The sequence below is a fragment of the Amblyomma maculatum genome, chromosome 6 (assembly GCF_055883805.1).
Source record: "Amblyomma maculatum isolate TAMU_Amacu chromosome 6, ASM5588380v1, whole genome shotgun sequence".
In the NCBI taxonomy this organism is placed as follows: domain Eukaryota; kingdom Metazoa; phylum Arthropoda; class Arachnida; order Ixodida; family Ixodidae; genus Amblyomma; species Amblyomma maculatum.
Window position 1 is genome coordinate 153,584,169 of NC_139349.1, and position 63,808 is coordinate 153,647,976.

The 63,808-nt window shown below is 47.5% G+C and overlaps 1 protein-coding gene across 1 annotated transcript; it reads left to right on the plus strand.

The window, feature by feature from the left end:
* The first annotated feature begins 8,599 nt into the window (after positions 1-8,599).
* On the plus strand, positions 8,600-46,154 carry LOC146187094 (uncharacterized). The gene is made up of 4 exons (XM_084608176.1): positions 8,600-8,659; positions 11,584-11,688; positions 16,233-16,259; positions 46,023-46,154. Exons 1-4 carry the CDS (start codon positions 8,600-8,602, stop codon positions 46,152-46,154), a joined length of 324 nt encoding a protein of 107 aa, XP_084464302.1.
* The last annotated feature ends 17,654 nt before the right edge of the window (positions 46,155-63,808 follow it).

The window sequence follows — 63,808 nt, forward strand, 5'->3', positions numbered from 1 at the left end:
ACCAACCCGCCCGTCCTGACACACTTTAATCTTTCGGCACCAACGGAGGTACGCAACGACGCCAGTGGTCACGGTATTGGTGCCATACTCGCCTAACAGCAGATGGGTCGCACTCGCGTCATGGCTTATGCCAGTCGCCTCCTTTCTGCGGCGGAACGGAATTACTCGATCAGAGAACGCGAGTGCTTAGCCCTCGTGTGGGCCATTACAAAGTTTCGCCCTTACTTGTTTGGCCGCCCGTTCTCCGTCATCACTGGCCACCATGCTTTATGCTGGATTTCTACGCTGAAGGACCCTACTGGTCGCCTGGGCCGTTGGGCCCTCCGCCTTCAGGAATACACTTTTTCTGTCGTCCAGAAGTCTGGCCGGCTGCACACCGACGCCGACTGCCTGTCCCGCAACCTGGTAGATCCGTCACCTGCGAGCGAGTGACCATCTCTGACCTTTCAAACATTCGCCATGAGCAGCGCTTTGATCCCAAACTTTGCAGCATTATCAATCGCCTCAGCACTAATCACCTTGATGCTACCCTTGCTATGTGCTCCACAACGGCACCTTATACCGACGGAATATGCGACCAGATGGCGCCGAGTCTCTCGTAATCCCCGAACACCTGCGTACCACTGTTCTTCAACAGCGGCACGATGCACCCACAGCTGATCATCTTGGCATATCCCGTACGTACAATAGCATCCGCCGTCGCTTTTTTTTGGCCAGGCCTCTATCGCTCTGTTCGTTGTTACGTGGCTTCTTGTGACCGGTGTCAGTGACGGAAGAAGCCCTCGGTTATGCCTGCTGGATCCTTTCAACCAATCGACATCCCAGTAGACCCGTTTTCCCGAGTTGTCATGGACCTCCTCGGGCCTTTCCCACTTTCTGCTTGGGGAATAAATGGATTGCGGTGGCCACGGAGTATACTACGCGCTATGCTGTCACCCGAGCGATACTCACCAGCTGTGCAACTGGCGTGGCTGCGTTTCTTCTCCCCGACGTCATCCTGCACCATGGTGCTGCACGCCAGCTGCTCACTGACCGTGGCCGTTGCTTTCTTGCTCGAGTTGTCGACGAAATTCTTCGGTACTGCTTCATTAAGCACTATTTTACCACCGCTTACCATCTACAAACGAACGGCCTCACCGAACACCTCAACCGCACGCCCACGGACATGCTGTCAATGTTTGTCTCGAATGATCACCGTGACTGGGATATTACTTTGCCGTTTGTAACGTTCGCGTACAATTCCTCTCCTCACGACACAATGGGCTACTCACCGTTTTATCTTCTATACGGCCGCGACCATCCACTTCCTTTTGACAGCGTACTGCCTCCCACCGCTACAGCCAGTTGCACGGTCGCTCGATAGAAGCGCACTGGGTGCGGCCTGCTGCGTCGCACCGCCGTCAATGGGCAAGCGCGTCCTTGGGGAGTTTACAGTTGCGCCCGCTATTTCTGCTGAGGGCGCCACTGTTCGGGGGACACGTCGCTGCCGGGGTAGCCGGCTCTGAGCGCACAGTTTGCTTCCTTTCGCGACGCGTTCGCCTCGTGTCTGCGTGGTAAACACAAACTTTTGTGTGTGCGTGTGCAAGCACGTTAACGTTAAGACGGGATGCGTTTGCTTTTTAAGGCGAAAGCCATTCTAGGCTTATGGAGCGAAAATCTGTGGGCTGAAGCTGTGGCTGTAATCTGTGCGACGCATCTGTGCACTGGTGTGTCAGTCGCAAAAGCGGACGTGCAAGGAGGGACATTAAGAATGAAAATGATTGATGTGATAGGTAATCAATAAAAGTTATAGACATTGATAGAGGTAATGACTATTGCAAATGACTAATAATGGTTAATAATGACTAAAATGATTTGTAATAACCAGTACATCAAACTATGACATCTAATGACCGCAATTGATTAGAAATGAGTACAAGTGTTTAGAGATGTGTGGTAATGACTATAATAGCTAGGCATGACTCATCATTACTGCTAATGACAACAAAATGACCAATATTTGAAAGGATGAAATGTAATGACCACTGCTGATTCTAAATGAGTAACCTGCTAAGTTATGAGTGGTAAGGGCTACAATGACTACGCAGGCAGACTCATCATGACTGGGAAACGACCAATATATCAAACGACGACTTGAAATGACGAACTGTGGCAAACGATGAGAGGCAAATGATAGGACAAGGGCAGGCTTTCGCCGTCCTCCACTTAAGAGACATCTAAGAGACCCTCAAATTTTATCTGGTGAGCTCGCTTCAGACAAAGGCAGTAGAGAGGAGTAGAAATGCACTCGCTTCCTCTGAAATGAAAGCGGCGCTGAGGTTAAAAAGTCCAGATGCTGAAGCATAATGCGCTATCAGCTGCCATTGAATTTGCTACAAGGGACATATAATATGGTAAGGCTTCCCCAAAAAAAAAAACAAAATATTTTGCCTCTGCCCGTGTGCTACAAGGGACAGCAGATTGGACTTGTTGGTGATTAATTATAGGTTAACAATGCAAACAACGTGAGGGGAACACAGGAGAAGAGGACGGCACAACCGCGCTAGTTGTGTCGTCCTCTTTTGCTGAGTTCCCGTCACGTTGTTTAACCTATTTAGTTACCAGGGAGCTGGCCAGCGAACTAGGATTTTTAACGATGTGTTGTGAAGCAGATGAACACGATGAGGTAGCACCAGAAGCTTTTCTCGCAGGTTATGGTGCGAGGACATATCAGAAAACGGTACGAAGCGTTTTTTTTATATAAGCATACCATTTGTTCTAAATTTTGCCGCGCTAGCCTGAGTGGCCTTGCAAGCAAAGGAGCCTGTGCATACAACATTTGTTTATACTCTTGAAACTGTTTAAGTCGATGCGATAAACTGAAAAGTCACGTTCCACAGAAAATCCGGCGCCCGCTTTGTAGGCAGAAAGTCGGAAAAATACCCCTCTGGTAAGAGGCACGTTCGTTGGTGATATGGCCAGACACCTTTGGCGCAATGAGAACACATGCCATGTTCATTGTGGCAGGAGCTGCCAAATCAGAGAGTCAATAAGATGTAAGGGTGAAATGGGAATTATTGAAAGTGGGACCCTTAGATCCCAAGTCAGGTACACTATACTCCTATAGAGCACGTTCGTACGGCTTCAGTGAAGAGAGGCTTTATATAGCTATGTGTAGGGTGCTATTTCATATAATTCGGTGGCTTAAGGCTGCATTCTAATGATATATTCTAATAATGATTCTAATGAATAAGCAGGTATAGCAAAGAGCGGGTACTCTAACGAGGCTCTGCAAGGAGATTTAAGAACCCCAACTTCTGTTTATCACCACCAGGGTGTTGCTTAATTTATGCGATATTTGTTAATGGTTTTGAGGGGACATGTAAGTCGTGCAAAAGCCTGTTGCAGGAAATATGAGTCAACTGGACCAGTTACAGGTTGATGAAAACCAAGGACAATGGAGGCTTGACGAACCCCGCAAAGGAAGTAATCAAGCTTTGTCAGCTTACGAGCACCTTCATTAACAGGATGATGAAGTCTGAAGAGGTCCGGTGAAGTAGCAAGCTGTGTAAACTTTTGATTTCATCATTGTTTTTTCACTGTGCACAGTACCTGCAGCTAATCTATGAAAACAATGATCGTGCCTATGCTGAGGCGCTATGCTTGATATTGCTAAGTTGCTGCACTCACTGATAGCGAGCTGGGCTGGAAATGTCAACTCAACAGTGGAGCGACATTTATGGCTATGGCATAAACCTCTCTCACAAAAGGTTTTCCATCTGTAATTGGTAATTTTCTTCCTTCTTTTGTGTGTGGCCATTTAATAAGCGCACTCGGCTGCTCGCTGAATCTCGGCTGCAGTTTCGCTCTGAAGCATGAACATTGTGATCGCAGCTAAGAGTTTCACAACAGGAACACTCGATGCGCGTTTTTCCATTCAAAATTACAAACCAGCAAAAATTGTACGGGTTTGCGAGCAGCCAATAAAAATAGTAATCAATCTTTTCGGCGCATATAGGTAGCACCTTGAGGCAGACGTACCGGCTCTATGAAGCGCGCTTAGTTCGGTCATGCAAAATGCGGGAAGCCATGGCGGATAGCCTTCTGGCGTAAAAAGTTTGTCTCCAACTCAGTCGAAGATTCCAGGTTATCATGTACATTTAACCTAATAAACATCTTCATATTTCCAATGTAACATTTGTCAGAATGAAATAGAAAGGTTGGTTACATGTCGCATTTTCACAGAGGTTGCTCACAGTAGGACAATATATTTTTATTGGATAGCGCTGTCAGCTTAGTACAGGTTGACATCAATTTGTGTATAAAAGCTGTATGCAGGAATGAGTAAATGGTATGAAAATTACTCACGGAATACGCGACATAGTTAAGTGGTTATGCATTAGGCTACCATGGCAGCTGAACAGTTTCGAATTGTTCACAGCCGGGTGACATTTTCGTGTGACAAACAACTTGATCCGAATGCAACATCACGGTAATGCGAGCTCTCCAATCAAGTGACCTTGACCCACCATCACATTAAGTTTTTCGGAATACACTCCAGTATACATTGTTGCCGAGCAAGCGCTAAGTGCTGACATGGTTACACTAGACATGACAGTATATACTAATTCGTGTTGCCAAATTGTGTGAAGCTGAGCTCTTATATCCTTAAAATAAAAGGCTTCTACCATGCCGACGCCTCCCTGAAAGCATAGCCAGGCGCAGCTCTCCGCGCGCGGCTGTCCCCGAACGGTGGCGCCGCGGCGGTGGCGACGGGAGGTAGGCGCCTCCCGCCGGTTTCGGGCGACGTAGCAGGTCGCACCTAGTGCGCTTCCATCGAGCGGCCGTGCCAGTTGCTACGTTCGTGACGCCAACTCCCGAGCTGACGCCGCCCGTGTTATTGCTCGCCACCGGCTGGCCTCCTCCCAAAATTCTCAAAACCGGCGCAGATTCTCGCCACCGGTATGTCCACTACTCTCCGGGCTCTCTCGTCTTGTTCTGGATTCCCACTCGTAAAGTTGGGCTGTGTGAGAAGCTCTTGCCACGCTACGCAGGACCCTACCGTGTTTTACGACCAGTCACTCCTGTGACATACGAGATCGCCCCTGTACATCCGCCGCGACAGTCCTCTCTGCCACGCACCGAGATTGTTCATGTCGCCAGAATGAAGCCGTACTACCTCTGCAGTAGTTCATCCTAGTGCGCACCGGGACTGTGCTTTTCGTAGGGGGGGGGAGGGGGGGGGGGTAAAGTGACATATATGCCCTGCATCGCTGGACGCTAAAGAAGACAACGATTAGCAACAGTGACACAGAAGAAGACAAAGTGGTAGCAACGTTCAGTGCTAGAAGAAGGTTGACGCTTCCGTGCTTCTGTGCTCTGTGTGCTGTGTCATCCTGGACTAACCTTCGTGCACTAACCTCGCCACGTATCAATATACTTAAATATACATTATTACTATCAAATGCTTCCAATATTATTAATGTTTAAAAACTTTGTCTGTCAGGAGTCCTATAAATAAGCATTTTGAGCTCCTCTTATTTATTATTTAAAATATTTATTGGAAGCGGTGGAGTAGACGTCGAGCATCAGCGTCGCATGCAAGAGGACCGCGGTTTGAATCCCGGTGCCGGGCAATTCTTTACCGGATTTAAAAAACCGCGTGTCGATGGAATTTCCTAAAAAACAGATTTCGGGCGCGACCTGATGCCGGCAACGCACTCCCTCACCAGAACAGGAGTTGGCCACCCTGGTGCAGTAATTGGCCGCAACCTCCTATGATAAGCTCCATAAAACCCCGGCCCTCAGTCACCAGCGGCTGCGAAACAACTAACCACGGCGGCGGTCAGACCTGTGACGCAGCAGGGGGTGCTAAGAAAGCCTGGCTCCGAGGACAGGTCGCCATAGGAAAACTGACCCTAGCATCATTTAATACTAGAGCTCTAGCTAGTGAGGCTAGTTTAGCAGTGGCTGTTAGAGGAACTAGAGTGTATGCAATGGGATATAATAGGGCTTAGTGAAGTGAGGAGGCCAAATGAGGCATATTGTATTGAAGGGCGGGCATGCATTGCGTTATCGACATTTACCGGAGAGACGAAAACTAGGAGTAGGTTCCCTAATCAATAAGGATATAGCTGGTAATATATATGAATTCTATAGCATTAATGAGAGGGTGCCAGGAATCGTAATTAAACATAATAAGCGGTATAAACTGAAGGTTGTAGAAGCCTACGCGCCTACATGTCATGATGAACAGGCAGTTGAAATCTTCGACGAAAACATAATTGGCAATGATGAAAGTAAATAAGCACTATACTGTACTAATGGGTGTCTTCAATGCCAAAGTAGGTGGAAAGAAAGCTGGATATCACGCATTGGGCAACTACGGCATTGGATTAAGAAATATCAGGGGAAGTTACTAGTTGAGTTTGTTTAACGCAATAACTTAGGAATCATGAATGCCTTCTCGAGCAAACGGAAGAGCCGAAAGTGGAGATGAAAAAAGCCCTAACGGGAGTCTAAAAATAAAATTGATTTCATAATGTGTTTTAACCCCAGCATTATTCATGATGTAGAGGTAATCGGAAAGGTACGATGCACTGACCACAGGATGGTAAGGTCTAGAAAAAATTTGTATTTGAAGAGGAAGCGGAAAAGATTAGTGAGAAAGAAGGCCATCAACGATTTAACTGTGAGAGGAAAATTTGAAGACTTCAGGCCCTCGCTGCAGAATAGTCTTAGTGTTAACCGAGGAAGCCGACTTTAGCCTATGAAACAATGAACAATAATTTCAGATATCATTACTGAGTGCGCGGTGCAAGTATGCGGTAGAATTGTTAGAGACGATACCGGCAAACTGTCTAAGGAGACAACAGATTTAATAAGAAATGCCAAAGTATGAAAGCCTTCAACTATACAGGCCGGATAGAACTGGCAGATATATCAAAGCTGAACAATAGATGCAAGGTGGCCGACATATGGAAGTATAACGTGGGGAAAGTTGAGCCTGGTCTATATAATGATCGTATCCCGAAAGCTGTGAAGAGGAACTTTGGCATAGCAAAAATGAGGTGTATTCAGTGAGGGACAAGGTGGGAAATGTCATTACTAACATAGGCAAGATAATAAAGGTAGCTAAGAAGTTGTATAAGGACCTCTATAGCAGCCATGGTAGTCAGGACAATGATGAAATCGGCTGTAATGAAGAGCAATCAGACGTTCCACCAGTAGCGAAGGACGAGGTTAAGAACGCCTTATAAGCCATGAAAATGGTTCCCCATTTTCATTTGCATCCTATCGGTACTGACATGGAGGTTAACGAAAAGGGTTCCACTTAAGTTGAGGACAACTCAGGGGGTCGTGAAATCGAAAATGGTAGGTGTAACTTTAAGAGATAGGAAGCGTGCAGAGTGGGTCAGAGAAATAACTCAAGTTACTGGTGTTCTAGGGGAAATTAGGAAGAAATGGGCATGGACACGTTATGTAGTTCAAAGAGAGGATAACCGATGGTGTTTAAGAGTAACCGATTGGATTCCAAGGGAAGGAAAGCTTAGCAGTGGGCGGCAGAAATTAGGTTAGTGATGAGATTAAGAGAATCGCAAGGGTTGAGTGGATGCAGCTAGCACAGAATCGGGTTAAATTGGAGAAAAATGGGAGAGGCCTACTCCGTGCAATTGATGTAGCTGGCGAAGCTTTCACCAACCTGCTGGGCGCGAGAGCGAATACGCTACTCAGCGCAATGTTTGCGAACGTCCGGAAGCCCGAAGATGTCAAAGACGGCGGTCTTGAGAGCGGAATAAACTAATCACTACCTCAAACTCAAGGAAAGGTGAACAATTGTCCTATGTTCCAAATGAAGTCAAAATTGATAAGGAGTCCCCTCTAGCTGGGGTACTTCAGGAAGTATAAGGAATTCAATTAAATAAATTTGTCGTCATTAGGGCTAAAACATGGGTGCTGAGTGTGCCAGGCGGACACGCCATGCAGAGACCACGAAGGTTCGTTAGTGTTGAGCGTGTAGAATGGGCACCTAGTGAACGCGTTGGGATGCATATGACTTTCTTACTTACTTACTAACACTTACTAACACGTGTTTCGGATGTGCACAGATGCTACAGTAGTAATAGAGAGATTTAGCTTGCTGGAGACGTACTGACGCAGACGTATACCGGTTTGGCGGACCGCTCCTGCGCACGAGCATTGATAGGGGTGAGTGCAATTGCGGCCACTGCGCCTGCGTGGGACGGGTACGGTAAACCGGTATACGTCTACGTCAGTACGTCTACGGCAAGCTAAATCTCTCTGTATGATTTCAAAACGAAATATTTTAAAGGACAGAATTTAACGAAATTTAGAAGAAAAAATATGGTGTCGAAGGCGCTATTACGCCTACTCAAGCTTGCTTTTGAAAATTTCCGGAGTTTCAATGGCGCCTCACTGTAACTCTGTCGGCAATTTACGCATGTCTCTGTTATCCGATCACGTGCATGAGTGTTTAAATGCGGCCGCACGTTTGCTCTAAGGTGCGCAACGCTCAGAGTGGGGGACAATAAGTGTAGGTGAATTTTGCGATAGAGCGAAGAGCGCCGAAAATGTAACTTTTCCTTCTTCCTTGGCAGCAATGACCATGGAGCAGCTGACGAAGTTCTACCGTTGCACCAGACCAATAGTGCCACAAATGGTAAGGCTAAGTAGATTCGAATTGGTCGGACGAAGGACATCTTCTGCCATTGTGCCCTAATACCTGTTTCCGTTGGGCGAACAGGAGAAGGAGACCCTTTTAGCTGCACTAAAAGTGCTCTCGCCAGTTGCGGCGCCTACCAGTGGTCGAACATGGAGCAGCAGCGTTGTGTTCTATCGGCAGAGGAGGCGCGCTTTTGGGGTCCCGAGAGCAGTCCTCGGTGCTCCATCGCCAGCGGCGGAGTACAGGGAGAACGGAGGAAGTCACGTGATCTTTTCGACGTCGGGTCAGGATACGGGTAAAGCGAGCGCGGAAAAAGTTTGATCACATGACGCCTGACGTAACGCGCTCTCCATCGCTACGCAGCACTTCGAGCAGTGAATGTTCCGTTGGGGAGAGGAGATACACTAGGTGGGATGCCTAGCCAGGCACTCCATTGGCGTTTGCCGCGGCCCGGGCGCGCTGCGGTAAGACCTTTTGGGCCTCTAGGGTGCAGCAGCCGGACAGGGTCGCTTCCCAGTTCTCTCGGGTGGGGTTGAGGATAGGGGCCAAAGATGGGTTTTTCTGGCAGGCCCACATCACGTGGTAGGTGTCGGACACCTCCCCACAGTGCGAGTACAGCCCGTCGAATTGTGGATCAAAATGTTTTAGAGTAGCCGGGCACAACATTGTATTGGTAAGCAGGCGCAGGAGCACCCGCTCGTTAGCCTTCCCCAGCCCTTTGCACGGGGTGGGAAGAGTTTGTTGCGTGGATCTGTAATATTCACATATTTCTTAAAACTTGTAAACTGGGCTGAAATCAAAATCCCGGTCCGCGTCGGGTCCGGTGGGAAATGCCCGGAGAGAGCGCGCGGGCGGCGGCGTCGGCCGCGCGTCCCCAGTGCTCTCGTGCGCTGCTCTGGCTGCTCGTTGCTCTTGCTCCTGTTCGCCCAATGGAAACCGGTATAAGAAGAACACACTAAGCGCGACGTATTCAAAGCTTTTACTTTTCTAAATAAGTTTTATCCGTGGCGAAAATTGATCCCGGAGTCATAGGTATGGCGTGGGAACGTATGCAGGGCTTAAAATTCCAAAATTGCCCCATGAATAAAGGAGACAAAAGTGGATATTTCATTTTGGGATACTTAAAGACGCAAAAAGGCAGAAAGAACGTGAGGGTGGACGACAGGACGAAGGTTCTTTTTTCACTTATTCACTGCACACACGAAACGTCTTCACATCTTGTGTATCGGTCATAAGAAAACTTGATTTGTCCACCTGAAAGCGCACTGACCTGTACTGCCGGCTTGCACTTACCACGGCCGCCGGTTTCAAATAGAGAACACGTGAAAAATGCTAGAAGTAAATAGCATGCCCCGACCTGTATACATAGTTGGCTTTTTATCGTCATGTGCACAGCCAAGTCATCTGATTATCAAGACCAACGTGCCAACGCACGCTCCAGGAATTCCTTTTCTGCCGTATACAGCCAAATTAAAGTCTCGTTTATGCACAAGCTGCATTTTGTTTCGATATAAAACGCTTCTATCAGTTCTTTCGCTATCGTATTATGTTTTCTTGACCTGCCAAGATTGCGCACATTAGAAAAACAAGGTTCGCAGTTACGGGAATGAGCTGCGATGCTATGTGCACCTTCCTTCATCTTTTACACGCTTAGCTCATGTTCACTCGTTCGCTCACTGACGGGTCGGGCAGTAGGAGTGGTCGCATCGAAGGCGCATGTCGCAAACTGCCCCTTCAGCAGAGCTCAATTTCATCTTGTCCTTTCGCGCCTTTAATTATCCAGAAATAAAGCGAAAGCATTTACCACAACAGCAACTTCTCAAAAACCATAATAGAGAGGTTAACCCATAACTTGCACGGGTACATGCTGTGCTGTATGAGAACTGTTAGAACAGAAGAGCGGCTTTCTACTGGAGTAATGGTGGTTTGTTGGCCTTCGGTTGATGTTTACATAAACTAATACAGAAATTTCAAGCTCTTCTCACTCACGACTGAGCAACGTCCTTGACGTTGAGGGTGCGCCGACCCTGTTCTCGCAAAACGATTGACGACTCTTGTGAGTGTGGGTCGAGCTGGAGCAGATTGCTTTATTTTGTGTTTAAGAGTGTGCGCCGCTTCTTATCACGAATCTTCACGAACTCCGTCAGATACCTGCTCGACACGCGGCGACCAATGCTCGGAAGAACATCAACCATTTCAGTGGTCGACTGGCCTCCAACAGCCATGGCCATGTTAGTGCTCAACTGTCGCGAAGACAGTGCCTACAAGACGCCGACTGCAAGCCATCTCCTAATAGTCTCCGCTGAATTTATTCTTGTTTTAGTTGCAAATACCTTTCGCAGATTTACGCTGCATAGGTGGGCTACTTGGTAACAGTGTCTTGGGCGCTTATTGGGAGATTCTACGTTTCCAATACACAATATCGCGGTAGAAAGCTTCAAGCTCGTGTGCCGGCTGTATTGCAATGGTCATATGGCAGTGTGAGTAAACTTGAGAAGACACCAAGGACTAAATAAATGGGCCTCAATCAATACACTACCATTGAAAGGATTGCTTTAATAAAACATAGGAGCTAAAGAAAGTTACGGCAGCCGCCAGCAAATAGTGTTGCATCAAGGCAGTTGTCTTCAGGAAATTCCATGCTATTCACTTCATAATGGTTATCAGCAAGGCCTGTCAGTCCTCAAGTCGCCGGTTCGAATCAAGCGGTGGAAAAATTTAATTCATTTTTATCAGAAAGAAGCACGTATAAATACTTAAGGATTAAAAAAAAAGCCTGACCTGGTCATGTTACGCGAGAAAAGAGTTATGCGTGATGTCAGAAAACAAGAGCTCCACCCAATGAAGGGCTGTTCTTTTTTTTTTCAATGACGCAAGGCCCAGCGAGCAGCTTGAAGGAGGGGTACGCTTGTCTCTTGCAGGTGGTCGATGCATTCGATACCCAGATCAAGGTGTTTCCGGGCAAGACTCAAGCGGAAGTGACGCGCATTATTTGCAACACGGTGGACGACGACGGTGACCTGGTGGTGAGTCAGAACCTTCAGTCTGTAGAAAGGCTTCTACTGCAGCGTACACATTTCATATTCAGCTCCATTTTCGAACAAAAGGTGCCGATGCCAAAGTGCATAATTAGCAGTCGTCCGTAATTTTATTTTCATCTGAACGTGCACAGCTTTCAATAGTAATATTGGTGTAGTTTGCAAATTTTGCAGCCACGAGAAACGTTCTGCGGTCAGGAGAAGTGCGTGGTGCACGAATACTCAGAGCCTCCATCACACTGCGTTGAGCCCCACATTTGGGTCACTGCCACATACGGCCCGACAAAGAAAATGCCTCTGCACAGGTTCTGACACCTTCTCAATCCTCGGCTAGTCTGCAAAAGCCACGAGCGCCGCCTGCCTTCAAGGGGCTACATGACGGGAACACCGGACAGTGGCTCGGCATTCTTGAGCCACGAGGTCGTGTTTAACTTGTAGGAAAGAAGTAGCCCCTGAAAAGCGAAGCCGCGGCACTCGACATCCGGAAAAGGGCAAGAACGACATATTGTTTAAGGATCTTTCATTCCCCGTCACTTTTTAACACATTGAAGAGCTTTTTTATCGGGTATTATACATAATGGGAGAAACATATACAACTGAACACAGAGGAAGTATGCATAATAACTGTACAGGAAAAAAGAAAGGTATACAATTTTTTTTTCTAGTCAAGTACGCGTGTAATGCGTTAAAGGGAAGTGGATGGGCAGGTGATGGTTGCAAGTTTTCGGGGAAGGCTGTTCCAGTCACTGGCAGTCCGGGGCAACAATGACGAAGCGAACGAGGTCGTGCGGGCGCGAGGTCGTGATCCTTGCTGCTGATGGCTGATGCGAGAAGAGATGCGTGGTGGGTCTGTGCAAATGGGGGGTTCCTGTCTTAGTACACAATAAAAAATAATTGCGAAATAAACATAAACTGGCAATGCGACGACGATGAGCAAGACAAGGTAGGTTCGACTATGATTTTAACGAAGATATACTGATTTCAAACGCGTGCAAGCAATGAACGATTCTATTTGCTCTGTTCTGAAATGATTCAAGTGAATTGGATAGGTATGCTTCTTTAGAAGGCCGAATGGGAGATGCGTATTAGAAGTTTGGTCCAATTAGTAATTTGTACACTAGCAACTTCTGGTGCTAAGGGGCAAATTGCAGGGGTGGCTGTTCCTGGCCCTACGGGGCTGGGGCTGGTCAACGCCGCTTGCGGCGGGGCTAGCCTGCCATCAAAGTTTTATCTGTTTTAAGCCGTAATTTCACTCGCCACTGGTGGTGGACGACGACTGTTCCGGCGCGCGGCTTTCTCTCCCTGTTCATTTTTTTTCTTCTCTACTTTCTCTCTTCTGTCCGCACGAGGCAGCGGAGATGGCTCAGCTATAGAGCCAGTAGCAGGCCAGTGCATGTTTTTTTTTTCTTCTTCCTACATCCACAACAGCAACAACAACAGCAAATTATAGGTGCCATTTTAAAAAGCCGAGTGTCCACTACTACGGCGTCTCCAATAACCTGAGTCGCATTGTGACGTCAAATCTGAAACGTTTGATAAAACAATTCGAGTTGAATCAGTCGGATTCTTACGATAAGTACCTGTGAAAAAAAAATTAATTGATACATGATGCGACGCGATGCAGTCTTGCGCATTTTTACTACCAGATCTTATCGAGGAAAAAGTTTCGCCCAAAACGAAGTTTCCTCCTTACATAAACAACACGTACTCAATCTAATAAAAAATAACTACCCTAACTACAAACCAGATGACAGAGCTTACACATCCCGCCAAACATATGTCCTTTAAACCAGTGCCTTGTGTAGATCCAGACGCTGTGTGATGTCAGTGCACGTCAAAGAACCCCAGGTGGTCGAAATTTCCGGAGTCCTCCACTACGGCGTCTCTAATAGCCTGAGTCGCTTTGGGACGTTAAACCCCACAAACCAAACCAAACATAACTTTTTGTTTGTTTGTTTGTGGGGTTTAACGTCTCAAAGCGACTCATGATACGAGAGACGACGTAGAGGAGGGCTCCAGAAATTTCGACCACCTAGGGTTCTTTAACGTGCACTGACATCGCATAGCACATCGGCTAACTCGTCCCTCAGTTGACTAATATCAGAATAATGCATTTACAGAATTTAGGAAATTATTTATACATGCTAATAGTTTGGAACAGTTCCAAGTAGATAAATATTAATTATGAATTAAATTATCAATTATACTATTTATTATTAATTTCGAGTGTTTATTTATTTAAATTTAAGGATAAGAAAGAAAATAAAGCAAACGCAGCAACAAATGAGCTGTAGCACTAAAACACAATGAAATGCTCTCGTAATTCACTTTACGTTACAGAAGCCATGGCAAATTAACTGCTAAACGCTGGCGAGATGCAAACGTGATAAACGAGTAGGCGACCGGCGCGCTATCGCGCTTGCTAGAGATAATAATAATAATATTAATTGCTTCACAGGGAAAAAAAGAAACAGTACCTGCCACTCTTGTTCTGTGTACACCTGAGCCACGCGGTAAGGGAAGGAAGGAAGGTGGGAGTGAAAGCGGACAGAGAGAAAGGTGTGCCGTAGTGGAGGGCTGCGGAGTAATTTCAATGACTTGGGGATATTTAACATGGGTTACAGATCGCTTCTGCGGTTGAATGACGTGACATCGAATACTTGACATGCGCGGCGTTTCACTCATGTCCCACCTGATGGGTGTGCAAAGTGTACCACGTTCGAATAAGTCGCATATTGCTGAGCAGCAGCGGCTGCTCGCGTGTCTAGTACTCCAACTCTGCACCTCGCTCAAGCATGGCCTCTTCCCTTCAAGAAGCTACCACGTGGTCTGATCACGTGTTTGGCACTTATCCGCGGTGGGCGAGCGCTGGAGCTTCCTTGATACTCTGCCTCTAGCTACGTCAGCTATGGTTCAATAACCAATATATGTTCGCCAGTCCTTAGTCGCGGAGGTTCCAGCCCCCGTTCCTCAGATCGGCGTGTCAGGAGCGGGGAGTTGGGGGCCTCCTAAATCGGTGTAAATATAAGTTTTAATCAATCAATCAATCCTATTCTCTACCGTGCGAGATGAATGTGGGCGCTCTACTTAAGAGAACACTAATTTTTCTCTAAAGTAGATCGTTTTGCTTAGTGAAAGTAAATCCATGTGGTTAACATTATAATCCTTCAATAAACCTCTTTCACGCCCTTTTTTCCCTCCCACCTTGCTAACTTCTCTTATGGCATGGGCAAGTGTCCACCGAGAATTTTGATTGGTACTGCTTCTTTACTTTCTACTAAACCAATCCCAATTGCAGAACTATTACAGTATAAAATAGCGTAAAAACGGTAGTCCGTTCTACTTCTCATGCTCCGTTTTGTGTACGTGTTTCTAACTTTCCGGTGCACGAGCGCAGAATGAAAATGCAGGAAATTATGATAACTGATCATTCTTAACCTACTTTTACACATTGACATAAAAAAGTAATCCGGGCCAGAAAAATAGATCTAATATATGCTTCGCAAAGGCTCTGCGACTCAGGTATCCCCTTCTTGTACAGAATCACAGGACACGGGTGGGACACCTACAGATTGGTTGTTCGCGAGAATCATGCCTATGCACAAGGGTGGGAATAAACAACTTGTTGAGACGTGCAGGCCAAATGATGGAAGATATTATAGAAAAGTTATGAAGTATCTTGGTTAAAATATTTCAATCTGCGCAAGGCAGCACAGATTCACAGGAGGACTCTGAAGTGTGAGGCAACTAGTAGAAATAACGTGTAATTTTGCTGAAGTGATTGATCCTGGTCTTGAAGCAGGTGCAATATCTTGACTTCTCCATGGTTTCCGAACGCATTCCTCCCTTAAAGAAGTCTTTCAGTATGGACTCTAAAGCCCTTTATTTGATCTCATTGCACCGAGTTTGTGAATGTATGTGCATACTGCATAATCACATATCTTTACTGTATTCTCTGGAATATCGCGAAGGTCTGCGCTCGCCCCAACGATGTTTCAGATACAACATAGGAAAATGAAGAAATCAATATGGGAGGCTCCGCTTCAAAGCACGTCGCCGTGTTGTCAACATCAGTGTTTTGGCGGATCTGGTCCAGCCCAGTGAGGGTACTCCACTAAATCACTGTGCAAGATATGTCCCGCAAGGTTGGATAATATTAATGGATCACCCTTTCCACAACGATGTGTCAGATAGCGCTCGGTTTAGCTTTGCAGGTGGGATGCAGGCGTATGAGCGAAACAAGAGCAGACGCCACCCGCCTGGCATTGCAGCTGCTCTACGAAATGCAAATCACCATTCATTATAATCCCAACGCGATGAGCGTGCGAGACTATGTCTCATGGTGACGGCGTGTTGGGAGGCGGACGACACTGGGAAGGTTGTGCACCACCGCAAGCCACTCAGAACAACTCAGTGGGCTGGAGAAGCGTGGGTTGCAGGCTCCTGATTTCGATTTACTGTGTGTGTAATAGAAATTGCATGTAGGAGTATACTACAATGAAAAACAATGACCTTCCTTATTTTTGTTTCAGTACGAAGACTTCATGGAAAACTTCACGGTAAGCCCCTAGTAGCAGACCATAAAGGAGATAGGGCTGGGTGGAAAACACGAAGGAAGACGACAGAACGTCTCCTTCGCGTTCCAACCTCTGCTTGGCGTCTTTAAAACTAAGAACGAAAAAAAAAAACAAGCATCTCAACGAGTGCCTGTTGAATAACTAATTCATATATTTTTTGCCTCCGCTCTATCTCGCGTACACGTGAACGTGCAGTCGTAAGCTACCACAGTGTGGGAACGCGCTACTCAGAAGCTCGACAAGGTAAGTTGTTGAGGGAGTTAGTGACGATGTTTCCTATCTGTAGATAAAGAAGCGGGATCTAATCCCGGCCTATAGGCGGCCGATTTTCGATGGAGGCGAAAAGCTAGGTGCTCGTGTCAGTGCGCGTCAAAGTACCCCAGGGGGTCGCAATTTCCGAAGCCCTGCAGTACGGCGTCTCTCGTAGCCCGAGTCGCTTCGGAACGTTCAGTCCCATAAACCAAATCAAACCAGAAGATTTAAAACCTCGCTTCAAGGGACCCCATGAAAAGCCATTTCTAGAACTAGCAAATAAACGAAACTGCTGTGTTCCGTTCGTCACCTCCAGAATGCAAATATATGGTATAAGTAGAGTGCGGTACGGAACACGTGCTATTCATAGCACGTCTACTTCCCTCCCCAAAAGCATGAGCTGCACATTCTTGCACCGTGGCTGCACGTGTTCTTCCAAACAATTATTCTTACACCGTGTTCCAAACATGTTTTCTTCACTTTGTGCTTTGGTTTGTCATTGGACCCTTCAGGACGTGACAGGCGTGGTTCACTTAACCTGTTATTAATCGGTTTCTTTGTGCATACCCTACCTTGCGAAAAGCTTTTCAGAGTTGTTCCCGTGCAGATATATTATTTATCAGGACCCTTTGGAATGCCCTTTCAAGAAAGGTGTATCAGCATCGAACCTGCTTTAGGTGCTGACTCATCATCCACCCCGCATTGTAGTTTTTCCTCCTGCTGCCGATTTTCTTTTTTCAGGCCACAGGATCACGAATTCCAGGCTGAGAAATACAAACCACAGAAACATTTTTTCACTCCTTGACCTACTTTCTTCTCCCTCACCTCTCGCCTGCTTACCTTCTTCGGAAGCAAAGGCGTATTTAACCCCTGCCAGTGAAGATCGCGTTGCCCAGACGAGGACAAGTCCACTTGTCGAAACGTTGGCTCGACTTGCGAACCGAGGCTCCACCCCTCTGCCCTTGTTCAGTGCCCTTTGATATAGGACTGCGCCTAAAGGGAAGCTGAAACGATTTTCAAATTGCAAAAAAACTCAATGGTTGGATGGAGGGGGTTTGTTAATCACGTGTGTCAATTTTTTCTGAATTCTGCCGGTAAGAAAAGCCGGAACCGCTCTTTAAAAACGCAGCACAGTCACGCCCTCGTCGCTGCCGGGGGCGACGGGGACGGGACGCCGAAACCAGGGAACAGGCGGATGTGACGTCAACCTCGGAATACCGGCTGGTCGGCTAGGCCGGCCGCGCGTTTTGCACGCTTGCATTGCACCATCCGGCGCTTTGGTGATCGACGGTTCAAAGCAATCTGCTACTGGTGCCGTTTGTTTTCTCCCATTTCGGTGGTTCTGTGCTGAAGGTTCCACGTGTTCAAAGGTCAACTAGCAGATACGCAGCTGTTGGAGTGGCGCGCCGTGCACTTCTCGACGCCCTCCGACTAGCGAACCCCTTTTGCTCAGTTATAAAATGAACGTCGTTCGATTTTCTAAAATTGCTTTTCTCATGTCATTAAGAACAAACATTCTTGCGAGCTCATGAAACTGGTGGCTACCAGCACAGCTTTCTGTAGAATATCGGTGGTCCAGTTGACAAGGTGCTTTATAGGCTCCCAGAGGATAAGAAACTTGCGGCGCTGTAGGCCTCTGTCATGAAAAGCAACATAAAAAAAATCTTGCGTTTGGAATCAGCTGTTTTCCACTGATGATTTTTGTGCCGATGACAATCATCGAATCTTGGCAGCGATTTCGGCCAATTGGGATTCGAATTAAATCAGCTCAACTGAAGTCTGGTGCTATTCTTGTTCCCGAACCTAATTAGGTTATACCACTGCTGCACGGATGGCTTCACCGTCGTTACGCTTAACCGAGGACACCGAGTTTAAAACGCTACTCGCAGCTGCGTCAACAATTTTCAGTTATGTGCAGCAGACTAAATGCATGATCGGTAGAAGGAAGCTGCACTTGCAATAGTAATTTATAATGTAGTGTCTGGAATTCCGTGCTGCTCGCTTGGCAACAGCGCTCTCATACATCGTCCGAAGGCAGCACTACTTCCACATGCCTCGCCGGCCGCGCCCCTCGCAAGCTGTCCGTGGATCTTTTGCGCTAGTGTGAGGCAAGCGTGCTAAAATTTATTGTTATCTCAAGTAATAAGCCCGGAATAACGAAATGTCCAAAATTAGCCCTTATTGAGAATCGCTGAACCATGATGCTGTTAACGTTCTGTATACATTATGTCGGCAAATTTGGACAACCTTGCAATGGCTACAGGATTGGAGGAGATCAGTTTACATCCCCATTTCAAAGAAAGGCAGCGCCAAAGATTGTTTCAACTACCGCACGATCGCGCTTATTTCGCATGCTAGCAAGGTGATTTTGAAAATCCTCCAAAGTAGGTTGCAGCAGTATGTGGATCGGGAACTTCCGGACGTGCAAGCTGGGTTTTGCAAGGGGAGAAGAACTAGAGACCAGATTGCCAACCTTCGCTGGATCATGGAAAGAGCAAGAAAGTTCCAGAAACCCATCTACATCTGCTTTATTGATTATTCGAAAGCGTTTGACTGCGTAGATTACAGCAGATTGTGGCAGGCTCTCCAAGAGATGGGAGTTAAAAGTCACCAAATCTGTATCCTCAGGAACCTGTATGAAGGGCAAGAGGCCACTGTCCGAACTGGGCATGGTCTTACTGATTGGTTTCCGATTGAGAAAGCAGGGAGACAAGGCTGCATAATGTCGCCCTGCCTATTTAACCTATATGCTGAGTGCATCATGAGGAAGGCCGGTCTGAATGAGTCTTCAGCTGGAGTGAAGATTGCTGGAAAATGTATCAATAACCTTAAATATACGGTTGATACCACTTTAACGGCAGAAAGTGAAGAGGAACTCAAGAGACTTCTGATGCGCGTACAAGAAGAGAGTGAGAAGTTTGGAGTTAAACTGAACATTAAAACGACAAAGATCATGGCGTCTTGCCCTATCAAGTCCTGGAGCATCAAGGGACAAGAAGTGGAAGCTGTGACAGATTTTCTCTTCTTGGGCTCCAAGATTACCCCGGAAGGAGATGCAGCCATGAAATTAGGAGACGCCTGCTTCTGGGAAAGAGAGCCATGGCTAGCTTTGACCGCCTAGTAAAGAGCAGAGACATTAGGCTGCCAACCAAGATCCGTATAACTCGTGCTATGGTCTTTCCAGTTGTGATGTATGGATGCGAGAGTTGGACTGTGAAAAAGGCTGACCGCCGAAGAATTGACGCGTTTGAATTGTGGTGCTGGCGGAGACCATTGAGAGTTCCTTGGACTGCCAGAAGATCAAATCAGTCGATATTGTCGACCATAAACCCTGACTGCTCATTGGAGGGTCAAATTCTAAAGTTAAAGCTCAGCTACTTTGGTCATCTTATGAGAAGAGCGGAGTCTCTGGAGAAAGAATTGATGTTTGGAAATGTTGCGGGTCACCGGAGAAGGGGTAGGCAGCGAACGCGATGGTTAGATGGCATCCTCGAAGCGCTGCAGATGAAGTTATGTGATGTTAGTAAGATAGTGAGAGACCGGAAAGCGTGGCGTGATATGGTCCATAGGGTCACGAAGAGTCGGACACGACTGAACGGCTGAACTGAACTGAACCGTACTGAGATGTTGGTAGGAGTGATAACTGCGATACAAGCAAATTTCTCTTCTCAGCTCTGTAGCGGCAGTCGCCGGTGCGTCACGGCTCATCCGTTTTTGTTGTACTCATTAGCTCCTCTGCTAAGGCGGCGCCGTAATTAATGGTATCTTCATTTCATTGTGAGACAAATTGATTATCAGTAGGTAGTTCTATGATTATCCCGTTTGCTACAGGGTTACTCAATCCCCAAGCACCGTAAGCTGTGTCACCGAGGCTAATTAATAGGCCTAGCCACGATCGGGGAGTGCGCTCGGCCAGAGCGCCCATCCGCCGCGTTCGCTGCCGGCAACGCTTCGGTAAGCTTGTTTCATCTGGCGCTGGAGATGCTGCGAACCTGTCTGATTTCATGATGCCGATGAAGCCGGACCATTTGCGGCCGAGCATTGAATAGCGCACCGCGAAAACTAAGCTGCAAAGACGAGACGGGCTGCACTTGCAGTATACGCGTGCATTTGTCTTCGCTTGTCTTCGCGCCATTGCGCGATACTCGAGGGTGCTATAAAGGTGCTGTGGAGTAGGATTGCACCCTATGCAATGCCTATTGCATTTGCTGCTACTGAAACGCGCTTCAGTGTGTAAAGAGCAGTCGTTAAAGCGGGCCAGCTCATGCGCTTTTGGCACTCGTGTGCTGATTTCTGACTCATGCAAATGTGCTGACTTCGCTTCCGCTCTCGACGTACGTACCTCGACAGCGTCTCTTGTAGCGCCGTTTTCTGGAACTGCTGGTTGCTCGAACGCGCACGGTAAGCATTCAAGGTGTTTTACATTTTTCGAATAATCAATAACCTTTTAAATTGAGCTGTAAAGTCACCTAAAGCAACGCGCACGCAGCAACAGCGCCGGCGTCGGCCTGCCATACCGAGAATGACGTTATGGCGAGTCCAGCCAATTACGGACAAGAGCGGCGTTCGCTTGAAGAGCGGACTCGCTGGTGCTCGTTTTCTTGTAAAAAATGCCGTTTGCGTTCATTTCTGCCGTTAAGTATGGAAGTTCTATTAAGTGTACAAAACACTATAAAATGCAGCACAGAACTAATTTTTTTTTGTAAAGAACGTTTCAGCTTCCTTTTCAGTCGGCTTAAGAGCGGAAATAAAGAAAGCCACCTTAGAGGGCTGTTTTCACTAACTGCATTGTGAATGTATTTCCTGTCGTCATCATCATAGTCGCTATAGCTGATATCATCTTTATCAACTAGATTAATCGTCCTTAATTGTCATCGCTACTATCATCCTCACGCTATACAAGGAAAATAGCGATTTGCTTCTCACGAGCCCGGCGTGGAGTAGTTTGCGTGCTGGGCTAGGGTTGAGAGGGATACTGGTTCGATTCCCTGTGGAGGCCGATGTAACCGAACCAGTGTTTTCTTGCGAACACTTCTTCAGAGCTCGTGCGAACACTTCTTCAGAACCTTTCTGCAGCACATGAGCCATAAAATGCTTTCGTCTTGTCAAAAAAACAAAACAAAAAAAACAATCGCTATGGCGTCATACCGCACCCTGTCCCGCCCGCATCACTTAGGTACGCCCACTAAAAAAAAAAAAAATAAGTTCTCAGTATGCGCTCCTCCCACGTCTGCCATGCTGTGTACTGTACCGTCCGCCGTACCGTCCGTGTACTGATTATCTCGCTGTGTGGTTCGTCGTCTGCTTGCCCCTGTCGACTCATTCTCAAGAGACTGTTCAGACGACAAAATAAAAACTACGCTGGTGGAGCTTTATCTTAAAGATTTAGCTTAAAAAAAATACAGGTTGGCGTATGTGTAATCATGACAACGGTTCCTTTTTCTTTTTTTTTTTTTACGCAAGCTTGCCTTAAGGAATATTATAGAAACTCATGTAAATTATTTTGCGTAAGGAACCGGAGCAGGTTCCCGCTTTTATCGTTGTGAGTGAGCCATTTAGAGAAGTCCTCTTCCCTTATTGTGGTTAGTCCCACTTCGCGCAGAATCTGTGTCCTTGATGCCCTTGTCCCTGCACAAGTCCACAGCAGGTGGCGAACATCCACTTCTGAAGCTGGTGTGGAACACCTCAGGCATGTGGCTGGTCCGATGTCTGCTTGAGATTCCCATCGGCATGTTAACGACGGGGTAGGTGCTGCCCCAGCTCTTATCCTTCTAAGGGAAACGTCCTCCAATCTCGTCAAGTTATGAGGGAGGGGGAAAGTACACGGGGAAATGAGGGCACGTGTACTTTTCCTTAAAGAAGATGTTAAGATGGGAACAGCGGAGCGGGCATAAAAAGGGAGCCTTGTGGGTGGCGTATTAGTGTTTGAAACGTCGTGTGTGAGGTGGTCAACTTTTCTTTGCTCACCGTTCTCAGCATCGCCTTGTGTCCAATGTATCTGGATGCGTATCTTGGTTCTTTTATTGAGTGCGTGGATTTCCTGGGTTTCACATTTCTTGGGTGACAAAGACAACGGTTCCACTTGTGTGTTTTCCGGTTAGCAAACAACGTGCAAAGCTACCACTCCATCTGCTCTCCGCCCGTTGTACGCGACGCTCGCGCAGTCGCCTGGATAGCCAAGACGACGCTACGGATCTTAGGCGGAAGTAACATCACCGATCACTCCATCGTATGGTTCCCGGCACACATGGGCAGTTTGGGAGCGGCCTGCGGAATTTCAATGAGATTTCACACGAGGCGGCGCGAGGACTCATCGACCGCGTCCCTCCGGTTTCCCCTCCTACTCCACATATCGAGTACAGAGATCAATTATTCACGGACAACGAGCTCACTCAGCACTTTTATCTAGGCAGACGAGCATTTCCCCTCCCGGATAAGAAATTAACCCGCAGCCAATCAGTCACGTTACGCTTGCTCCAAACGAACTCATACCTCAACCCCTGGCGCATGAAGCACATCGACCCAGACTACGACGGACAACATGTGTGTGAACGGTGCAGTGACCGTGTAGACTTAAACCATATGCTGTGTGGTTGTGCATCGAACAACGCCTACACCAAGAACAAGGAACGTTAGGACAAAGTGTTAAAAAGTGCTTCACTACATGATCAGCTTCGGGATGTCCAGGAGGCCCGCGCGGAGGCGGAGAGCTTCGGGCTCTCTGTGCCGACGTGGGAGCTGCCCTCTACACCTGGCGCCTAGCCGAGTGGCCTCCAGGACCCCTACTGTGGGAAATAAAGTTTTACCAAACCAAACCAAAGCTCAGGGGCATTTTGTTTCGCTACACTGTCGAGAGGCGGCGCACAAATTTGTCTCTTTCTGCAAGGAGAATAGGGAGAGGAGAACAGCATGACCAAAGCCGCGTCGTCGAGGAAAGCGGAGCGGAGGAAGAGAGTACAGTCCGAAGCTGAGCGCCGCACGCGGGCTCGACGTTCGTGTAGCAAATCGGCCTACGCCGAATGTATTGCAGCGTGCCAGAGTCGGCGCTCCTGTTCGTGGGTACGCCCATTGATAGTAGGGCAGCCACTGTATTGATAGTGCCCGCTCAAAAAGCCCAGATTACTTCAACGGAAACGGAGAAGCTTGAAACGCGCGGTGTGGTTTCTCCCTAATCGGTTGCGTGCGGTCGCCATAAAATCTTTTTGAAACCTATTTGTAAACTACAGGGTCTACGCAGAAATTTTACATTTAAACAGAATTCTTACAAAGAAAACATACTGTCGCGTAAACGAGGCCCCCCGCGGTTTCGTGCGGGGCAGGGCTTAGAATCAAGAAAACAGAAAACAGCGTTCGAGCTAAGTGTTGGAGCTAGTGCGCTTATTTCTTCCACCCCTCTTCGCGTCTTCATCGCCACCGCATGTTACATAACCCCCCCCCTCCCCCCTTCTTTAGGGAAGCATCAACCCGATGCTAAATAGAATTAGGGGCAGATAAGCAGTCAGCGTTATCTGGCGTGAAAAGGTTTCAGGCTGACCCCGTGGACCACTTCAGAACGCTTAGGACGTCGGTGCTCTGGTTCTTCATGAGGAACGACTTCGTAGCCCAGGCCGAGGTCAGTCTTTTAGCTAGCGCAGTTGTTCTTTCTTCCACCCTTCTCCGCGTCTTCGTCGTCACAGCATGCTACATTATATTGAATGGGGAAATAAATATTGCCATTGATATTGCTTCAGCGTCCATTTAACCAGTCTGCTCGAACGGGTCTGATCAGCCTTGAAATAGCGTGTCTTACGCTAAACCCAACGATATCAGGGCTTCGATTTCTACATCAAAGTAGAAGGCCTAGCAAGCAATTTCTGCCCTGTAATTGTTTTCTAGGTATCACACATCGTTCTACTGATCACTGGCCAGCCACGTCATGTGACGATTACTACCTATCAGAGAAATTCCTATAACGTTTCTGCTCACAACGTCGGCGACGTCGGATTTTGTGCGTAGCAAGAGAGCTTGCAACAATATCGCTGCAAAAATTTTGATGGACACGGAAGCCACGCCTTCAAGGGTAAGACGAAACAGTGTTAAACGCATCTTGAAACGATATTTATGATAACGTTCGAGTAAAAAAATATAGTCTTTGTAGGTGTCCAAGTCAATGTTAAATGCTGCGCGTAAACTCTAATTCTCAAATATATTTTACAGCGCTCTCATGGCGACTGCTCGCAACTGATTACGGCGTCAGCTCTCCGCGCGTTCCCAGCCACCTCGGTGACGTCAACTGGGCTTCCCGGGAGCGCCCTCTCACTGGACGCGCCCAAGGGACGCTAGGGCGCCGTTGTGGCGTACTTTTGTTTTCCTCGCGCACTGGCTTTCGCTGTGTTCAGGGGAGAAAGCAGGGACATAACTTTTGATCGTCCATATGTTCCGTGTTAATGAGGTTATAATTTGCTTTGCGGCGAAGACTGATGGAATATCGATTGCTGATGCGCTTTCTTTAAAGCGCTTTTCATGGTTTCTTTAATTGCTTACTTCTGCAGATTCCCTTGATGGATTCTCTTTCGCGTACGTGCAACTTCCCGCTTCCTTAATCACTAATTCCTTAATTCATTGCTCTATTAAATTCATAGCACCCGTTATAGATAAAACTCAGCGTTGTCTGCGCTGCCGAGTAGAGCTCAATTCACGAGCGAACACCATGCTTCTGGAAGGCGATATATACTATGGTGGATGACCTGCCAGGCATTGTTCGGTCAGCGGGTAGTTCGACGTTAGAAGGCTTCATAACGTGGCAGGAGCTGGCAACTCTGGTACCTAATTTCAGATGAGAATCATACCTCTTGGGACTCTTGATACCGAGTCAGGCAAGTAGCTGCTATGCCCCGCAGGCTCATTAGTATAGATCAGATAAACAGGTAATTTATGTCCTTGTAAAAGTTAAATTGCGCTACTTTATATCAGCGGTGGCGTAGAGGTAGAATATCCGCCTCGCATGCAAGAGGACCGGGGTTCAAATCCCGGTGCCGCGCAATTCTCCACCGGATGACAAAAAAAAAAAAAATCCGCGTGTCGATGGAATTGCATATACAGGTTTGGGGTGCGACCTGATGCCGGTGAACACCTCCGGCAACGCACTCCCTCACCAGAACAGGAGTTGGTCACCCTGGTGCAGTAATTGGCCACAACCTCCTATGATAAGCTCCATAAAACCCCGGCCCTCAGTCACCAGCGGCTGCGGAACAACTGACCACGGCGGCGGTCAGACCTGTGACGCAGCAGGGGGTGCTAAGAAAGCCTGGCTCCGCTGGACAGGCCGCCATTGGAAACTGACCCTGGCAACGTTTAATGCTAGAACCCTAGCTAGTGAAGCTAGTTTAGCAGTGCTGTTAGAGGAACTAGAGAGCATGAAATGGGATGTCATAGGGCTTAGTGAGGTTAGGAGGCCGAATGAGGCATATACTGTACTGAAGGGTGGGCATGTACTGTGTTATCGAGGTTTACCAGAGAGGCGACAACTAGGAGTAGGTTTCCTTGTCAACAAGTATATAGCGGGTAATATAGATGAATTCTATAGTATTAATGAGAGGGTTGCAGGCATCGTAATTAGGCCTAATAAGCGGTATAAACTGAAGATTGTACAGGCTTATGCACCTACATGTAGTTATGATGACCAGGCAGTTGAAAGCTTCTATGAGGATGTAGAATCGGCAACGCGAAAAGTAAAGACGCAGTATACTGTACTCATGGGCGACTTCAATGCCAAGGTAGGGAAAAAACAGGCAGGAGACAAGGCAGTAGGTGACTATGGCATTGGTTCTAGGAATAGCAGGGGGGAGTTAATAGTTGAGTTTGCAGAGCGCAATAACTTACGAATCATGAATACCTTCTTCAGCAAACGGAAGAACCGAAAATGGACATGGAAAAGTCCTAATGGAGAGACTAAAAATGAAATCGACTTCATAATGTGCTGAACCCCCGCCATTGTACAGGATGTAGAGGTAATCGGGAAATTTCGATGTAGTGGCCATAGGATGGTGAGGTCCAGAATTAGCCTAAATCTGAAGAAGGAACGCAATAGATTAGTAAGAAAGAAACCCATCAACGAATTAGCGGTGAGGGGGAGGGCAGAAGAGTTCAGGATCTCGCTACAGAATAGGTATTCAGCTCTAACTGAGGATGGCGACATTAGCTTAGAGGCAAGGAACAATAATTTCAGAGATATCATTACTGAGTGCGCGGTAGAAGTAGGCGGTAGAATAGTTAGAGAGGATACCGGTAAGCTGTCTAAGGAGACGAAAGATTTGATTAAGAAACGGCAGAGTATGAAAGCTTCCAATTCAACAGACCAGATCGAATTGGCCGAGATATCAAAGCTAATCAATAAGCGCAAGGTGGCCGATATAAGGAAGTATAACATGGAGAAAATTGAGCATGCTGTAAAGAACGGGGGAAGCCTTAAAGCGGTAAAGAAGAAATTGGGCATAGGCAAAAACCAGATGTATGCGATAAGGGACAAGGCGGGCAACGTCATCACTGATATGGAAAAGAAAAGTAGCCGAGGAGTTCTATACAGATCTCTACAGTAGCCAAAGTAGTCAGGACCGTAATGAGATTGGCAGTAGGAAAAACAGTCAGACGTTCCACCAGTGACGAAGGACGAGGTCAAGAAAGCACTAGAAACTATGAAAAGGGGGAAATCAGCTGGAGAGGATCAGATAACTACAGATTTGCTGCAGGACGGGGGGGATATCGTGCTAGAAAAACTGGCCACCCTGTATACGCAGTGCCTGGTGTCATCGACGGTACCGGAAGCATAGAAGAATGCAAACATTATCCTCATTCACAAGAAAGGGGACTCTAAGGACCTTAAAAATTACAGACCAATCAGCTTACTGTCTGTTACGTATAAGGTATTTACTAAGGTAATCGCTAATAGAATCAGGACAACCTTAGACTTCAATCAAGCAAAGGATCAAGCAGGGTTTCGGAAACGGTACTCTACTATCGATCATATTCATACCATCAATCAGGTGATAGAAAAATGCTCGGAATATAACCAGCCCTTATACATAGCATTCATTGATTACGAAAAAGCATTTGACTCAGTTGAAACCTCGGCGGTGATGCAGGCATTGCGAAATCAGGGGGTAGACGAGCCGTACGTGAAAGTGCTGGAAGATATATATAGTGGCTGCACAGCGACCATAGTTCTACATAAAGAAAGCAACAAAATTCCCATAAAGAAAGGTGTTAGGCAAGGAGACACAATCTCCCCAGTACTATTCACAGCTTGTTTAGAGGAAGTATTCAGAGACTTGGAATGGGAGCAGTTAGGGATAAGGGTAGATGGAGAATACCTCAGTAATCTGCGATTTGCTGATGACATTGCCTTGCTAAGCAACTCGGGGGATGAACTGCAAATAATGATTGATGACCTAGACAGGAAAAGTAGAAAGGTAGGCTTGAAAATCAATATGCAGAAGACTAAGGTAATGTTCAACAGCCTCGGGAAGGAACAGGAGTTTACATTAGGTAGTGAAATACTGGAAGTAGTAGGCGAATATATCTACTTAGGACAGGTAGTAACCGCAGATCCGGACCATGAAAAAGAAATAACAAGAAGAATAAGATTGGGATGGAGCGCATTTGGCAAGCACTCGCTGATTATGACTAGCAGCTTACCGGTATCGCTCAAGAGGAAAGTATACAACAGTTGCATCTTGCCTGTACTCACCTATGGCGCTGAAACGTGGAGGCTAACCAAGAGAGTTCTATTTAAGTTGAGGACAACCCAGAGAGCTATGGAACGAAAAATGGTAGGGGTAACATTAAGAGATAGAAAGCGTGCAGAGTGGGTCAGAGAAATAACTCAAGTTACCGACATTCTAGTGGAAATTAAGAAGAAATGGACATGGGCAGGACATGTAGTGCGAAGAGAGGATAACCGATGGTCGCTGAGGGTAACAAACTGGATTCCAAGGGAAGGAAAGCGTAGCAGGGGGCGGCAGAAAGTTAGGTGGGCGGATGAGATTAAGAAGTTCGCAGGGGTCAAGTGGATGCAGCTAGCACAGAACTGGGTTATGTGGAGAAATATGGGAGAGGCCTTCGCCCTGCAGTGGGTATAATCAGGCTGATGATGATGATGATGACTTTATATCTATGTCTGGTGGTAGCAGTGGTATCGTTGGTAGTAGTAGTATTCATGGTAAAGGGTTAGGAAATAAGGATGGAATTGGTCTGGTTCTCAGTCTGGGACGCGCTCGACCTGAAGCCGCCGCCTGAGCTGTCTCAACGAAGAACCTTCGGGCTGCGAGGTCGAAGCTGAACAGCGTCTCCTCCGAATCCGCCAACGTTGGTTTTGTGTACGGGTCATGGCTTAGATGTCTTGGCAAGCTCGTCATACCATGTGCAAACTTCGAATTTGTGGCCGCAAAACTTGCACTGCACTGCTGAGGAATCTGGGTGAAGAGTGTGAGATAAAGCTGGCTTGCTGCCGGAGGGATTTACCAATGCCTTATATGGCACTCTGGCTTACCCGGTCCGTTAGAGAGTCCCGGGAGCGTTTGAGAAGTATCTCAAGGTATGTAATGAGAGGCTGAGGGTGGCCATGTGAGGGAGTCATTGAGGGATCATGGGAGGAATGCTGGAGCAGCGGCGCGTGTGCGCTCGCTTCCATCTACGCCTTAATGACCAGTGTTAGAGGTGGGACTCGGGTGCCGCTGGACGGATCCTCGGCCGCATCGAGACCCGCTCCATGCACCTCAGGAAGAAGTGCCGCTGAGCGAAGGAGTTGGGAGTAGAAGGACGAAAACGTGGTTTATTTACATTGTTAGTAGTATGAAAGAACTCCGGAGAAGAACTGATGATGCCCGCATACACACAGTTTTAAAGGGTCCGTGTTCCCCAGGTTCCCTAGGTGAAGGGCGGGCTCGTCGTCGAGGGAGTGTCCTTATCACTAATGTCACTCAAACTGACACACTATATGCTGACACACTCTCACAGACACGCCCCGTCGAAAGTTTAGACTTGGTGGGGAAGGCGGAAGCCGCTGTGGTGGGTGTAGAGGGCAGCACCCGAGGATCTCGCTGTCTGCCGGCGCCGCATAGTCTGGGACACACCTGTGTCGAACGAGCCACCGCGCGCCGTCGGCAAGGCAAATCGGGGAAGCGTTGACTGACTGCCGGCGCATCATGACTGGGCACAAACATCTGCGTCACAAGGGCCGCCGCGCGCTGTCGGCCAGACGAAGGTAGAAGAAGGGGACTGAGGGTACTGACCCATGCGGGAGACGCCGGGATCCACTTGAACCCTTTTGTTTCCCGATGGCCCGACTTTGACCGCGGTCGCCGTCCGGCCGAACACCCCACGTTCCTTTCCGGGGGGGGGGGGGGGGGACTTCTTGTCTCGATGGCTGAAAGCGGCCGCTCTCGCGCCAACCCGTTGTCGCCATCCTTAACACCAGGCACTGTTACGACTTTGTGTGAAACCCAGTGCCTGGCTTGGGTTAAGATGCTGCGGGTGAGGGGAGATACGCGCACTGACATCGGACAGCACACGGGCGCCCAACTTTGCAGTGGAATCGAAAAGCTAGGCGCCCGTGTGCTGTGCGATATCAGTGCACGTTAAAAATATCAGGTGGTCGAAATTTCCGAAGCCCTCCACACGTTGTCCCTCATAGCCTGAGTGGTTTGGGACGTTAAACCCCAGAAACTAAACCAAACCAAAGATATAATATCTTGGATGTAGTTCCTGCAGGGTTCTGCGAGGCAACAATGCGTGTATACGTGTGTTGAGGCTAATGCAATCGCTGCCCCCTCCACGTGTGTGATGTCTGAATTGCTAGCCGTTAGGTGCGCTACCATGCTGTCCATGCGAGTGATGGCAAGTGCTGCGAGGCCCTCGTAGGGACCCGCACCCTTCTTTTTCTCTGGAGTAGGTCTTGTCCGTCGTCTTGGATTGTGCCTTGCGTCATAGCGGATGGCATACGATATGCACATTACGTGGTACAGGGGCATGCATCGAACTTGCCACTCCATTTCGTGGGTATTCGTGGGTGATTGTTCTATCGCTTTTGCGTGGTGTTCGGATAGGTAACGCTGAGCTTTCGGAGTACATCTTGTCTGATGGTGGTGGCAGAGAAGCTGGAAGTTTACGTCAGGAAAGGCGAGGCCCTCAGATGTGCTGGCGATGCCATGTTTAAGGAACCGGGCGCTAGACACTTTGAGGTGGAGTCCTAGCGCCCGCTGGTAGACCATGCGAAACATGGCGTTGAGATGCTTGAGGTCGCACTTACGTGTTTAGAGGTAGGCGGTTGCGTAGGCTATGCTATTGACAAAAATGTTTTGTTCTCTCTGATACCACGCTTATTCGTAATGTGCGAGATCACCCTGCTGACTTGTACGCAAGTCGCGCGAAGCTTGGTCATAACTGTGACGTTGTCTACTTTTTTAATGACGCACAACCTTAGGATGCGAGCAGTGTCTGCTTCGGGAGGGGATGTGTTGTGAGCATTGGTTTGGATCGGTTACTTGGTGCCGCGGGGGGCATGGCTACGAGTTCTGACTCGGTAGAGGAACAAGTGAGACATCAGAGACGTAGGTTTGCACTGTGTTGACGGGTTACCGGAGTGCACCCGCAATCTCTCTTGCTGCCCAAATAGGGATACTATCTGCATACACGATATGATATATGTCTTTTATGGCGTTATGGTATACCGGTAGGTTGATAGAGCCAGGATAAATATTAGAAGAGGGGGCACGCTTGCGCTCCGACGGTAAAAGTACGATGTGACAGCGTTAAATGCTCCTATTAGTAGTTCCCATGGGTGTCCTCCTTGGCTAACGCGCATTTTTCACCTAGTTTCATCACTATTCCTCTACTTTTTGCTTCGGTTACCTCTCAAAATATTCTTCGGAATATAGTCGGATAAGCTACCATAATATGTGAAAGACCACTAGATATAGGTATAAAGCGTCACTTTAGCTTCGTCCAAGCGGTGGCAAGTGTGAATGACAACAATGGTCCCGGATGGTTCGATTCCTGTTCCTCCCATTTGATTTGAGAAGCCAAACTCCTGCCAAATCACCCTTGTCCCATCGTCGCGTGACGCCGCACGAACATAAGAGCAGACAGTGCCCGGCCACGTCGGCTGCCAACTACCCTTCCGGAGACTTGGCCGCAGTTTTCGCTTACAACGATGACACCTGCGTTTTCATGGAACGGGACCATTAACGTTTCCGCATTAATAAATAAAGCAGGGAGAGCACCGCTCCTTGTGGTATGCCATATAGGGACTTTGTGAATGTGTTTGGATCTAGTATCGCCCACTTCGTTATAAGTTACAAGTGCAGAAGCCGCAGTGGATACTTCGGAGATTGATAAATATTTCGGAGCACTTGACGTTATCGAATTCCTCTTCAGTTTCAGGGCCAGCTGGACACATGAGCCTCGTTTGCAGGTAGAGTCGATGACCTCATGGTTGAGTTGTAGGAGCCCTTCTTGGACAACATTATGTTCAACATTATGCACAACGCGTTGATAGATAGCTTCACAACCCGAACATGGTAGGTTTTCTTCTAAGTAGCGGCAGAAGCGGAGCTGTAGAACTTTCTGCGTGAGCTTTCCCACTCAAGATGTGAGGGATATCTGGCCTATTTTAGCGATGTTGATTTTTTCCCAGATTTGGGAATGAAACTTGCGTCTTCCATTCTTGCGATTGTTTCACGGTGCAGCAGCGCGCTCGTTGTATATTGCGCAAGGTCCTATAGTTTTTGTCTGTTCAGGTGAGGAAGCTGGCCTGCTGTGGTATAGTGTCGTGGCCTGAGCCAGTGTTATGGCGTAGTGCAATGAGTGCGGCTTGTATCTCGCTGACTTCGAAGTAGCGGTTGAGATCTGGGTCGTCGTTGCCCTCGTATTCTGTCGGGAAGGGGAAGGTGAGTGAGAAAATCGGATGATACAAAGGTAGGTGATGGCAAGGGTGCCAATTATTTAACTCTTCATCTCTCTTTTGGAAGCCGTGGAGGGCCATTCTGAAATTGTGATGCTGATAACTTTGAGATTTAGAATGATCTATCATGCATTTGAGGCAGTTTCAGGTTTATTTTGCGCCGAAGCAATACCGTAGCGCTTGTTGCGTGAGTTGTGCTACTACCTTCCCGTTGTGGCGTTAGATTTTCCACCAAGGTGCGAGGCTTCGCCTTTGCTGCTAGATATGCTGGATGTGGTTATTTACGGCTAGGATGTCTGACGTGGTTTGTAGTGTGCGTGGGAATTATTTAGTGGTGTCGATGAATGCTCAGACACATGTTTTGTGGTTCTGAATTTCTAGATAAGCGTGCGGGCCTCTGAGGCACTGAACGGCATCCAATCCATAATGAGAGCTTGCCCTCCCCCCCCCCCCCCCTCTCCTTGTGCGATGTTTCCTTGAGGCGAAGGTATTACTTAATAGGCAGTGATCGCTGCCACGGCTTCCGGCTTGTTACGCCATTGGGAATGTTTGGCATTCTTTACTCAGCAAAGTTAATGAATGTGCCTCTGGAGACGCTGTAGCCTATTTCTGAGGGCACGCGATCAGTGCGGCGTGAGAGATGGCCATCACCAATCTAGGACCATGCACTTTCTGATTAGTGTAACTCTGAATACAGCTATGGGCTTTGAAATTCTCGAAATTTTCGACTATGACGAGAGGAGCTGCTTCGCCATCTCTGCAGCCTTTTGAAGGACCTCGTCAAGGTCACCGTTTTGTGTTGCTGTCGATTGCCGACACATAGGCCTTTTTACTGGTAGGACAGCTTGGCAGTGGCTGAACAAATGCGCATTCTATCCCGGTTGTGAGCTCGAAATGAATCATAAATGGTGTGCAGTTCTTGTGATCAAAGTATATGTACGTATAAGGCTTACTTCGGCGTTTACTAAGAGAAGTTGGTTTCACCTTGACGTTAACGTCTCAAAGGGCTATAATTTAGGGTTATGGGTTTAAGTATCTATGTATTGCTGTAGTGACGTTCTCTTAAATGCCCTTTTGTTCAATTTAACAAAAATGCTGATAATTTATTGAATGCTGATTCTATCTATATATACGATTTATGGTTTTAGGAATGGTTTGCGACCACATTTCACGAGCTGTGAAAGTTTGCTATTGGGCGTTGCCTGAATAGTCTTATGCTATTAAATAACAGGCAATTTGCTATGGCGCTATGTTCAGCGTCAGTAGGTAATGGAAGTTGGGCTGTCTTCTCCCCGAGGGCCCCGAGGTAGGTGCTGACGATTTTGTGCATAATTATTTCAATACACTCTCTAAGGTCTTTATTTGAGGGGTTGGGATCTGCAATAAGCGAGGGGCTTTCATTTGGTCTGCGACCAGTTGCTGTGGGAAGGTATTGTTATTGTTAGGCAAGAGCGTATTGTGTTAGCCTACGACTGCATGTTGATAAAATAGGAGGGATATACAGGCCAAAGTGGGGAGATTAGCGATTACGCGGGAAGCAAAGTGCGAGTACGTGAGGAAGGATCCTCATAAGGAACCTCTAAATATTTGTCTCCATGGTGAATAATACACACTCGTAAGCTGCTACACAGACGTGAAAGGCCATCCGACACGAACCTAAAGCCCCGCTTTAACCAAGCCTCACGAATGTGCCAGCGTGGTGTATGAGTAGAATGCTCGACTTCAGATTTAAAAGTACCAAAGGGTTCGACTCCCATTTCAAACTGCGATCTCAGAGAAAATGTTCACCGCTGCGGTGGCTCAGAAGCCCTCTACTGCTTAACCAAAAGGACGCGCCTGTTCAATTCAGACCGCGGAGGCTGCTTTTCGATGGACGCGGAAAGCAAGCTACCTTTGTACTGTGCGATATCCGTGCACATTAAAGAACCCGCCAGCTGTTCGAAATTCTTGAAGCCCTCCAATATGGCGTTTATCATAGCCTGAGTCGCTTTGGGACGTCAAACCCCATAAACAAAACTAAACCATTTCTGGCCGGTGCAGATGGTTCTCGATGCAGGTGAAAAGCAAGGAGCCCGTGTACTGTGCGATCTAAAAGCACGTTAAAGAACGCTAGCTGGTTTCCGGAGCCCTCGACTGCAGTGTCTCTGATAGTTTGATGCGCTTTGATACGCCTTATAAACCAGATTAAATCATCAGAAGAAAGGCCTGAGATATAGGGCCTGCCAACGCGGCTGGTCATGTGGTTTGGTGATGCTACACAAGCGACGGACCAGTCGCCCAGGCAGCACAAACCATCGGACCAGTATTGGAGTTGGTTGGGAAAGAAAGGGTCCTATAGAGGGGCGGAAATTGCCAACATAGTGCCAATAATTGCCCATGGTTGGTGCTGTCTGAGTGGTGCCCGGGCACGTCACTTGCAAACTCTCACCTGTCAAAGGGTTGCTCGTGGTGTTTCGCTCACTACGCCGACACCTGATTTTCTGGTGAAAGGGGCCCTGAGCGCTGTCGCGGTATAAAGGCAACGCCGCTGGGCAACGCCATGTTTGTGTTCCCTTATTTGGTCGCTGGTCCGATTGTGTCTCAGTTTAGTATCCTAGTAATTACTCTTTGCTTGTGCGATCCAAGACAGCGCAAAACGTCGGTAAGCAGTTGTGTTCTAATGGCTTCTTGCCATCCCTTAGATCAACACCCGTTTCTGCGCTGTGGTTTGTTGAGTTAATAATAGCTATTATACGCTGTCGCGCTTTTTTTTCCAGCCCGACGTCAAGGCTGCTACGGAGCCCCTGCTGATTGAATGCGTGCGGTCGAATTGACTCACCCTACTAAAGAGTGTTAGCTCACAATAAATGTAAACAGGAATACACCTCTCTTCGGCTTGTTTTCTTGACTGCTTAGGTGGGTAGTTTTACACCAAAAGAGAAACTACACACACAAATGAGACAAACGATGTCAGCCCACCAGCATCTGGCTGCTCATCCTTTGTGTACAATGAGATACTGCCGGTAAGTCGAAGACGTCGAGTATATTCGGACAGTTCGCCAGACATCAAATAGTATTTTTTCAGGTTTGTATTTAGGTAGGGGTGAAAAGATGTCTGTCAATCCTACTATTGGCTTCCATCAGGGGTGTCTTGTTTACCTCCTCTTATTGCCTCTTATTGCAAAATTGCCTGCCTTCTCTAGGGTGCCTTCTCGAATATCCAATGCCCCCTGGCGTCTTATTACAGCCGTACCGGTGTCAGTATTATGTTATTGAAACCGGCCTGACCGCCCCAGGAGCACATGCTCTTGTGTGCCAATGCCTGGACAGGAAAGCCAGCTGAACCTCACACTCCCTTGTCACCATTACTGGGCGAAAACATTCCTTATTCTGATTTGTACTTGTGTGGGCAGAATGGAAAAGCGTAATTTCACCGTGCTTCGCCGCGTGGGAATCGATTTTACTCTAGAGGGTCAGGTTTTGTACCTGGCGCGGCGTCACCGACGACGTTTCCGACTTCAACCGGCGCTCTCCCGCGCGCTGAAAATGCCAGACTATATATATCATCTCTGTCTCGCTTTGAGTGACGGATCGAGCACGCACGTCGTCTCTTCAATACAGAAGTCAGGCGGAATCTGACGATCCGGTTGATATAGCTGGCCGGCCAGAATTTCTAAGAATCTTGCTCAACAACTCTTTCAAATCTCGGTCAGTACGTTTAAAAATGCTTAAATCTATGCCGTGTGTTCTCATCTAATTTTCTTTCCTTTATTCCTTTTCATTTTTACCGCTAATATAGTTATTTCAAATGGCTGTTAGCTGAGCACATATTCTGGCCTCATATTGTGGTTTCTGTCATGATAGCGTTCCGTTTTTTACCATTATTTTGTTTCACCGCGGTTACGCAGCAATTCCCCTGTTCTAATCTGCTCATTTCTTTTGGTTTCCTTTTTCTCTTCCACATTTTTTTATCAACTACTTGTATCAATGGGCTATTCTGTGTAGCACTTTGTTATATTTATTTATTTATTTTATTTATTTGTAGATACTGCAGCCCCTGCTGGAGCTATTGCAGGAGTGGGGTTAAGAATAATACATACTAAAATGACAAGGTGCAAAACTACTGCATGTGTTAGCATTAACACATGCACTGGATAAGATATGGCACAGACGCTGTGGAATGAAACGAAAAATGAAGCAACACAGAATAAACAACGAAATTAAAAAAAAGAGAAAAACCATGTGGCATTAAAAGCTGTTAAAAATGTGTACAATGAAAGAGATCGCGTTGTGGCAGGAATTGAGTTCCAGTGTTCAATTGTCCGGGAGAAAAAGCTGTGTTTGAAATTATCAGTACGGGCGAAGTATGGCTTTAGATTTAGGCTATGATGACTCCTGGTTGGTCGGAGAATATCTGGGGTGAGGTACACAGTTGGCGCTACTCGATAAACTGAATTAACGATGCAATGCAATACCTTCAATGAATTTATGTGAAGGCGCTCGGACAAGGGACAAAGGGCTGAGTTTCAAAGTAGACGCGGCACAAGTAGGTTAGAAATGGCGATCGTATCGACGATATATAAATCTGATTGCTTTTTTTTTTTAAGCTCTCGATGGTGTCTCGTTTCACAATGTTTATGAGGATTCCAGACTGAAGATGCGTATTCAAGTACCGGACGATATAATGATGTGTACATTAGTAACTTATTAGGAACTTCTGAGAAATGGTTAGTTGTTTAAAGCATAAATAAATAGCAAAGGGGACATGCTGTTAGTGAAAGACATAACTACAGTTTAGGTGAAATTTATTTTCATTGTCCAGGTACTACAACAGGCATAGAAACTAGTAAATGAGGCATTTAGTTGAAGATCATCGGGTGTGTGGCGCATATAGGCGTATTCGTGACATGGTATGGCGAGGTAAGTCATTAATGTATATAAGGAATAATCAAGGACCGAACACCGAGCCTTGAGGAACGCCGTATAATACATCTACAGAACCGGAATTAGTCGAATTGTAAGAAACGAACTGTGAGCGATGCAAAAGAAAATTAGCAATTCAACTAACCAAGCGAGTATTTTTTAAAATGGCTTTCAATTTGCATAGGAGATTAGAATGTAGTACAGTGTCAAAAGCTTTAGAGAAGTCTACAAATAAAGCGTCTACCTGGGCTCCAATGTACGGGGTAGAAAAAAGGTCGTGTGAAAATTCAATTAGTTGTGTTACGGTGCGGAAACCTCCTCAAAAACCGTGTTGAAAGTGAGACATGTTCAGTTCAGTTCAGTCGTTCAGTCGTGTCCGACTCTTCGTGACCCTATGGACCATGTCACGCCACGCTTTCCGGTCTCTCACTATCTTCCTAACATCACATAACTTCATCTGCAGTGCATAGAGGATGCCATCTAACCATCGCGTTCGCTTCCTACCCCTTCTCCGGCGACCCTCAACCTTTCCCAACATCAAATCTTTCTCCAGCGACTCCTCTCTTCTCATCAGATGACCAAAGTAGCTGAGCTTTAACTTTAGAATTTGACCCTCCAATGAGCAGTCAGGGTTTATGGTCGACAGTATCGACTGGTTTGATCTTCTGGCAGTCCAAGGAACTCTCAAGAGTCTTCGCCAGCACCACAATTCAAACGCGTCAATTCTTCGGCGGTCAGCCTTTTTCACAGTCCAACTCTCGCATCCGTACATCACAACTGGAAAGAACATAGCACGAGTTATACGGATCTTGGTTGGCAGACTAATGTCTCTGCTCTTTACTAGGCGGTCAAGGCTAACCATTGCTCTCTTCCCAGAAGCAGGCGTCTCCTAATTTCATGGCTGCAGTCTCCTTCCGAGGTAATCTTGGAGCCCAAGAAGAGAAAATCTGTCACAGCTTCCACTTCTTGTCCATTGATGCTCCAGGACTTGATAGGGCAAGATGCCATGATATTTGTCTTTTTAATGTTCAGTTTAAGCCCAAACTTCTCACTCTCTTTTTGTACGCGCATCAGACGTCTCCTGAGTTCCACTTCACTTTCTGCCATTAAAGTGGTATCATCCGCATATCTAAGGTTGTTGATACGTTTTCCAGCAATCTTCACTCCAGAAGAAGACTCGTCCAGACCGGCCTTCCTCATGATGCACTCTGCATATAGGTTAAACAGGCAAGGCGACAGTATGCAGCCTTGCCTCACTCCTTTCTCAATCGGAAACCATTCAGTAAGACCATGCCCAGTTCTGACTGTGGCGCTCTTGTCCTTCATACAGGTTCCTGAGGAGACAGATGAGGTGAATTGGAACTCCCATCTCTTGAAGAGCTTGCCACAATCTGCTGTGATCTACGCAGTCAAACGCTTTCGAATAATCAATAAAGCCGAAGTAGATGGGTTTCTGGAACTCTCTTGCTTTTTCCATGATCCAGCGAAGGTTGGCAATTTGGTCTCTAGTTCCTCTGCCCTTGCGAAACCCAGCTTGCACGTCCGCAAGCTCCCGATCCACATACTGCTACAGCCTACCTTGGAGGATTTTCAACATCACCTTGCTAGCATGCGAAATAAGCGTAATGGTGCGGTAGTTGAAACAATCTTTGGCACTGCCTTTCTTTGGAATGGGGATGTAAACTGACCTCCTCCAATCCTGTGGCCACTGCAGGGTTGTCCAAATCTTCTGACATAATGTATGCAGAATGTTAACAGCGTCATGGTTGAGGTTTTGAAGCAACTCAGCTGGAATGCCATCAATTCCACTAGCTTTGTTCTTAGCAAGGCTGGCTAAGGCCCATTCAACTTCACTCTTCAGGATGCCCGGCTCGAGATCAGTAATCACAACCGTCTTATGTTGGGCATGCACATTCGGGTCCTTCTTGCCCAGTTCTTCTGTGTATTCCTGCCACCTTTTCTTTATCTCTGAGGCTTCAGTGAGGTCCTTGCCTCGTTTGTCCTTTATCACGCCCAGCTTAGCACAGAAGCTTCATTTGATATCTTTGATTGTCTTATACAGAGCTCTTGTGTTCCTTAATTGGCTGTTGTCCTCAACTGCTTGGCACTGTATGTTCAGGAAGGCATTTTTATCTCTCCTTGCTATTTTCTGAAAATCCGCATTGAGAACCTTGTATCTTTCTCTTTCCCCCATAACTTTTGCCAACCTCCTTTCCTCAGCTATTTGCAAAGCCTCTTCAGATAACGAGTTTGCTTTCTTGCATTTCTTTTGCTTTGGAACTACCTTAGTAGCAACTTCTTGTATTATATCACCAACATCAGTCCACATCTCTTCGGGCTCTCTGTCGTCTAGATCTAATTCTTCCACTTCCACAGCATATTCTAATAGAATTTGATCCAGATCATACCTGAAAGGCCTTCTAGTTTTCTGCGTTTTTCTCAATCGAAGCTTAATTTTGGCAACAAGAAGCTGATGATCGGTGCCACAATCGGCCCCAGGCATTGTTTTTACTGCTTGTATAGCGCTTCTCCATCTCTGCCGGCAAAGAATATAATCGATCTGATTCCTGTACAGACCGTCCGGTGAAGTCCATGTGTACAGGCGCCTCTTGTGCTGTTGAAAATGAGTATTCGCTATGGTCAGGTTGTTTTCTTGACAAAACTCTACTAGTCTCTGCCCAGCTTGATTTGGCTCGCCAAGACCGAACTTTCCTATAATCCCGGATATTTCTTCACTCCCGACCTTAGCATTCCAGTCTCCTATGAGAAAAACGACGTCTGATGATGGGGTGTGGTCTAAAAGGCATTATAGGTCCGCATAAAATCTCTCAACGTCAGCTTCTTCAGCAGTAGTGGTCGGTGCATAGACATGGATAACTGTTATGCTGAAAGGGTGACCTTGGATCCGAAGTGAAATCATTCGGTCGTTTTTGGGGTTGTACCCTAGCACTGCTTTGCCCATTCTTCTGTTTACTATGAGAGCGACCCCATTCCTTCTCTTGGATTCGTGCCCACAATAAAAGACATAATTGGTCGCTGGAGTTAAATTCTCCCATTCCGGTCCACTTGAGCTCGCTGATACCCAAGATATCAATGTTCAATCTGTCCATTTCTCGCTTGACGACATCCAGTTTACCTTGCGTCATAGATCTCACATTGCATGTTGCTATGTGATATATCTCCTTGCAACATCGGACTTTCCGGTCGCTTCCCTACACATCCCCAACTGAGCGTCCTTTTGGCTTTAGCCCAGCCGCTTCATTCGTCCTGGAGCTACTAGGAATCGCCCTTTGTTCCTCCCCAGTAACATGTGGGACGCCTTCCAACCTGGGGGCTCATCTTCCGGCGCCATATCATTAATGGTATTGTGACTGGCCATAGGGTTTTCTTGGCAGGAAATACTGGAGTGGGTTGCCATTACCTTCTCCAGTGAATCACATTTTTCAGAACTCTCTGCCGTGACCTGTCTATCTTGGGTGGCCCTACACAGCAGAGCTCACGACTTCATCGAGTTTCGCAAGCCCCTCCGCCACGACAAGGCAGTGATCACGTTATTGTAATTCAAAGATTCAGTTATGTGTTTATGGATTATGTGCTCCAACATTTTACATGAGTACGACGTTAATGAGATAGGTCTGTAATTAGATAAAAACTGCTTGTTACCGGATATGAAAACTGAAAGCATCTTCGCTAGCTTCCAGGACGCTGGTACGACGCCACAGGTTAGCGACTCACGGAAGATGATCGTTAGATATCGAGCCGTTTATAATGAGTATCGAAGTAGAAATGAGTTGGGAATACCATCATGCCCATTTCATTTTTTTCATTCCAGCTTCAGTATTAAGTTAAGCACACCCTCTTCGCTAATTGTGATATCCCCAATCGAGGTTGCCGTGTCAGGAGGATCAAAAGAAGGAACATCGTTGGGGTCAGATAGAAATACAGATTGAAAATAGGCATTGAATGCATTAGCTATTTTTCCTGAATCATTAGTGGCTTCGTTATTAACGATGAAAGATAAAGATGCAGACTGTTTTGGCAGAACTGATTGCCAAAACTTGCGGGGATTGGATTTCAGAAGATAACCAAGAAGGCAGCTGAAAAAGCCGTCTTTCGCTAGCTTGGTTAGCATTCGAAGCTCCTTCTTTGCTCTAAAAAATTTGACACAGCTTGCAGCATTACTGAGGCGTTTCGTGCGCCTCAGGCGTCGAACACGGCGTGATGTATGCAAAATATGCCGATTCATCCAAGGAACCTTAGGGTTTTTCTTCTTGGTTTTGAAAGGAAAAAAAAGACACTGTATTAAGTTTTTAACAATGTTTTCCTAGTAACTTCCTGCTTAATTTAGCCCATTCATTTCCTGTCATGTTGTTATACCCCCATCTTTTTTTCTTGACTTTCGGACTTCTCCACAGCACCCTGCATCGTATCTCCTTCCAGCCAGCTGCAAACTTGTGTTTTTCTCTTTGTCCCTTCATCATGACAAATCTTTTTGACGCTCTCTTTTCAAGAAATCGCTTTTCCCGACTGCCATTTGTGCACTTTCTTCTAGTTGACTTTCCTAAATTTTATCTTGGTTGTTTTTCCTTTTTCTTTAATTTTTGATTGGGTTTGCTCCGAAAACTTCTGGTTGCTTTGTATAACATTTCTTTTAGTTTTTTTTTGTCTTGAGATTTTTACAGGAAAGGTTCGGTTGGAATATTGTTCACGCTTTTTGAGTTGAGGTCTGGCTTTCGCCAACAAGTGAAAACGAGTTCGGGACCGAAAGAAAGCCAGATGCTGTTATTGCCCAGGGTATGCATGTGTCTTCTAGACGGAGCAGATACTGCCGCGTGTGAGTCCAAACCGAGCGAGCGCATTGCCTGCCCGCCTAAGGGAATGTGCGACAGCGTTGCTAGAACCAGTTTCAGTTTGAAAACTCTCCGACTCCGGTGTACACCGCGGGCGGCACCTGACTGACGCAGTGGAGCGGAAGTGAAAGATGGTGCGCGATGGACGAAGAGCAACATATACGAGGTATTAACATTTCTGACGCAAAAATTTAAGTCTTGAATTTTTTATTTAGTAGCTGTGAGCTATGTAGTCACAAAACGATAATGAACTAATACATTACCTTGCAACCAATCATTCTTGATGTGTGGCAGCAGCACGCGAATGTTTGATTGGTTTTAGCCAACAGGGAAGACGATAATTATCGGGCATATTTCGAGCGATTTGTGCGAACAATCAAACGCCATACGGCTGCTTTTGAGAACCCGCCTGTGTGCGCACGTTTTAATAATAATAATAATAATAATAATAATAATAATGATAATAATAATAATAATAATAATAATAATAATAATAATAATAATAATAATAATAATAATAATAATAATAATAATAATAATAATAAAAGCTTTTGTACATATTCAAAAGCTTTGAGGGCAAATTTTGCAATTCAGCGATGTTTCCCCATCACACTTCGCAATTTGAATAGTGAAGTATGAAAATAGCGGCATGAGGAACTTCCGGTCGTGAAATTAGGCAGAATTAATAGGGAGTCTTCCCAGTTGTTGGCTGAGTATTGTAAAAGTAAATGAGTTTGTATGAATATTAAACAACGGGCAAGTTTAATTGACTAGCATTGCTTCTTTCTTGCCCGCCATGTAGAGAATACGTGAACATAATGTGTCCGCATTGGCTGTGTAGCTTATATAGAGTATGATTACGCTAAAATAATTGTTGTTTTCTGCTATTACCCGTTGATTAGTTAATTGCGATTATGCCGAACTTTCCCTGGCTCTCTCACTCTCTCTAGACACTTGAGAGTTCCTTGGACTGCCAGAAAATTAAATAAGTTGATTTTGGCTGGCGTAAACCGTGTCTGCTAATTGGGTGAAATTATAAAGTTAATGCTCAGCTACTTTGGTCGTGTGATGCAAATAGAGGAGTCGCTGGACAAAACTTTGATGCCGGTAAAGATTGAAAGACACAGGAGGAGTTTACGCAGCCAACGCAATGGTTATACGGCAACGTCGAGGCATTACAGATGACTCTATGTGATATTCGAAAGACAATGGGTTACCGGAAAGCTTGGCATGATATAGTTTATAGGGTCACGAAGAGCCGGGCACGACAGAACTGAACTGATATTGAACTTTATGCTACATCTTTAAGTCGTATGCTGTAGGATAGCTTACGTAAAGTATACTTGCACTGTACTGACTGTAGGCCTTATTGTGTTGTTAACTAGTCATTTATTTAAAATTGAACGTCACACTACAGCATCAAGTCCTATATTTTTGGATAGTTTATGACGAATATAATTGCACTTAACTAATTTAATACTCTTTACTGATTCCTGTAATTAGTTAAGTGTGAATAAATGCGAACTTTATGGTATCTTTCGCGAACTTTATGCTTTTTTATGCTTTATGATATACGCTATCTTTCGATAGCCTATATCGAGTACAATGTAACTACACCAATTTCAGGTAATATTAACTTTATTACCAATTAAATTTTATGCTACAGCGCCAAGTAATATATCATTAAAATCGATCTCCACGAATAGAATCTAAAGTCAAACGCCAAATCGCGGGAAAGCCATATAAGACCATGTATTAATCGAGCTAATGCTCGTCTAACTCGGTTAAAGGACGGAACAAAGGCGTGATAGGAGCACTTAACGCTCACGTATTCAGAGCACGTAAAGAGGCTTAAGTGCTCCCGGTAGTTCTATTATTCGCATACAGTCTTGCCCCGTCAATATGACCACCGGTAATTTGGACGATCCGAATTATGGACAGTTCTATTGGGACGAAACCTTTTCAATGTATTTATGTCTCGTTAATATGGAAACTCGCTGTCCGGACAATGGAATAATGCACGCGCCCCACTTGGGCCCATGCATTTTTGTCTGGTTAATATGGACACGTGCTAGAAAAAAAGCAAAGGAGTCCGAACGCAAGTTAAAGAAGGGCGCGCCACCCGCGAACCTACGCGACAGCCGATACGGCGGGATGCCTGAACGAGTCCTGTGGGGTTGCAAAGAACAAAATTAAGCTAAGCGGGCGTGTCGCCCTTCTAAGGGGGGGGGGGGGGGGGCGCAAGAGCCGAGAAGAACGTACACAGCAAACCGAGGGTTAGCGTAAAAAAGACCCTGAAAGGGGGGAACCAGGAGATTTCTGGGTGCAGCGGAAGTACCGCCGCAGTCAAGAAAACAGCAACATGTGGTTGCAATAAATTCTGCTGAACGTGAACAGAGAGGCCGGTAAAAGCGTAAGAAAGAAATGACAGGAAGAAAGACAAGTGCCTACAATGGCGGTGGGAACTGAAGTTTTCTTTCCCAAAGCGCAATGTGTATTCCATGAAGCCGTTAACGCTTTTCGGTGAGAGTTAAGACACACTGTTAAGACACAGAAACAGCACAAGGCAAAAAAGAAAAGAATCAGAAGAACGGAAAGGCAGAAAGGTTAATTAGGCAAAAAAGTGCACAGCATCAGGAGTCTGTAACCCTCAACTTGAGTCTGGCTTTTGGCATGGCGGGAGTTAAACGCAAAAGAATACAGCTGAACGCAGGCGCGAAGAAATCTGTGAATACAAGCGGCAAAAACCATCTCAGACAATCCAAGCTGCGAGGGACTAAGTCGCCGACCGTTTTTTCGGACTTGAAGGGACCCGAAAAATGGTCCGAATAATCGAACAGTCCGAAAAATCCGTGAAGCACAAAATATCACTTTATTCAGAGGAAATCGGCTTAAAAAAGTCGCCGATTTTACCTTGCGGCAAATTTCTTTTGCTGGCGACGATTTGCGCTTGTATTCGCGCCAAAGTTGTCGTTTCGCTGTACACGCTAGACAGCAAGTTCACAGCGTTCGTAATTTGTGCAAGCGATGGCTGTGGTAGGCCGCCCGAGTCGTCGTCGGAGTCCGACTCGTCTTCAGGTTGAGGAACCTGGCGTACAAGTTCGTCGTCCGTGAGGTCCGCACACATCGAGGCCGTCGTCCACTTCAACAAACTCGCGGAACGTGGACCCCGTTGGAATGTCCATTCCGTTCCCGCGAAGGTCAACGATGAGGTCTTCGCCACTGTCTGCAGTCAAATCCTCAGAATCGTTGCAGTCTTCTACGTCATCGACTTCATCGGCGGAGAATCCAGCGTGCCTGAAGCAATTAGCAATTGTTTCCGCTATCACTGCCTTCCACTCGTCAGCCAGCATGCTAACCGCCGCAAAAAGATCCCTGGCGTACTTTTTCCGGTTGTCAAAACAAAGGACTGCGCGCCGCAGAAGACGGGTCCGATAATGCACATTAAGGTTTTTGATCACCCCCTGGTCCATTGGTTGGAGCACGCTGGTGGTGTTTGGTGGCAGGTATTCGAGCCGAATGGCTTTCAGGTTGTCGAAGGTGCCGTGAGCCGCGCAGTTATCAACAAAAATAATAACTTGTCGCCCCTGCCGCTCGAAACTTCGGTCGAGTCGACGCACGTAATCTTCAAACAAAGCATGAGTGATCCATGCCTTGGAGTTGCTGCAGTACCACACGGGAAGGTTCTTCGCGCCCTTAAAACACCTAGGATGTTTGGATTTGCCTATCACAAGAAGTGGCAGCTTCTCAGTGCCAGTGGCATTTGCACCTACCATTACTGTTATCCTTTCCTTGCTGTGGCAGCCCCCTGAACAGGAGTCACCCGAAAAAGAGAGGGTGCGGTCAGGCAACATCTTGAAGAAGAGGCCGGTCTCGTCACAGTTGAAGGTGTCCTCCGGGCTGTACTGGCTCAACAAGGGCTTCAACTTCGTCTGACGGTAGTCTGCTACCGTGGCTGGGTTGGCGGCTCCGCTCTCCCCGCACATCTTCTTAAAAGACACAACGTGTCTCTTCTTGAAACCGCGGAGCCATCCGTCCGTGAACTTGAATTTTTCAATTCTCATTTTCACGGCCAGGGTCTCTGCCTTTTCCTTCAACGTGTCGCCCGACACTGGAAGGTTTTTCGCTAAAGCAGCTTTAAGCCAGAGTAGCAAGGCCTTCTCGAATTCGGGATGGTCGCCTTTCCTGTCGTTCTTCTGGCTGCTGCTGTGGGACGCCTCAAAGGCGGAAAAAATCTTCTCCTTATTTTTCACGTAATCCGAAATAGTTTGCTTCGACAGTGCGAACTCCTTGGCCACGTCAGCCTGCGTTCGCCCACTCAGCACTAGCTTTATGATCGCTGCCTTTTTCTCAAGGGTCATGGTAGAATAGCTCCCACGCTTCTTTGACGGACTCGGCAGCACCGGCGGGGCCATGTCCACAGCCCGAGTGCGCACCACACCGCTCGTCAAACACGCAAAAATGAGGCACTTTTCGTTCAGAGCGGTGGAACCGCCGGACGCAATCACAAAACGGCCAAAGGATTGACGGCGCGCCACTCGGTTGACGCGGTCGGAGAAACTCGTGTGACAACACGGCGGACGTATGAGACAAAGCACAAAGAGATAGCTGCCTGCGTCAGCGTTGGCGACAAAAGCAGGTTGACGGCGATGACAATCCGACTGCCACCTCGAAGTGGCAGAGATTGCAGGGGCCTCTCCTGGCAAAACTGGGGCACCGAAACCATGTCAAGCCAATCCAACTGCAGAGCCAATCCACCTCAATCCAAGATGGCGCTTGTTGCGTCGGCGAAAAGCCGATAAGATGGCAGATTTTGGCCTGCAGGGTACTGAAATTAGTCCGAAAAATCGAACTTTCGGACTTTTAAAGTCCGAAATATCCGTCGCGAATATGTATGCGCTTCTAAGGGGTGACTGACGGTGCCTCACCGAAGTCCGAAATATCCTACAAGTCCGAATTATTGGAGTCCGAATTACCCGTCAGCTACTGTAGTATCGGCAGCTCAGCTGTTTCCTCGCCTAAGGAGAATCTCAAGCAGCTACTTCGCGGCTACTTTGCTCAGTGAAGAGGCCATTTTGGATGTGACGGTGAGTAGAGAATCAGACGTTGATTCATCGGCCAGTGAGGAGTTCGTGCTCGAAAGTTCGACCAAAACAAAGCCCAACATCACGGGTATCATGGTAAGGCAGTCGCTTCAGACTGCACTACAATTTTTCGAAGACAACAATGACAAGAATAATGCACTCAAAATTGCCGGTGTTTTGTGAAACTTTAAGTCCAGTGCACACCATTATGTACAAAAGCAGTCGTTAATTACAATTCTCTTTTCTCAATAAAATCCTTTTTTGCTTTTATTCATGACTCGTTATTATGGATGACTCACTTTACGGACAGTTTTGGTCGGAAACCAAAGTGTTCATATTGTAAGGTAACGCGAAGGTCGGACTTGGGGAATCAGGCTTTATTGCAGACCTGAAGCCTTGGTCGCACACTGCAGCCAAACACACTCCGCGATGACGATGGGTATCTACAAGAGGGAGCAGGATGAAGATGAAGCAGCACTACGGTGGCTGCAGCACGTTCAGCCGTGTGGAAGAAGAAGCGCCACACAGTGCTCACACTATTTCGCCCGCGCAGTTGAAGCGGCCAGCCTGGCCGCAGTTAGTCCGCAGGATTGCGCCGAATAAAAGGTTTCATACGTGAAACGTGGACAACTTCAGTGCCACGGTAACGACTGTCCGGAGGAGGGTGAAGAGGAGAGACGCGATAGTTGACCGGGGAGGTTTTTGCAAGAACTGTGTAAGGACCAATGTAACGGTGCTGTAACTTGTCAGAAAGACCAGGAGTGCGTAATGGGGTCCAAAGTAACACCTCGTCGCCGGGACGGAACGAAACTTGGCGATGGGTTGCATCATAGCGGCATTTGCGGTCTTCCTGGCTGGCTTCCGTGTTGACGCGAGCAAGCCGGCGAGATTTGGCCACTCGGGAAAGGAACTGGTCAGGAAGAGAGGGCGAGGAACTGGCATGTGTAGAAAGGAAAGAGGCGTCAAGAAAGGTAGCAGGAGAACGGCCGTAAACGAGGAAAAACGGGGTGTAACCTGTGGTCCGCTGTACAGCCGTATTGTAGGCGAACGTAACAAAAGGAAGTATTACGTCCCAGTTTCGGTGGTCCTGGTCGACGTACATAGACAACATGTCAGAAAGCGTGCGGTGGAACCGCTCAGTCAACCCATTGGTCTGCGGGTGATAGCTGGAGGTCAATTTGTGATGTGTGGTTGAGGCCTCAATAACTTCGGCTACAATCGTCGACAGAAATGTCCGACCACGATCGCTGAGAAGCACTTGAGGGGCCCCATGACGCAGTACGAGCGATTCCAAAAAGAAGGTCGCGACCTCATGTGCTGAGCCATTAGGCAGGGCAGCGGTCTCAGCGTAGCGTGTTAGGTGGTCGACGGCGGTGACGATCCAGCGATTACCTCGTGCGGACAATGGAAGTGGCCCGTATAAGTCTATGCCAACAACGGCAAAAGGAGTAGCTGGGCAAGGTAGCGGCTGTAGTAGGCCAGCAGGAGGAGAAGTTGGCCGTTTGCGGCTCTGACATGGCAGACAAGAGGCGACGTATTTTGCCACACTTGAGGCGAGGCCTGGCCAGAAGAAACGGGTTTTCACGCGGTGGTAAGTTTTATGAAAGCCTAAGTGACCGGCTGTAGCATCATCGTGGAAAGCCGCCAGGATACGGGTGCGAAGCGCTTTCGGAATAACGGGGACCCAACGGGTGCCTTCAGAGCAATAAATATAACGGGACAGCACGCCGTTGTCAAGTTTGAAATTTTGGAGTTGTCTGCGCATCCTAGCGGTAGGAGGGTGAGAAGCACCGGTGAGAAGGTTGATTAGGGAAAGACAGTAGGGATCGGCTTGCTGGTGTGAAATAATGGCGTACCGATCTGGAGCAGCGGCAGGAGTAGCACAGGGGATGTTTGGAGCTCTGGACGACATTGCGACGCCGAGGGTGCACGCAGGAAGGCGCGAAGAAGCACTAGGTGGTGATTCTGGGAGCGGGCAGCGGGAAAGAGCATCGGCATCTCGATGTTTGCGACCTGATTTGAATATGACATCGAAGTGGTATTCCTGCAAACGCAGAATCCAACGGCCAAGGCGTCCAGTCAAATTTTTGAGGGTTGATAACCAGCACAGAGCGTGGTGATCGGTAACGATCGTGAAATGGCGGCCGTAGAGGTAGGGGCGGAATTTCTGAACTGCCCAAACGACGGCGAGGCACTCTTGCTCTGTGATAGTGTAGTTGCGTTCCGCTGGTGTTAGAGTTCGACTGGCAAACGCAATTACTTTTTCCCGAGAAGCGGTGTCACGTTGCAGAAGTACGGCGCCGATACCGAGGCCGCTGGCATCGGTGTGGAGAATGGTAGCAGCAGTGTCGTCGAAGTGAGCGAGAACAGGGTCCGAAGTGAGGGCATTCTTTAGGGTTTGGAAAGCTTTTTCGCATTCTTCGGACCAATTGAAAGTAGTACTGTCGGTAAGGAGGCGGTGGAGCGGTGCAGCAATGGTAGCGAAATTGCGAATGAAACGGCGAAAGTACGAAGACAGGCCAAGGAAACTGCGTAGTTCCTTAGTCCGTTGAGGGCGTGCAAAGTTCAAAACTGCAGCAAGCTTGTCAGGGTCGGGTCGAATGCCATCGCGGCTGACGAGGTGGCCCAGGATCTTGATTTCTTTCTTGGCGAAATTACACTTTTTTGTGTTCAGCTGGAGACCGGCGGATGCTAGGCACGTTAATACTTGATCAAGGCGGCATAAATGATCAGAAAAAGTCGCAGAGAAGATAACTATGTCGTCCAGGTAGCACAAGCATGTTTTCCACTTAAGTCCTCTAAGAACAGTGTCAATCATGCGCTCAAACGTAGCGGGGGCATTACAAAGTCCAAAAGGCATGACATTGAATTCGTAAAGCCCATCGGGAGTAGCGAATGCGGTTTTTTCTTTGTCGGCTTCGTGCATCGGTATCTGCCAGTAACCGGAACGCAAATCCAAAGTGGAGAAATATTCGGCGCCCTGAAGACAGTCGAGGGAGTCGTCAATTCGTGGCATAGGGTAAACGTCTTTGCGAGTGACTTTGTTAAGTGCGCGGTAATCAACGCAAAAACGCACGGAGCCATCCTTTTTTTTGACCAAGACGACCGGAGATGACCAGGGGCTAGCTGATGGCCGAATAATGTCTCGTCGGAGCATATCATTCACATTATCTTCTATGATTTTACGTTCTGATAAGGAAACACGATAAGGGCGGCGGCTAACAATAGAAGTACCTTCTGTAATAATGCGGTGCTGTGCAGAAGACGTTCGGCCCAAGGTCGGAGAAGTGACATCAAAGGAGGCTTGGTGTTTTCGAAGTAATTCCTGCAAAGCTTGGCGGTGAGTCGCAGGAAGGTCGGGATTGATGGTGCCAAAGAGAACACAGAGAGAAGCATCAGAAGAAGCTGCTGGTGAGGAAGAGGGGGCGGTAAGGGTGGTGAGGGACACCGGGTGAATGTCCAGGGCACAAGGAAAACATGTCCCTTTAGTCAGCACAATGGGCTCTGGCGAAGTGTTCGAAGCAGCGACAAGCGCTGTGCCATGCTCAAACCGAACAAGACTTGGTGGTAGCGCGATTCCACGGGTCAGATGGCGATCAGAAGGCACGATTAGCACATCTCCGTTATCAATGTCAGTAGCAGTAAGCGCAACAAGTTGTTCGCATCCAGGGGGCAACACTGAGTCAGTAGCGGCAAGTAGGCGATAACGGGGCTCGGGAGGTTCAGAAGACGGATCGCTCTCGGTCATGTAAATGACCCTGTCGCGACACGAAATGCTGGCTGATGCGGCAGACAGAAAATCCCAGCCTAAAATAATTGGGTGAGCGCAGGGTGACATCACGGCAAATTGTACATGGTGGCGGACACCATCAACAAAAACTCGCACAGTACACTTAGCAGAAGGCCGAATTATTGCACCATTAGCTCCACGGAGTTCAGGTCCATCATAAGGCGTTTTCACTTTTCGCAAGCGGGAGCACAAGTCAGTGTGTATCACAGAAACAGCGGCGCCCGTGTCAACCAAAGCCTCAACAGACAAACCTTCAACCCGCACTAAAATAATATTCCAGGGACGTTCCGGAGGATTTTTGGGATGGTCGAAGAGTGCAGTTTTCCCTCCTAAAACTGCAGTGGTCAGTTTTCCGACAAGCGGGGGGTCGTCAGAGAAGCTTGACGGAGAGGCGAGGTTGAGCGGCGAAAAGGCGAAGTAGAACGGCGTCTTGAAGGCCTGTAACCAGCAGGCGGAGCGGGGCTTTCTGGCGGGGGTGATGAACGTCGGGGATAATCAGGGAATGAACGGTGGTTAGAGCCGGAAAAGCGAGGAGGGTAGTCTGCTTCAAATGATTCGTAGCCGCGGCGTTCATTCTGGAGCCTGCGACGACAGAAGCGGGTAATATGGCCTCGGTACCCGCAGTAATAACAAACAGGGCGGGCTGGGCGCCAGTTAGGGTAGTATGTCGGCGCCGCGGCAGGTGGTGCCAATGCAGCGACATGAGCAGTGGTAGGCGCCGGTGGCGTAGGCGCTCCAACTGCAGGCGGCAAGGATGTGACCTGGGCGTACGTTGGCGCCTGACAGATGGTAGGAGCGACCGATGTTGGCGGGCAATAGGTCATTGAGGCCAGCTCTTCTTTGACAATGCTACGCAGGCCGGCACTTGAAGGATGTGGCTCAGATGCAGGGCGGCACAAATTACCTTGAGCCGAGAGCTCTTCACGAATTAATCCGCGAATAAGAGCACGGAGGTCAGCTTCGGCAGTGAAACCAAATGAAGTGGGATCAGGCTGCAGGCGTATTGACTGTAGTTCGTCAAGGCGTTGACAGGTCGATATGATGGCGTCAATTGTGGTAGGGTTCTGCACGGCCAGGGCGTTATAGGCGAGTGGCCCAATACCTTTAAGGACGTGCCGAACCCGCTCGGCCTCTGACATGGTGTCATTTATGCGCCGACAAAGTGCTAGAACATCTTCGATATAAGAGGTATAGGTCTCATTGGACCGCTGAAGTCGGGCTTCTAGCTTCTTCTTGGCGGACTCCGTGCGAACAGTAGGAGCGCAGAAAATCTGGCGTAACTTTTGTTTAAAGGTAGCCCAGTCAGGAATCGTCGATTCATGATTTAGGAACCACGTTTTGGCCACATCCGTCAAATAAAAGGACACATTAATTAGTTTAAGCGAATCGTCCCACCGGTTGAAAGCACTGACCCGGTCGTAGCTGTCGAGCCAGTCATCAGCGTCGTCGCCTTGGAGACCGGCGAACATCTGCGGGTCGCGCTGACGGCTGCTGACAGTCCAAGTGGCAAGGGGAGCTGGAGTCGAGTTGGTAGAAGCCGAAGTAGCGGAGTGGCCCTCTTGAGTCATGACGATGGTGGTCGGGGTCAAACGGCGGCCAGAACGAAGCTCCAGGTGGATGCAGGTGACGAAGCAGCGGGGAAATCAAGGCGCACCTCCACCACGTGTAAGGTAACGCGAAGGTCGGACTTGGGGAATCAGGCTTTATTGCAGACCTGAAGCCTTGGTCGCACACTGCAGCCAAACACACTCCGCGATGACGATGGGTATCTACAAGAGGGAGCAGGATGAAGATGAAGCAGCACTACGGTGGCTGCAGCACGTTCAGCCGTGTGGAAGAAGAAGCGCCACACAGTGCTCACAATATTAACGACGCGCGACTGTATTAATTTCATTCAGACTTTTGTACATACGTGGCAAAGAGACATGCTTTGATATATTAACATCTTCAGATATGTATGCAAGGCAAGATAATATAACACATGGGGATTGCAATAAGATTACACCTATTATGCGGTGTGATGCAAAACGTGCATGCATGTAAAGAGAAAAAAGACGGCCAAACAAGTGTAGTCATGCACTGACCCAAAAGTTTACGATATATGCACACGCCTGCATAATACAGGGGAATAAGCGCGATAACAGATTTTTCTCTCGCGTTCTTAAGCTCCTAACTTGCTCTAAAAATATAGTTTTCTGACAAAAATCTAGTTTAAAAGTGCCGGCGCACCACTAAATAGTATTTCTTGAATTGCACGGCAAATTTGTCATAGTGCGCTTCACATCCAGCTCGAGCAAATGAGCAGTGGCAGAGTTCGTCTCCAGTTAAACCAGAGAAGGTTTCTAAAAACCTTTCCTGAGTCAGGTGCTTACCCAGCCAAAAGCACCGTTAAAGATCTGAAAGCATGCTTCAGGGTATCGCATGCCACCTGTGCACACGCGCTGACTGGTCCCGAGGCGGCCGGCAAGCACGGCTTGGCCGCCGCCGTCCATGCAGCATGTGGCGTCAAGCGGTGCCCTCAAAGCGAGTGAACAACAAAAAAGCCAGTGTTAGAGCAGTAAGCATGCGCAGTGGCGAGTGCGGATTCAGACCACGGCAGCGGATCGAGCAACGCTCTCTCTATTATGTGTCGGGCGCATAATGTTTGGATAAAAACAGAAATAGAGGGGCCCTCTTTGGATCCAAAGAAAGGAGGAAAAATACTTAAAAAGAATCTGAAAACCCAGTATAATCAAAACAACCAGGAATTACACATACTGTTGTCATTAGTGTCTCACCATGAATAATCAGAAAGAAGCACCAAATGCTTTATTTCAGAAGAAAACTAAAGGCGCCCTTGTAAGTCTATCGCGTGCATTTTAGCATTTAAGCAAGACACGCTGCTTCCCTTTTGCAGTCTCAGGCCCCCAAGCTTGTTTTTATAGGCCGTCGAGAGCCGTTTAGAAAGGCAGAAAATATACATGCGCAGATAATTCATACTGGGGAACAGCGCAACAAAGCAGGGAAAAGAACGAGACAAGCGCTGACTATCAACTGGGTTTATTGAATGACGTAAGCGAAACATATAAAGAGAAACCAAGGTATAAAACATAAAACGTCAGGGACACTTAGGGGGGACTGATTAGGCCAAGGTGGTTCTAAGTGGTCTAAGAAGGCTAGTTTTGAGTCTTGCTGTCGGTATACGTTTGCCCTGAATTCAACTTTGCAAACCCATACGGTCGGCCGCTGTTGGTTCATAACTTCGTTGAAATCATTGTATTGTTAACCTCTTTTGAAAGCATTCAGCATTGAGATCGGCCCATCCACCGCCATTGGAATGACTTTACTGACATTCTTTCTTCTTAATGGACTGCAACCATAATTCACAATAATAGAGCCTCATGGCTACTTTAGGTTTATGTAGAATACGCAGGTCTACCTTATTGCTAAAGAGCACAAACAAAAAAATGTGAATATAAAAGAGAGAATTTATTACTAATCACCCATGCAGATCACAAAAATAGAGGAACACCTTCGCAGAGGAGAGTACCCGTCATCACGACGTCTATCCTACTCTCCATCAAAGTTCAATGCAAGCTTTCGTGGCCGGCTCTAAACTATGCTGCCGCTTTGCAATGTAGGTCCCCAGACCCCGTTGGGGGAACTGAAGAAAGCAACCTTTGGAGGCGAAGTTGATAGACAGTGAACTAAGAAACTCGAGTTATTAACATTCTAGTGGAAATCAGGAAGAAGAAATGGGCATGGGCAGGGCATGTAGTGCGAAGGGAGGATAACCAGTGGTTTCTTAGTATAACAAATTGGATTCCGAGGGAAGGAAAACATAATAGGGGGTGGCCGAAAGTTAGGTGGGCGGATGGGGTAAAGAAGTTCGCAGGGGTCAAGTGGATGCAGCTAGCACAGGACCGGGTCAGTGGAGGATAATGGGAGAGGCATTCACCCTGTAGTGGGTGTAATCCCGCTGATGATGACGATGATGAACTAAGAACGATCCCCCTCCACCGACTACCGATGGCGACGCTGCAACAATTCTACCGACGCTCCACACCATAGACGATAGCGCAACCAATTTTCATAATGGCGCACCGCTGGAGAGAAATGAACATGTCTTACCGCAGCGGCGACCTGAGAACACGACATAGCCGAGATCGGACACCGAGGCCAAAGTACAATGCGATCATACGAACAGGTAACCTCGCAGTGGCTGTCGATGCATAGTTTTCGCCTCAAGAGACATAGGAGCCTGTTCCTTAGTAATCAGCGCTGCCCAACTTGAGGAAATAAAGACCCCGAGGAAAGGATCGCTGATCAGCACCGCTGATCATAACATGATTTCGCCGTCGGGATGATACTCCTCAAGAGTGACGGTAACTGAGCATACTTGTCGTATTGGCTTCGTTGGCCTGATGCAGTATTCCTGAAATGTGATTTACGTATGGATTTCCGCTGAGAACATCGGCCCATCATCGAACTTTTATAAAAGTTGGTCAAGCTTTCAGCGCATAAGTCCACGCCCACTGCGACAAATTGGACATATCACTCCATTCTAAACGTTACGGAGCAATTGAGCGTACCTGACCGATCAAGCGACATCACTTCCGTATGTACCGGATATATCAAATCGTGCGAATGCGTTGTCGGTTTAAACATGTAGTTGCTCTTAAACAGAGAAGTTGGTGTCCCCAGAGGCAACGCCCATTTACGAAGTTTGGTTTGGTTTGTGGGGTTTGACGTCCCAAAGCGACTCAGGCTATGAGAGACGCCGTAGTGGAGGACTCCAGAAATTTAGACCACCTGGGGTTCTTTAACCTGCACTGACATTGCACAGTACACGGGCGCCTTGCTTTTCACCTCCATCGAAAAGCGGCCGCCGAGGCCGGGATTCGATCCCGCATCCTTGAGAACAGTAGTCGAGCGCCGTAACCACTGGGTCACCCCGGCGGGGCCATTTACGAAGTTATCACCATCATCATCATCATTAGATGGATTATATACACTGCATGGAGAAGGCCTCACCCACATTCTTGCAATTAACCCGGTCCTGTTTTATGCGCCATCTACTTGAATCCTGCTAGCTTCTTATCCTCATCCGCCCACCTAATTTTCTGCCGCCCCCTGCAACGCTTTCCTTCCCTTGGAATCGAATTTGTTACCCTAAGAGACCATCTGTTATTCTCTCTACATACCCTGCCTATGCTCATTTCATTTTCATTTACACAACAATGTCATCAGGTTCAGTTATTTCTTTGACCTACTCCACCCTTAGACCCTACCCTTTTTCTTTCCATAGCCCTCTGCGTTGTTCTCAACTTAAGTAGAACCTTTTAACTTAGCCTGAATGTTTCAGCCGCATAGGAGAGCACAGGTAAGAACTGCTGTATATTTTCCTCTTGATTGATACCGCTAAGCTGCTAGTCGTACTCTGCGAGTACTTGCCAAAAAGCTCCATCCCCAATCTGATTCTCCTAGTTATTTCCCTTCCATGGTCAGGATCTATGATTGCTACCTGTCCTAAGTTGGCATATTCTCCTACCCCTTCCAGTGCTTCATTGCCTTTTGTAAGCGTCTGTTCTTTCCCAAGGCTATTGAACGTTACGTTAGTCTTCTCTGTATTGATTTTCAAGCCTACCTTCCTGCTTTTCTGGACTGGGTCGTCAATCATTCTTGGAAGTTCATTCCTTGAGTCACTTGCAAGAGAATGTCATCAACGATTCGCAAGTTATTGAAGTAATATTCTCCATCAACCCTTATCCCTAAGTCCTCCCATTCCGAATGTCTGAATACTTCTTCTTCTAAGCATGCGCCCCGCCGGGGTGGGGCAGTGGTTACGGCACTCGACTACTGTTCCCAAGGACGCGGGATCAAATCCCGGCCTCGGCGGCCGCTTTTAGATGGAGGCGAAAAGCAAGGTTGTGCTGTGCGATGCCAGTGCACGTTAAGGAACCCCAGGTGGTCGAAATTTCCGGAGTCCTCCACTACGGCGTCTCTCATAGCCTGAGTCGCTTTGGGACGTTAAACCCCACAAACCAACCAACCAACCATCTTCTAAGCAAGCTGTGATAAGTACCAGGTAGATCGTATCTGTTTTCCTAACACGTTTCTGTATGGTAATTTTTTTACCGTCTTTATGCGGGACTATATTTGCTGTGCAGCCACTATAGATATCTTCCAGTACTTTCAGATATGGCTCGTCTGCGCCCTGATTTCTCAATGCCGGCATGGCTGTAGTGTTTCCTGCTGAGTCAAATGCTTTTTTTGTAATCAATGAATGATATGTATAAGGGCTGGATATATTCGATACCTAGACAATAGTATGGATATGATCGATAGTAGAGTGCGTTTCCCAAAAACCTGATTAATATTTTGCTTGATCGAAGTCTAAGGCTGTCTTGATTCTGTTAGCGATTACCTTAGTAAATACCTTTTACGTAGTAGGCCTATTGGTCAGTAATTTTTCAAGTTCCCTATCAGCGTTCCCTTTCTTCTAAATTAAGATAATGTTAGCGTTCTTCCATGCTTCCGGTACTGCCGATGACGCCAGGCATTGCTTATACTGGGTGGCCAGATTTTTTAGCACGATATCCCCCGTCCTTCAACAAATATGCAGCTAGCTGATCATCCACATCTGCTTTCCCCTTTTTCATAGTCTCCAAAGCTTTCGTAATCTCGTCCTTCGTCACTAGCGCAGCGTCTGACTGCTTTTCACTGCTGCTAATATCATTTCCCTGACTGCTTCGGCTACTATATGGATCAGTATAGAACTCCACGGCTACTTTGCCTATCTAGCACATAATAGTGATGACATTGTCCACCTTTTTCATTACCACATACATCTGATTTATGCCTATGCTCAATTTCCTCTTCACCGTTTTAAAGCTTCCCCCTTCCTTTAGAGCATGCTCAATTGTCCCCATGTTATACTTCCTTATATGGACCGCTTTACGCTTGTCGAGTAGCTGTGAAATCTCGGCCAGTTCTATCCTGTCTGTTGCCTTCGAAGCATTCATACATTAGCGACCGTAATCAAATATTTCGCCTCTTCAGATAGTTTACAGTTATCCTCTATAACTCTCCTACCGCCTGCTTCTACCGCGCACTCAGTAACGATATCTCTGAAATTATTGTTCATTGCTTCTAGGCTAATGTCGTCATCCTGGGTTAGAGTTGAATATCTATTCTGTAGCGAGATCCTGAGCTCTTCTGCCTCTCCCCCTCACTGCTAAATCATTGATGGAATTCTTTCTTACTAATCTGTTTCGTTCCCTCTTCAGATTAAGACTTTCGAGACCTTTGCATCTTGTGGTCACGTCAGCGCGCTTTCCCGATTACCTCTAAACCTGTATAATGGTGGGGTTAGAACACAGTGTGAAGTGAATTTCACTTTTAGTTTCCCCGTTAAGGCTTTTCCATGTCCACTTCCGGATCTTCATTTTGCTGAAGAAGGTATTCATAATTCTTAAGTTATTCCGTTCTGCAAGTTCAACTAGTACCTCCCCGCTTATGTTCCTATACCAATGCCATACTAACCCTATATGCACGGTCTTCAGGCTGCTTTTTCCCTACCTTAGCATTGAAGGTGCCCATTAGAACAGTACACTGCGTCTTAAGGTTCCCCATTGCAAATCTTATATCTTCCTAGAACCTTTCGATTTCCTGGTCGTGATGACAGGTAGGTGCGCATGTACAACCTCCAGTTTATACCGATTATTAAGCTTATTTACGATAGTTACCACAATCTCATTAATGTTATGGAATTCCACTATATTGCCAGATATGCTTATTTACGAGGAATCCTACTCCTAGATCTCGTATCTCCGGCAAACCTCGATAAAACAATAAATGTCCGTCCTTAAGTACAGTATATTCCTCATTCGGCCTCCTAACCTCACTAAGCCCTATCATACCTATTTCGTACCTTCTAGTTCCTCTAGCAGTACTGCTAAACTAACCTTGGCAGATACGGTTCTGGCGTTAAACGTTGCCAGGGTCAGTTTCCAACGGCGACCTGTCCGGAGCCAGATATTATTCTTATAGCATCCTTTGCTGCGTTACAGATGTGACGACCACCGTGGTCAATTGCTTCGCATGCGCTGGGAACTGAGGGCCAATGGTTTTTGGAGTATTACTAGGAGGTTCGTTGCTGACAAATTGTTGATAATATACGCATAGTCAAGGAATACGCGCGCAGCTTCCTTGACACCATACTGTGGAAACGTATCGATCACAGCCGTTTTCTGCGAACTTGTGAGAACTCCGTCCTTGCTTACGATGTGGCTCACGAACAAGAGCTCCTCGTAAGCCAAGTGGCAATTTCCCGGTTTCAGTTTTAGCCTTGATGATTTGACAGCGTCCAATAATGTGGGAAGTATTTTCAAGTGCTTTAATATTTTGAAGACAAAACAATTACGTCATCTAAGTATACCAAACAAATTTTCTGCCAAATATTTGCCTATTTGTTTCCATCTAATTCCTCTAACAGTATTGATGAACTTGAACTGCCCCTCTACCGCATTGGCAACCGACTGAACCAGCGCTGAAGCGCTAAATTCTTCGAAAATGTCGAGGCTTAAATTGATATTGACGCAACAAGTGCGGGCAAAGGCACCGGCTTTGTTGGCGAAAACAAATTGTGGAGGTTTGTTTACGAAATACACAAGACCAAGTGCTGGTGACGAACTTCAACGCAAAATACTGGTATCTCAAGAAGGGCTGACAATTGCCTTCATCGACCAGCTATGAGACTTCCGACATATATTTTCTCTCCTCGAGCAATCCGCAAAAGCTGCATCTAAACAAGACCATGAGCACGTGTTCGAGCATAAAACCAGCACCATCCAGAAAAACAAAAGGGTACACGTACGAGCTCCTTCAAAGTCACAGCGAGTGCTTGTCGGCAGCATCCAAGCTGCGTCAAACTCCACTGGACGAACACTGCCTTGCCACCGACGAACACGCGCGATCTATGTTACAGCCGCAGTGCCGGGACTCAGAATTGCAAAATCTAATCGATTACCTGAAACGTAAGACACTTTCGCTACTAAGACACTACGACACGTTCAGGTGTCATCTTCGTGAAGGACTTCGCACACAACATGACCACATATCTTGTGGCCTGAAATCTAAAAGACGAAAATTTTCAGTCATTTACCGATGAGCCGAGAGCAAGAAAAATACTATTGGCCGCTATAAGCATCAATGTTGCATATTGCGGTGAGTCATTCAAATTTCTTCTTCTTCTACAGCCACCGGCATGCGCCTCATTATTGCGATTCAAGACCACGAATCAATTATGTATTCTTTGTTCCGTTATTTCTTTTGTCGTGAGAAGTAGCCGTATATCTTTGCCGCGCAAGATGCGCCAATATATATCTCGAAGATTCAAGACATTCGCGTGTGGTTCTACATGCTCTAGGGTATGCTAGTCACCAGTTGCAGTTTTATCCGGATCTTTCTTCGTAGCCTTTAAACTGAGCGCTCACGCGTAAAACGGGATCCGTAGATCGACGATCGCCGAGCACAATTGTTGCTATCGCGGCTGCCGATTGCTTAGTTTATTTGCGGGTGCAAGTCAGTCCAATAAAATGTTGATTCAAGTGATGTTTAAGCCTTTCCATTTGTTGCCAAAAGCATTCTCAACACTACATAACATCTGATGGAGGTGCTGGCTTTCGTGTTCCGGTTACCCCTTCAAGCCAAGACCTCAGCCCTGTTCCTGTCGCCCTGGGAGACCAGCCTACAGGCCACCGAGCCAACCGCCGACTTCAAGGGCTCCCACCAGAACACGGTCTGGTGCCGGACCCCGTTTGATCCCGGAAGGTCCCATCGTCGACAATGGCGCAGGCCACGTACCGGTTGTCATCCAGCAGCCCAGATAGCCCCATTTTCAACGGTGACCCGGGACAAGATCCAGAGGACTGGCTATAGCTGTACGAACGAGTTGCCGCTTTCAACAATTGGGACGATGTGTTGAAACTCTGAAACGTGTTCTTCGCACTTGATGGAGCCGCGCGGACGTGGTGTGAAAACCAAGAGTCTTCGCTAACGACGTGCGAGGACTTTACGAAGGAAATTTTGAAACAGTTCGCCAGCGTGGTAAGGGAATAGAGAGCGGATCTCCTTCTTCAGTCCAAAATCCAGCTCTCCAACGAGCCCGTCATATCCTACGTTGAGGAAATGAAACTTCTCTTTCACCGAGCCACCCCAAACATGACTGAAGGTGAGAAAGTTAAAATTTTGATGCGAGGCGTCAAAGAACCTATTTTTGCACGCCTCTTAAGAAACCCACCCCAAACCGTAACTGAATTTGAAAAGGAAGCGTCCTCACTAGAATGGACCCTACCAGGGCCCACTTGCACAAAACAATCTTAAGACTGTCTTAGCTAAGTCCAGACTTAACTGGAGTCTAACGAATAGGCCACTAGCATGGCCGCTTAAGACTGGAGTCAAGACTGGGCTTCAGTCCTGACTTGAATAAGTCGCTTGTATGATTACGACTCTGGTGCTGTCTTGATTAAGACACAAGGACGCCAGGCGTCTAAGTAGAGAAATTAGGGAAATACAAGGATGCGCTGGCACTGTCCTTGCTGTAAGATGTACACATTCCGTCAATTTTGCGTTGTGTAAAATCCGTGCCATTGCTTTTTGCGATTTAAGATTGTGTTACGAGGAAAAATGCCCCAAGTGGTGGCTGAGGCCGTTCTGGGAAGCCACTCTGGTGAACATGAAGCCGAAGCGTTCGACGTTCGGAGCCGTCTTAAATAAGCGTGGTCTTTCTAAAGACACAATTTAAGTCTGGACTTAGCTCGGACTTTATCGTGCAAGCCGGCCCTGTACTCGACAGTACAACCGGCCCCTTCAGGTGTTCTCTGCAAGAAACTGCGACGCTGCAGCTACAGGCGGAGAAAACGTCCGTGAGATACACGCTAAGTAGTTTGAGAAGAACTGCGCCGGTTGCTGCCCTCAACCAAGCAACCACAGGTGGTCACGCTCGTCGACGTAGTCCGTGAAGAAGTCCAGCACGCACTGGGTATTCCTCAACAGACAGCTCCGATGGTTTCAGCGCAGAAAGCTTAAGAGATGAACTATGCTCCTGCATTACGTCGTCCTGCCCCCCGACGTGATCTTTCAAGCCTTCGCCGCTATCATCCCGTTCCCGAAAGCCGCCCCTTGGCCCCCGCCCGCAATGCTTACGAACGACCCTAAAGCCTCCGGAAATGCGATGCCTGGAGGACGTCTAACAACCGACCATACTGCTTCAAATATGGTGAGGCTGCACACATCTGTCACTGTCCGTCACTGTCAACGTTTCGCGATCGATGCCTCACGACTTCGTCTTGGCGAGCGACCACAGGAAATCGACAACTTCCTAAGGAGGGGAGAGCACGCGTCACCAAAACGCCTGTTATGCTCCCCATCGTCGTTCACATCCCGATTTGCGTCGCCGGGCCAGAGCTACGTGCGAGGAAGGTCCCCTAGCCTGCGCAGGGGAAACTGAATAGAGCAACCTTTAAAGGTGAGGTTGCTATACGGTGAACTAACGAACATCCTCCACCGCCGACGACGAGTGATGATGACGCAGTCATAAATCGCCACTCCACACAACGACAACGTTGACGAGAACACGACCAAACATCAAGTTGGCACCGCCGTCCAGTCAAGTTATAACGATGTGTCCCTGCTGCGGTCTCAGCACACGGCGAAGTAGAGATCGACCACCGAAGCCAACATGCAATACCAGGACGCGAACTGTTCACCTCGAAGTTGCTGTCGACGGTCGCATCAGTGGAGCGTTCGCCGCCCAGCTCAATAAATGTACGACTACTAGCGATGGCCCTCTAAGCCGTATCGCTAGTGGTAACCTTATTATGCCATCGCGGCGATGCACCGCAAGGGTTACAGTAAAAGGATGTACCTACCCGACCCGACCCGACCAGCGTCGTCGTCCTAGAGCAATGCTCGCAGGACGTGATATTGGGCATAGATTTTTTTGAACGAACATGGGGTGATCATCGACCTCCGCTCAAAACTAATCAAACTCTCGATGGGAAATGCCATACCTTCCACGACGACATCGATGCACCCCACCGCTCTAAACGTCATCGACAGAGATTTTACCGTGCCGCCCCGATCAAGCGTCGTCGCCTGCGTGGGCAACGCTGACATCGAAACCGCCGCAGACGTCGTCGAAGGAAGCACCCAGCTGCTGCTTTGGAGCGTGGACTGGGAATCGCAAGAGGCTTTGCCCATTTTCGTCATAGACAAGCTCAAGTGCTGGTTACGAACTTCACCGAAGGATACTGGCACCTCAAGAAGGGCACGGCGACCGCCTTCCTAGACGATCTAGCGCACACCGGAGACATATTTGCCCTCCCCTGCCAACCGGAGGAAGATGCACCCAGCCAATTAAAGCAGCCCACTTTCGACATAAACGAAGCACTACCCCGAGAAAGACAAGACCGGATTCGCACTCTTCTTGGAAGCTACAGCGAGTGCTTTTCATCAGCAGCACAGGTGCGGCAAATCCGTTAACAAAGCACCGCACCATAATGAAGGAACACGCTCGACCACTTCATCAAAGCCCTATCATTTATTGCCTCAAGAACGCCAGGCAATACGCTATCAAGTTGAGGAAATGCTTCGTGATGACGTGATCCAGCCATCGAAGAGCCCCGGGGCGGCACCGGTCGTTTTGATGAAGACGGGACACTTCGTTTCTACGT

Bases quoted from the DNA above. Each gene is read 5' to 3' on its own strand.
- LOC146187094 (XM_084608176.1), top strand. From the start codon at position 8,600: ATGACCATGGAGCAGCTGACGAAGTTCTACCGTTGCACCAGACCAATA. The intron at 8,660-11,583 runs GTAAGGCTAAGT...TGTCTCTTGCAG, and splicing joins GACCAATAGTGCCACAAATG to GTGGTCGATGCATTCGATAC. The intron at 16,260-46,022 runs GTAAGCCCCTAG...TTGCTGTGGCAG, and splicing joins ACTTCATGGAAAACTTCACG to CCCCCTGAACAGGAGTCACC.